Source organism: Populus nigra, chromosome 12, assembly GCF_951802175.1.
Source record: "Populus nigra chromosome 12, ddPopNigr1.1, whole genome shotgun sequence".
NCBI classification, from domain to species: domain Eukaryota; kingdom Viridiplantae; phylum Streptophyta; class Magnoliopsida; order Malpighiales; family Salicaceae; genus Populus; species Populus nigra.
Genome location: NC_084863.1, coordinates 15871296 through 15940929, shown reverse-complemented (window position 1 = coordinate 15940929; position 69634 = coordinate 15871296). Strand labels below are relative to the sequence as shown.

The following is a 69634-nucleotide window of genomic DNA, read 5'->3' as shown; positions in this document are numbered from 1 at the left end:
GAGAGGTCAAATATAAAATCTGACCAATTTTTGTTTAAGTTGAGTTTGAGTGGTATTGTTTATTTTTATTTTTTTAAAAAAGAATAGATTTTAAATTTTATAAATTTAAATTCTGAGATAAACACTAATACAATTTTATCACACTTATATATTAGAGAGAGAGAAAAAAAATTAATGTTGATGAAGAAGACATGGTGGAATTAAAAGGAGAAAATGAGAGTAAAAACTAGGGGTGGTGAGTGCTGCGGCGACATATAAAACAGGTCTGGTCTGAGCTGAGCTGAAATTGGATCTTCTTCTCCACATTAACATCGTTGTTGCAGGAGCCAGGTCAGGTCAGGTGTGTTTGGTCTGTCTGTTGTAATATAACTGCTTCTTCCTTTCTTTGTCCTGTCTTCTTCCTCCTACTACACTAATCGGTTGCAAATTTACCCTATCAATCTCTCTCGGGAACAGAGAAAGGAAGAGAGAATTAGGGGTTTCTGATTCTCTGGTTGGATCAGGTAAGTAGTTGGAGATTTTATCAGAAGAAGCCTTGATCATCTCAGAAATATCTATCGGAATATGGCATATAGAAGAAGGCAGCAGCAGCAGCTCGAGGAGGAAACATCAGGCACAAACAGCAGAAGCAGGCCATCTCCAATCACGACAACAACATCGTCCTCTTCTTATTCCTTGGACGAAGAGGATTGGAGTTACGAAGATGTTCAAATTCCAAATGATAGTAACATTAAGAATAAGAGCAATTCCACATCCTTGGCTACCAAAGCCATAAGAGCTTCTTCCGCTGCCCACAGAGACTCCTCTCTCTCCTCCGCTTACGCCTTCACTAATCACCCCTCCCCCTCCCCCTCCTCTGACTCTTCCAATTTCAATTCTTCTTCTACCAAGGTAATTTTTTACTTCCACTACTATTATTACCTTGCTGCAGATCCAACCCTCTTTTCTCTTATTTTTATATTGTTAATTGCTGTAAAGCATTTTGCTTTTTGCTTCATTTTCTTGATATTGAAATGTGTTTGGGTTTTTTGTGCTCGAATCCTACTACTGTAGGAGGAGGAATCGAACAAGGCCTATTATCACGAGTACACATCAATGAAAGCAATGAAGGAAACAAAGCAGCAGCAAGGGTTTTGGGGTACTCTTGCTAGAAAAGCTAAATCTATTCTTGATGATGATTTCAATACTAATAACAACAATGCTCCTTCTCCTCCTCAAAAGCAACACCAACACCAACACCAACAAATGGATTCAGCTACTGACAGGACCACTACTAGGCAGCATCATGTCCCTGACTCTGCTACTATGCCCAAGGTCAAATATTCTAGCCTGAACTTCCCTTTTGCGTTCTTTCATGTCTTTTATGCATAACCAATAAAATAGCTCTCAGCTTTAGAAAAATTCCGTTTTTTTTTTGTACTTTTTTGATATGCTAAAAATACCCTTAGATTGAACTTGAATGTCCCCTTTATATCCTTTTCCTGTCAAGTGAGTGTTTCCATACGAGCTAAAGTGAACCCATTAGATGTTATTGCAGTACCAGAACCAATACCCTTCTCACAAGACCTATCGGAAAACAGAGAGTCCTGCATTCCAGAAGGGACTGAATGCAATCTCATCTTCCCTGAATTATATCGGTAATGCTGTTGAGGTGAGCCTCCCCATTCATATTCCATGTTCAAATTATCCATAATTCCTTAGATTGCACTAATGCCGATCCCCCTTTTCAGGAAGGTCTAACAAAAGTGGAGAACCGGACTGCAGATATTATCCAAGAAACTCGTAAGCATATTCGGAAAAAACCTAATGGTGCTGCTGGACAGAATCAGGCAACCAATCGGAGTAGCATGTGGCAACAACCCCAAATGCAGACCAATAGACAACAACCCCAGAAAGAAACTGAGCAAGAACTTCAACTGAAGGCATCTCGCGATGTAAGGTGGCAGCTGTGTCAATTGTTCATATAATAGAAGTATATTTGCATGTGTGGGTTGTCCTACACTTGTGCAGCTTTAGTTAGAAACTGCTTTGCCAAATTGCCATTTGTACAAAGTACAAAATAACATCAATTTCTTTAAAGTTAGAGCCAATGTATCTACCCGTGTTATCAATCAGTTCTTTGACTGATTCTATAGTCCATGTAGTTATCCCACTACTTCCGTTCTTCAAAGTAGCCTTCTAAGTAAGTATCCTACTGTCTTAAGCATTGGTTCTTTGCTATACTACGACTTTTTTCACTGGGGCTTGTACCATGTCTCTGGACCAGCCTATTGACAGGAAAATACATCCGAATTGATTTGATGTAATGGCTTACTTTTCATGGCACTATACATAATTTGGCTTTGTTTTGTGTGACAGGTTGCGATGGCAATGGCTGCCAAGGCAAAGCTTCTTCTTCGAGAGCTGAAAACTGTTAAAACAGATTTGGCTTTTGCTAAGGAGCGATGTGCTCAGCTGGAGGAGGAAAATAAAATCCTCAGGGAGAATCATGAAAGGGGAGAAAATCTGGAAGATGATGATTTGGTACACATTGCTTTCACCATGATTCTTTTTTTTCTCAATTTGCTCTTATTTATCTTCTAATGCTGTGATAATCTGGAAGATGATAATCTGGTTGCTGACAAACTATCAAAATGAACTAGAAATGTGGTGCTTGGTTATGTTAGGAACGAGGGCAGAGAAGAGAATAAGGTAGCCTTAGCTAAGTTTATCTATTACTTTGAACATTCCAAAGGATATTAATGCTTTTGTAATTGACAGCATCATCAAGCTCCTTTCATCATATTATTAGAATAAGCATTTGATTTTCAAAGCTCATTACAATTTTCAGAATGCTGGAACTGTATGTAAGATATGCTTGCTTGTACTTTCTGCTTTTATGGACATCTGCAAAAGAGTCAGTCCATTAAAAGACCCTATTCGTACTAAAAGTTGGTCCTAGCTATGCCAAGAGGAGAGCTGGCATGTATTCTTTTTTATGTTATCATATTGCTATTGGCAAGCTTCAAATCCAATTCTAGACCAACTAAAACCCTGATCGCGTGATCAATCTATGTGGATATAATTACAATGTCATCGGAAGAGAGTCTATGTTATGATGGATTTGTTATCGCTGTGTTTTTCATAAGACTAATTGATATTGAACTTTGCAATCAGTTTGAATGGGCTTTTTATCAGACTTATCCTTCTCCCATTCCTTCCTTCTTAATAAACAGACCCTTAGAAATAATTTTGTGACCCATGTTTCTTTCTTAAAACTGAGAGTAGGAATGGCTTTTCATTTCTTATTATCTAGAATGACTGAAGAGTATTTCTCAAAAAAGAAAACAGAGAACAGGAAAGAATGGCCGTAGTGTAGAACCCAATTCAATGACCATAACAACATGATCCTTGTTGACATTTTAACAGGTGTAAGCATTGCCATGCAAAATTCACAGTTACTGTGCTATTATTTTTCATATGATTGTTAATTCTATCAATTGGGGAAAAAGCAATCCTCTTTCTTGGCAAATGGAAATGAAACATGATATTATGTTTGTATCATGCAATTTCAATTCTGATTACCTTCTTTCCAACTCCAGATTCGGCTTCAACTTGAAACACTGTTAGCAGAGAAGGCCAGATTGGCACATGAGAACTCAGTCTATGCTCGTGAGAACCGCTTTTTAAGGGAGGTGGTTGAATATCACCAGCTTACTATGCAGGATGTTGTATACTTAGATGAGAGCACTGAAGAAGTAACTGAAGTTTATCCCGTGAAAGTTGTCTCCATTACTCCCTCCATCCCCTCTACGTCAGCCCCTCCACTGTATACAGAGGCTTCCCATGGTACAAGTCTGCCTGTCACTCAAGACATCTTGCCTCATCCTGTCCCCCCACCGGGGTCTGTAGAGGTTTCTAAGAGTGCCACATCACCAAATTCATATGCTCGACATCAATTGCAGCAGATATAAGAAAACACTCGTATTCTACCGTTTGAATGGCAATGCTCTATACTCAATCTTTTCAGACAAAAGCTTGAAATTGTAACAGTATGGTTTGTCTTTGTTTCCTTGTAATTCATTGTCAGTCTCCCATGTTGGGCTGATCCTCGATGTATACATCCTGTTATGTACTTTAAACTTGTTACATGTTAAAACCACAGCTTTTCTTCAGAGTTTGTTCGAGAGTATTTTGCCTGTGAATTTAATTATAAAATTCATGGTGATGTCAAGGATTCATGCGACTTCAAGTTGGTCACTGTCTAAGCTGTCTTCAATAGTGATTCAAATAATTGTTCTTTAAACAAGTATATTTTCATCATTTGAGATGGATCAATGCATTTGCATGTTAGGCTGTAGCAAATGTGGAACAACTTGGGGTTCTGTTTAGAGATAGTGGATCGATGAGTTCAATGATGGCGAATGTGTCTTGCAGCATGCTTTGCCATGAGAGGAGAACATCTGGTATTGATTCAAGATTCTGTGTCTGATAACATGTATCGGATCAAACAGTAGGTTTATGTGGTGGGGTGTTCATAAGAAATCAGATTTAGACCTAAACGCTAGTTTAAATCTCATGCTCATGACTTGGGAACAGAATTTATTTGGCCAATCAACAACTATAAGAACTTTTGCAACATTGCAAAGTGCATTGCTAACCATAATTGTTGCAATAGGATATAATACATTGAATATATTTTTCAAAAACAAAAAGAAAAGAAGAAAAAAGAAGGAAAAAAGTTAACGCGATGGTTACTGACAGAAGATCTGGAAGTGCTCCATCTGTGGTTCAAAGATTATAAATACATTGAATTGGCCGGAATATCTACCTAACCTCTGGATTGCAACAAATAGGAGAACGTCAACATTTAGATCCAGTGAACTGTCAGCAGTGCTTCGAAAAAATATCTGCCGAGAACATACGAAGAGAACCTGTAGAATGGCATAGGCATTTGGCTTTGAAAGGTGAAAGTGGTCCTGGTTTAAGAACAAGCATCATATCTTAGAATAGCTGGAAGAACAAACTGGTTGATCCATCACTATATGACTTAATATCTGCTGATTTGACCAAAGCCCTGCATAATGGACACGTCCTTTCTCGATCAAACCTGAAAATGCAAAGAAGGATACATGAAGTAACAAGAAAACAGCGAAAAACATAAAATGCTTTGCAAATTCATGGACTTTTAGCAGTAGTTGCAAATTTATTGTTGGCGTTTTGCGAATTAAGAGACAGCAAAAGCAGCAACTCTGGTATCATCTTTATTGTTTAGCATCTCAATTTTCCTACTTGACAGGAAAATACCAAGGATTTCAGAAGTACAACTGGACAATGATACATTGTTATTTAATCAGTAATCAAGTAAATGGAGGAAAAGAAAAGAGGCACATGCAACAGGAATAAGATGGCTTTTATTCAGAAACAAAAGCCACAGCACAGAATGGATGCAATACTCTCAGCATTGTTCCAGCCATCAAACAGAGCTGGAAATTCAATCTTTCCTAAAGCTCAACGCAGGCATTGGCATGATCTGGTACTTACTCAGTTGTTATGTACTGGGCACATATAAGTTTAAGATTTCAGACACTATTTATTTTGTGACCTCTCGGCACAGATTGGCTGCTAATAGTCATTTTCTTTTTTAACACATGATTAGTGAAAGCTATAGAAACCAAACATAGAATCTCATTGCTGATCAACAGGCTTGACACTAATAGTTCCATACAATACCTAACGACATTCATAACTTAAGGTTTTATGAAAGTTAATACTCTAAAAATTTAATGCCTAGACTTACAAAACAGAAAATGATTTACACACAGGAGTGCATCCATCTTTGTAGATAGATATGATTCTCATAAAGAAATAGAGAGTAAGGGTTGAGAAAGTAACCATTCAGAAACACAATCTTCACAGAATATGTGTTTACAGCGTAGTAAAATGGGAGCATGCATCTTCTCCTGGCAAATGGCACAGAGATCCCCCACTGCATTGACCTGCAAATTAGTGACGAAAACTTAAAATGTGCCAATACTCGTGCACAAGAAAAAAATAATACAAACACAGAAGATTCATAAATACAATATAGCAAACCAATTAATGCTGAGAAAAGTAATGATGAACCAGAAATTAAGTTGGGTAGCATATATGCCATGGTGTCTTTAGAGAATTTCTAGCTGGAAGTTTGAATGTTCAAAGGCAAACAATGGGATATTGCAGTGCTGGATATTTATTAGGACTACCCTCAAAAGTCCTGCCAAGGAATAGCATGGCTACATGTTTGGCATGAGCATCCATACAAGTAATGACAAGCAAAAGAGGCATTAATAACAGGCTAAAATCCGCGTGGCTTTTCGCAGAAGCTCTTGTTCACCAAGTGGCTAGCAGTTGCATCTGAAGATGATGCTTAACTATGAAAGATTATGTTTCTCCACATTTATGTGAGGAAAGAAAGGAATTAAAAGACCGCTCACCTGTTCAGATGTGGCATAAGAACCATAGTACATTTCTTTATGTGACAAGGTCCGCAATGCAGTGAAGAATAGTTGGACCTAGATATGAAAGTGATGTTATGATCCAGATGATGTCAATAAACTATGGTTTTATTATGGTACTAGAAAGATTGCATTTTATATAAATGAGAGCATACCTTCCTCAGAACTGTGGTAAGCTTGAAGGTTAAATATAACCCTGTGACTAATGACGAAAAAAAGCTTCCATATTCCCTGTTTAAGAAGAAACGATACCAAACAGGTGTCGGCAACAAGGCACGGTACAGTAACAGAAAATACTCAACCAGAGTTAGCATTTGACCCTGTAAAAGCACAAGCTTTCAGAATATGTAAAATGATACATAAGACAAGAGTAAATTGTAAACACATAAACATATAAGAAATTAAAATTTGAATATGTAAGTGACCTGTTTGCGGTAATTGTGGCCTCTGCTATTCTTGTAAAACAACAAAAGCATGCATTTGAACACCATTGCTACCTGTCGCACCAACGCATCTGAAAAAGAAGACCATTCAGAGAATATGTTGAGATCACATCACAATTACAGCATGTGGAAGGCACATTAACCCATAAAAGAGAAATTTAATTTCTACTGAAATCTTCCATTTTTTCCCTTTTACATGGCAGTCAACAAAGGAAATAAAAACTGTTTGATGCTTCAATGAACCAAAACTCGTGGTAAAACTTCCTATCATAAGTAAAAGCTTAATTTATAATGTAAAAAGAGGAACATTTTGTCAATGACAGCTCCAATTATCCTATACACAAACCATTTTGTCATGGGGCGCTTTGGCTTGTGTCCACCACCACAAAGCCTAGGATTAAATGTATACTCTCGCTCCTTTTTAAAAAAAAAAAAAATTTCTCAAATGTGTACTCTTTCAATCAGTCCAACTGAAATTTTGCTAAGCAAAACAACATCATGGAAAACCTACATGTGCATTTTCTCATGGCTCAAAAGATACTGAACAGAAAGTACAGTTCGAGCCGAAGGAAAGACAACAAAAAGATCATAAATTTGCAGAAGCATAAGAAAAATCATTCTACACAGACAATTCCCATAACTTACAGGCCCAGCACAAATATTTCACAGGAACACAGTGGTATAGACTGATAAAAGGCACTCACCATTCACAATGATGATAAATAAAACATGCCAGAAAGGAGGTATTGTGGATGGAGGAAGTAAAACCAATGGATATAGAAGGTCAGCATTCCTATACCACCAATAAATTGACATCACATGAAGAATCAACACTACAGTCATGCCTAGGAGAACAGACTTCTTTCTCTCTCCCTGCAGAAGCCAGTACTTTATATAGTTAGAAACATGACAAGAAATCCAAGGTTATATATCAGTTACCGTCAAATATATTCGTTTTATTTAAACCTCAAAAACCATGAAAAGTGGAATCCAGAATACAAGTTACAGAACCTTTAGAGCTGTCTGCCTCCTTAGAATATCATTTGATTTAAATAAAACTGCAGCAATCCACAACGCAGCACAAAAGCCTGAAATAGATGCAAATCCAGAACAAATAATTTGATTGTGCATCTAATGATACAATATAATCTCTGCATCTGACAGTTTTTATCCCTGATCAAGATTAAGGCTTGATATAAATCAATAATTCATGATTTTACAGACATCAACAGGAAAAACAGTTCCAAAAAAAAGGGAAACAATAACTTTATATCACTCATAAATTGGAAAAGAGAAAATGAAAGACGGAAGCAGGAGAAATACCTTGCAAATGTTGACGAACAAAAACAAGAAGCAACAGCAAAGAAAATGGAAGAACGTGCTCAATCCACCTAGCCAAGTTCTGAATATCATATCTCTGATAAGAAGAAGATGAAGAAGAAGATGAAGATGATGAATCTGTGGCAATTCCAGAAGACCCATCAGAAATAGAGCTTTCAGTATTCGCATTCCCCTCCACAACCCCACCTCGTTGACCATATGGTAACTCCTCAACATTTGGGGAAGTATTGGGTCCATCATCATGATCATTCTCTGCGGAGCCAATTATCCTAATTGTAACCTCCTGATGACCACCACCACCAGTAGCGGTAGATGGAGAAGAAATCAGTTGCTCCCTTTCTTGAGAATAACTGGAGGTGCTTCCTCCTAGTATACCCGAGTATTCCAAAAGGGTTGTTAATGGAGCATTTATCAAATTTGATGCTGCTATATTAATTCCATACCTTCTTGGATTGTTGCTATAACCATCACCACCACCACCACCACCAACACTGCTGCTTCCTAAAGAAGAATTCCTATAGATTTCACCAGAATTGCCTTCACCACAAATCTCCATACCTTTTCCTAATCTCTACCCTCTACAGATGATATGCAAAGAACGGAAATTTCTGAGAAAGAATGAAACTTCAATGCAAAATTGAAGTGGAGGGATAGATATCTGAAAAAAAAGGAAGCTTGGTTTTCTCACAGGCTGGATACAGCAGCTGCTCCTGCTTTCATCTTCTTCTTAATGCTTCCATTGATGGAGTCTATCACTTTATGTCCTCGTCTAAAACAGCTTTTCGGCTACGCGCTTTGATTAATTCTTATTATTATAATAATAATAAAAAAGTGGGTCTTTGTCAAGACAATATCTACAAGGTGGTGCTGGAATCTGACCTTTTCTCTGATTTTATCTTGATTAGGATTGGGAGAAGGAGAGGAAGAGGATAGGGCTTTTCCTGCAGAGCTGAGCTGATCATCAGACAGGGAAACATAAGCTTAAACTATATGGGCATTTCAATTAACTTAGGCGTGTCTCCTCGGTCCTCTCTCACACGCACACGTTTTCAAGCTGCAGCCCTTTTTTTGGGGTCAAATTTACTTACCCCCTACACAGTAGAACAATAGTGTTTAACTGTGATGGGCACTAGAAAATCAACTCTTGTCTCCACTGACAATGTGCTAGGCGTAGCAGTATTTGACGCCCACATCGAAACAACAAGGATAATTTTTATTTCTTTCCGAGTCCAAATTTCTATCTTACGTCTTCCATGGAACAACTGATCCCGTCTTGTTGTGTCTCATGTCAAAGACATCCTCGTAGGTTACTAGAAGATGCTGATTTCTTATGAATCTTTTGATTGTACCAGAAGAAAGGAAGGAATCCCAGGAGCCTTGCGCAAGTCTTGCAGGAAAATGATCGAATTTCACACTTTTTTAAAGAAGCTGAGATCATATTTGGTCACATCAATGTGAACGAAGAATAAAGAAGAGGAAAGTTAAAATGCTCAACACAAGTACACTGCCCCTCGCCAAGAAAAAGACAAGAACGGCGAGCTTTCAATCTTGAAATCACACCACACCTTCGCCTATGTAACCTGATAGTGTATGGAAAATCTAGAAGCTACTGTCAACATACATGATGGACCACCTTACGTTGAGTTTACTCTGCAGGTGCTTAGGAGGTAGGTGTACAAGGATATATATGTATATGCATATATATATATATATATATATACATATATGGGTATTCGGGATAGTTTTCATCTACCTTGATTAATTTCATGGGTTGGGTTGCTGGCTGCACCGATTGTTACCACACTTATGTTCTGAACTGGATGCACAACTTTCAATGTCCCCTTGCCCTCAGGCTTCCTCAATCCAATCACACAATCCCTGACTTTCTTATTTATAATCCGTACTGTAAGTGCTGTTATGTATTGTCATGATTTAAAATTTTTTATTTTTTTATTTTACATGTTAATTTAAAAAAAAAAATTATTTTAATATATTTCTAATCAAATAATATTTTTAAAAAATAATTTTTATAACACTCTTAAAAATTACATAGACATGCAGCTAAATTCCAACTTGGACTAGACTAATTTTTTTCCAAAGAAATAATGCTCGAGTGTCGTATGCATGTTTTAAAATAACTGTAACTAAAGTTATAGATATAAATGAGTTAAATAAGTTGATTTTACTTTGATTATAAGATAATAATAATAATAATAATGTTATTGTACACTCAAAATTGCCCCCATATTGATTGGAAAAGTTAAAGAAATATTTTATGAGAATATAGGCTATAAAAAAAATATATGATTAAAATTAATTTTATAATTTTTGAGTTTATTAAAAAATAAAAAAGAAAGGATGGTCTTACCTAGATTACATCGGTTTCTTCACTCGGGTTTCACTGCACCCTTTCATTTTAATTAGTTTATTTTGTTATACTTGTTTATAATTTAGTTGGAGGTTGTCCTTAATTATTTTATCCTAAAACGTACTTTTCCCTGGTCAAAGTTACCTTGGATATTTCGAAATGATATTCAAAATTAAAAAGAGCAACTTGTATAATGGTCGTGGTTTGAAAAATAAAATAAAATAAAATAAAATAAAATAAAATAAAAGAGAAGTCATTTTGAAAGAACAAAAAGGCCTCCACCAAAGCTTTTTTATAACTAAACAGTATCTGGAGTTGCAATCAAAGTAGTAAAAGCAACCAGAGCCTCAATGGAGCTTGATACTGAGGCATATAATTGAGATGTAATTCCATCGCAAACATTTCCATGATGGCGTGGAGAGGGAGGACAATACGACGCAGTCCGTGACTTTAAACATTTCCATTTTTAACTGCACAGTTTTCTAAGGGAAAGGGAAAGGGGCTTGTACGAGTGAGAGTGCTAACTTATTGCCTAAGCAACAAAGCACATTATTTTTCATCACAGAGGCATCGATTACTAGCGGCTGCTACATGACGCTTCGAATAAAGGCTATCTCTCGAGAGCTGGCTGGTGCTCCCTCCTACCTTCGATCTTCATCCTATAATATCATCGATGAATCTGCAGTAGCAGTCTATATATTAGGTATGTTGTCTGGCAAGATACCATTGCTCTGGAGCGTCAAAATTAGGATTCTAAAGTGATGACGTGCCTACACTCAAAATATTTAAAGAGTAATTTTATAAAAAAAAAATAATAAATAACTTCAAATAGATTTAAAATATTGCAGCAAGTTATGTTTATTTTTGTATTTTAGAATGATTGATGCTAAAAAATATATACCAGATAAAATTTTTTGAAGTCTTGTCTAAATATTCATTCTGAAATCTTGTTGTTTTTAGAAAAAAAAAAGACTAAAAAATCTTTTGATTTTGATGACATTAATGAGAGATAAATATTCCTTAAATATTATTAATGCAATGATAAGTATCGTAAGCTTCTTAAGAGATATTTTGCACTTTTATAAGTATAGGAAGATCATCGCCTCTAATATGAATAATTCATGTAGTTATTTTAGAAATAGGATTCTGTAATCCTAGATAATGAGATAGAACCCAACCTAGGTGAAAGGGTATGATAAACCCATAACATTTTTAGTTGATACATTGCCTTGAGTTTAGCTGATTGGTGAACCCAAGTATGTTGGGTTTGGCATCTAGTGAGATCCATGTTTTTTTAGATTCAGTTGATGACTCAACTAAAATATATTGATTATCACTTCTCTTTAAGCCTATATTTATTTGAGTTTTGCTAAAAGTTGAATCCAAATTTATTAGATTTGATATCTTTATATTAGTTGAACCCAAGTATTTTGGATCCAACATAACATTAAATCCATGATCTCTTGAGTTCAATGAATTACTAAATTTAAATGTATTGAATCTCAAAGTTTATAAGACTTATATTATCTCAATGAATTACTGAATTTAAATGTATTGGATTGAAAGTTTATAAGACTTATATTATCTTTGTCATGATATATAATCAAATTCAATTTACAATGATTCGGGAAGATAACCAAACTCAATTATTTGCTGCAACCACCTTTTTATATATCTTTTCAAGTCTAAAAAGATATGCAAAAAATAATTTACGGAATGGCTTTCGCCACTATTTCTAGAATTTAAGCTTCAAAAACACCTTATTTATCATAAGAGGTACTGTCTAGCACAGCTTCTCAATTTTACGGCAATGCTCACTTCAATCCATGTAAGGATAAAAAGACTCTTCAATCACGTTAACTACTAATAATTCTAACCTCTGAGTGTCTAACCGTTGACTATGGGCTGCACAGTGATATCCATGACAAAAAAAAGTAGCCTCTGCTAGAAATGTTGGTATGAAGATTATGAGTATCCGTAATTTACTGGGATGATGAGTTGTGAGTGGTATTCTTTTTGTTAGACATGGAGTATTGATTGGGTGCCAAATTCTCCTGCCATTTACTCTTTCTTTTTAATGTTTGTAATCATTAACTTAGGCTTCTGTTGGCTTGCATTTGCAGATTACCTTTTGCTATTTATAAAGATGAACAATACTAACACTAATACTAACAATAAAAGAAAAAGATTTATGATATAGAGCCAGTAAAATTAGTTGAGATACATGTAAGTTTACCCGGACATCTATGTTAAACTAAAAAATAAAAAGAACAAGATTTATGATATCGCAGCGGTGAATTCACAATATCAGCATCAGTTAGAGAGTTGGGAAGTACTGGAATCAATCAATATATAGCTGAATGAATAAAAAGTAAAAGCAGTCACAAACTCTTTAGCATCACTGCTTCATAAGAACTCAGTCAATGTTGTATCTTCTTAGGGAAATTAATTAATACTTTGTTTTGAAATTAAGTTGTTGTATTTGCTTAGGAACCAAGACACTTTCTTGCAGTGAAAACCAGTGCCATCTACTGGGCATGCAGAACTTCATTTTTCTTGCAAGTTTCAAGGTCTGGTAGTGTGTTCGTTCGTTCCAAAGAAGTAAATTAAGCGAGTCACTGTTCTGTACAGGAAATGCTGATGCCGAGGTCTCATGCTATTCTCGTTGCTATCTCTTCTCTGATGGAATGGATCCTGATCAATGCTGAGTTGCCATGCATTCCAGTCCAGGACAATGTTTTCGGGGCTTTTTTTTAGCCAAGAGCAGAGATTCCTTCGACAATGTACGTACCCTCCAAGTTAATTAGGAGGAATACTTCAAATATCTGCCATGAGGTTGAGGAGCGGTGGCTTAGGAAAAAGAGGTGTTAATTTTCACTACTGTATACATTACACCTTACTTGCCTGGTTACTCTCATCTAACTCCTATTGCAGGCCTACCTGACGTAGATGTAAAGGAATATCTGATAAGCCAGCCCATTTTCACCAATTAAGAAGATGCAGAAATTGCAGTGCATGTCATGGATGTGGATCGAGCCTTGGAGTCGACAAGCCACTAGCAGAGGGAACATGGACCCAATCGGTATATATTGGAGTACTTATAATTCTGTCATTCACAGTAGATTCAACAATTCCGCCATTGATTGGCCTTTAGAATTTTTTTGTTGCTCATCTTTTGGAGCCCCTTGCTATGTATGTTGGCTTTTGGCTTTACTCCATGTTTTATGTTTACTGGCTAGTAGAGGACACAAGATTCTTAGCAGCAGCTACTAGTATTTATATAGTATTTGAGAGTAACAATGATTGCAAGCTAACCTTCCTTCCATGGCACTCAACTCATGAAACCATCAGTGATATATATATTGGGTGGTTGATTTCCTCGAGGCTTGAAAAACACACTAGTAGTCAACTAAAATGAAAAGATATTTTCGATTCAGATCATATTATTTGTATTCTCTTATTTACATATTATTTTTTATTCAAGTCAAGTCATATTACGATATTATGGTCGACTGAAAACCTTGAGTTACTGGGTTGTTTCTTGTAATTCGATTTTTGGAAGTGACCACCCTCCAAACTTGTGTCCATAATATATATATAAAAAAGAAAAAAACACATTAATTAAACAAAAAAGCAAGTTAATTTTGAAGGAGAGGCGGCTCGATCCGGAAACGCGGGTCAACCCGTATTTTTTTAAAAAATACTTTTTTTATTAAAAGTTAATTTTTTAAATATTTTTAGATTATTTTAATATGTCGATTTCAAAAATAATTTTTTTAAAAATAAAAAATATTATTTTTATATATTTTTAAATAAAAAAAATACTTTAAACCTTAATCGTAATTTCCATATATATATATATATATATATATATAGCCCGCCAGGGTGAGGTTACCCCCAGATTCTACTAGTACCAGTATGACTACTCATCGATACTGTATAGCTCATCAGCATCTGATTTGCTCAATTTAATAATTCGAAGCCTTGTCAATGGCTTCTTGGGATCCACACATTCTTGTCTCCAGGACAGCATGCACTGCCATGTACCTTTCAAGCAGGCTTCGTAGCTAGGAATCCTATGTTCATCTTCACATCTGCCTTGTGATATCAAAGCCTTACTCCATCCTCGAGCAAAAGAAAGTACACTTCTTTTGCTAGGAGATTAATTAATTTTAACCCTAGCCAGTTGAGATCAGAGGGCTTGAATCCTATCGGTTTTATTTAAAATTAATTGGGAAATTCTTGAGTCACTTTCCATGTAACAAAACCAAGGTAATATTTATCTCTCTGATTTCTTCATCCAAGTCAACATTATAGGAAAAACTTGCAATTTTTTCTTAAGAAGATCTGATAATTCAAAATTATAGTCAAAAGTATATGAGGAATCTGGATTAGTCTTGGACAGGTGGGAACTATTATTTGATCGATGCTGGTTGGAATTACTCCATTAATTACAGGCTGTGTTCATTGCTGGGAGATGCTCCTGATTGTTGTAAATGCTAGCTTTAGTAAATTCTCTCTCATGGCGATTGACATAGCTAGAGGGCAAAAATAGGATCCACCTCCGTGTACATGCTATCTTCTGTAATTTTTATCTATGTATTTTTTTATTTTTTTACTTGAGGACATTAAAATCATTAAAAAATACTAAAAATCATCAATTTAATATTTTTTCATGCCAAACACACGTTTAGAACCTATCAAAACACAAACATATTATGTACAATACGATACAAAGTTATTTTTAAAAGTATTTATCAATTAAAAATATATTAAAATGATATTTTTTTTAGATATGTTTTTATACTTGTGAAATTAACAAATTAAAATTATCAAAACACAAAAAAAAAAAATATTAATTTTATAATTTTTCGAACAAAATACAATTAATTAATAAAGCTTGATAATTTCAGGTGGTATTATTGGAAGAAGAGATAAATACTAAGGCGTGTTTGGGGGTGATAGAAAGATATTAGCAGCATGCCACAACACAAGCATCTCTTTCTAAATAAATAAATAAATAAATGTGTTAGCCAGCCAGTTGCCAAGTATGTGGTTCACAGGCCAAACTCCTCCCTCGGCTGGCAATTAATTATTTGATAAGCATCCCTTGGTTTGCTTGGTAGAAAATGACAGCCTTGGCTGCACATGCCCTTCTAAGGAATGCAACCAAAGGAAAGCGAGGTCAAATGCAAGCAGTGCCATGTAAATTAAGTTGGGTTATTATTTACAATAATTGCATAAGACACAAGGTTCGATTATCTTGTGTTGGCCGAGCAAATGAATTTGGATATATTCATGGATGTTGTCAAACTAGATCTGAATGATTAATTCTAAAAATTTATGACTCGGATTATAGTCCGAGTCAATCAAGCTTCAAATAAAATTGATCTATGTGGCTGAGTAAACACCAAAGAATTAAGATTGAAATGATATTACATGATGGCTCGTGAGCGAGTCGAGCCAATAACCCTAGCCCTTTTGTGGATGGGAGCTTGAAGAGGGTCCAACATCTATGATTTTGATTATTGACCAAACACGACCTTAGAATAGGCGGTGTGGTCGTGGATGTTGTCACAGGGATAATTTTTCGTCGCAATCTTAATCCCCGCGCGGTAGTCTAGTCCCGTTACTAGACTTAGCCTTCCTCCCAAGATACTCGTGTTTGCCTAAAGTCTAAGTGTTTCACACACCCAGAGGTTTTCCCCACAACTCTAAACAATTTCGGCAGTCAAGAACACAAGCCAAGGATCAATCACAACACAATAATCACACAAGCAATTTACAGGTAACAACCCAACCTTTATTAATCCATCAACAAAGGAAATACACAATAACAATGTAAGTGTGCTATGCACAATCCCCTCTGCATGCTACACTTGTTTTGGCCATATGTAATACACATACATACAATGGAAGTTACACATAAAATTGCCCTTTGACAGATTCATTCCCTCTAGACAGCCCACTACAAAGACAGTCAACTTCCTCGTAACTGCCCGCAAGTAACTTCCTTGGTCTGCCACCCAACAAACCAAACTGCCCAAACTGATTTCTCAAGCTGCCAGTCCTCACGTGCAACTCAAGGTGTCTTAGGCAGTCCATCACCTAAGTCTAGCATGGTGCGAAGCACGCAACCGTTATACTTGCTGCCGCAATCTGCATTGCCCACGCATACTGCCTAGCAGCGACTCATTGGCACGCCCTCGCGCCTAAGGCTGTGACAGGAGCTTGAAGAGGGTCCAACATCTATGATTTTGATTATTGACCAAACACGACCTTAGAATAGGCGGTGTGGTCATGTATGTAAATGAGCAACGTGGTTTTTCTTTAACCAAGGAAAGTAAAATAAAGGAAAACGGACAGGGCAGAGAATCCTATACAGACAGAGAGCTGCTGGTTGGGAGATGTCTAATCCAAAACTTTAAGACAAGATTGACCAGGAGAAACTTTTCTGTTCGAGGATCCATCCTAGTAGTACATGGGTGGCGGGAAGGGAGTGTAGCAGCAGTGATGGCGTGCGTGATGCATGGATCCCTTTACCATTCAAACAAAGGATGCGAGCGAATATTCAAGACCCAGCATGTGAAGCTGCTCCAATCCCATTACAGCGTCCACCTCTCTCTCTCTCTGACCATCCCTTCACTACATCATATTTAAGCCGCCGCCCTCCACGCCTTGAATGGTAAAAATCTCGTCATCTTTTATTATTAAATATTTGATCAGTAAATCTCAGAGAACCGGGGTGAGAACAGCATTAAACCCTAAAGATTATAGGGGGGAAAAGGGAGTGATCCACAGTCGCTAAGATGTTAGAGCCCCTCGCTCACCTTTTCTCAGCAAATCTTCCTTTTTCTCTCTTTTAACTGTCCATCTATCCATGTGTCTCTGTCACCCTCACTTTGGGCATTTTACACATGCTTTGTTCTTCTTAATGGTAATAATTTCAATCCTTTTCATTTCACACACCTGTAAAATGTTGTGTAAAAACCTTGTTGAGTACAAGAAAGGAAGCCCTGTTCCCATCCTTTTAAACCCCACCATTAATACTACTGCGCTACTAAAAGCCCACCACCATTTATTACTTCTATTTCTTTTTCTTCCCCTTCTTTTAGCCTTCCTTCCCCTTGACTGACTGACTCACCTTTCCACCCCCCCTCCTCCTCCTTTTCATATTTCCCTTGTTTTTGTGTGTGTGTTTGTGTTTTGTTATACGATTATCAATAAGAATCATCATCATCATGTCAGGCTTATACACACACAACTTCTCACCTGTAAGAGCATCTCCACATGTAAGAACAACCCCTGATGTTGACAGGTACTTGTTTTCTATCTCTGTTTCGATTTCCTTCTATCTTCTTTGTCTTTGTTTCAAAGTTTTGATTGATTTTTTTCCTGGTTTTTCTTTTCCTAGCGGTCAATATCTGGCAGAGCTGTTCGAGGAGCACCAAAAGTTTGAACCTTTCATGCAAGTCCTTCCTATCTGTAGCCGACTTTTGAATCAAGGTTCTTCTTTTATCTTCTTATATAATCTCGATCTCTTTGATTCTTTTTAGTTCTTCATGATCTTGGTGCTATATATGTTAAGTAATCCCTTTCCCTCTTGTTTATAATTGTTGTTATCTATGAGGAAAAACCAGAAAACATGATTTCCTCCCTTTTAAATTTTATTTTTCCCTGATGCTGCGCTTCTTTGAATGTTGTAGCCCTCTTTCTTAATTGTTTTTGAATGGATGAGAGATATATGTATATGGTTCTCTTTAAACTCAATCCTTTTTTATGCTTGGACAATGTTAGTCAAGCTACTTCTTGCGAAATCAATTGATTTAACATGATTGAATCTATCGAGTCCTATCTCTACGCTCCACTATGCATTGACTGTTTCACACTTTGTGGTTTCCATGGATGAGAATAAAGCACCAATCAAAGTAGCTTAAATGTGATGTTAAGGTTGCCAACCCCAGTGTATCTAGCGGAAAAGCAATTTACAACATGCCAAGCTGTTTCTTGGATAATTTAGAAGTAGTAGGAGGCATGTGAGTTGTTATATTCTCCACGCTTGCAAAATCAATCACTGTAATGAGTCATTGTCTAAAACATTCAAGCAGTCCAACTTTCAGGGATAGATGTCATGTCTAATTAATTTCTATTATTCTTGAAAAATATGAATGTTATATAAGAAGTGCACATAAATCACCAGCCTTTTGATTGCAAAAATCCTCGATTTCTATTTGCTTGTGACGGATCACATTTGTAGGGAATCTCTCTAAAATGTATTTCATAAATCAATATCGTGTCTCATCTCAAGCTAAGTAAGGTGTTTTTTTAACTCATCGTCTTGCTGATTTGCTAGTATTGATGGTGGTCCTGAGCAGCCATGTGGTTAATGTGTATACTCTATGCTGATTACACTCCAGTACTCTACGTACTTTGACCACTTAAATTATAAGCATGTAAACTTCAGCAGGAGAATGGTTATAGTATTTTTCATTTTGTTATTCCAGAAAAAAAAGAAATTAAAGTATTTCTTTATGTTAGCAGAGATATTGAGGGTCTCTGGAAGGACCCCCAACCAGGGGTTCAGTGACTTTGACAGACTACAATATGGAAGCCTGAGCCCTATGGCGTCTTCTGACATGATTCCAAATAATATAGGAACAGGCTTCAATGGGTGGAATGGACTCCAACACGAAGTAAGTATTTCAACTACTCAAATGCATCCCTCTTCGGCTTGGCATTCCTGTCAATGATTTTCTATTCTAACCCAAATACTTGGGTCTATTGTCAAATTCTAGACCAGTGTATTTACATGAACAAAATGCATGGAATTTGAAATATCTAGAATAAGATATGAAAACAGATATGAGAGTGCCGTACCGGTTTTCCTCAATATGATGTACCTACATCTTTTTTATAATTTAACTAGACAAGAACTGCTAGTTGCTGATTATATTTTGTTTTCAGAGGGCTACTTTTCATCAAGAACCTATATTTTGGTAGGTTGAAAATGGTCTGGTTTTTTGCCCCAGTCAGCAGATGAATCTTCTTTAGTTGGTTAAGTTTTCATTTTCTGGCATTCGCTCAGTTTTCCTGAGTTTCAGCATATGTGGTTTCTGCTCCATCAAGATTTGTGGCATTGTGCTTGCTGGTCAAGCCAAGCAAGCTCCTTTGTTCATCACTAGCTGCGAAGTGGATGCTTTGCATCTTACCTATGAAACTGATTTACCATGGTTTTGCATCACATGCTTTTTCTGTTTCTTTCGCGTGAAATATTGGTTACGCTAGCATGAACTCATAGCCTCATCCTCATTACATGACAGAGATTAGGACCACAGGGGATGAGTATAGACTGGCAAGCAGCTCCGGCGAGCCCAAGTTCCCATATTGTGAAGAAAATATTGCGCTTGGATATTCCAGTTGATAGCTATCCAAATGTAAGCAATGCATTCACTTTGGAATGTATTATGTTGATATCTACGTATTGTTCAGACAGTAAAAGGCTATAATGTACTAAATGCCTGATTTCTTTGTGGACTTCAGTTCAATTTTGTCGGGCGGCTTCTGGGACCTAGGGGAAATTCACTAAAGCGAGTGGAAGCTTCTACGGGCTGCCGTGTGTATATTAGAGGAAAAGGTTCCATAAAAGACCCAGAAAAGGTAATGTGTTTTCCCTTCAGAATAGCTGTTAGCTTGGGAGTGGCCTCTTTGATTCCTGTAAAGGCAGTCAAACTTATTAAGCCTTTTTTGTTATCATATCCATCATAACAATGTACATGCTAAGCTACCAGAGGTTCAGCTTGAATGTGCCTGTTTTAACAGAGTTTTCATTTCTTTTTTTACTCCAAAGGAAGAGTCTTTAAGAGGAAGGCCAGGTTACGAGCACCTAAGCGAGCAGCTGCACATTTTAATTGAGGCTGAATTACATGCCAACGTTATTGATGCGAGACTGAGACAAGCACAGGAAATCATAGAAGAACTGCTCAAGCCTGTGGTATGTCTTTGAATACAATCCTTTTCTGTTGTTCTATCCGGCTTTTCTAGCAGTTTAAGGAATGCGACTCATATTTGATTCATGTTATTTTTTTTTCTATCAACATGCTGGTCTCACAATTGTTATCAGTAGAAATTTTGTTGCCTATGTTGCTTGTTTATCATGGCCTGCATATGATCAAGGGCGACGATGGACTTCTATTTATATTTTTCTCAGTACGCTCATCCTCAATGGAACAATTATGCTATCAGAATTAGAAGACATCCTCTGGCAAACTTGCAGTGCTACCGATGCACCCTTTCATTGAATCCCGACTCCTTTTTCTCTGCTTATGGCATTCGTATTTTGATTTTATATTACTTAAGATCCATGTGTTAGTATCACATACGTTTTGTAGTCTCCTACCCTACTGTTCAAGACAGTGAGATTGCTGTGTGATTGAAATTGCAGGATGAGTGTCAGGATATGTACAAGAGGCAACAGCTGCGAGAGCTAGCAATGCTGAATTTGAGTTATAGGGAAGACAGCACAGGTGGGAGTGGCAGCGTCTCTCCCTTCACCTCAAGCGGAATGAAGCGGGTCAAAACCGGTCAATAACAACGTTTGATACGGCCGGTCCAATCTCCTCTTTGGTGGATCTCTGAAAGACTCCTTGGAAGGAATGTCATAAATATAGTTATGTATTGCTCTGCTCTACTGATGGTGGTGGTGGCATGTCAAATTCTGTACAGCTAGCTGCAAACAAGTATGGTTTGGCGAGTTGGTGATAGTTTGAAACAGGTCATTCTTTGTTAACCAAAAAAACAAACACTAGCAAAAAACAATTGGAAAGGAAATAGAAATTCATTTTTTTTTTTAAAATGCAATTGTTTGTTTGCAGTCGTACACATAGAAGAGTGATTATATTTTTTTAAAAAATATGTTTAAAAATCACCAAATCTACTTGGTCAGTCTGTAATATAAGGAATGCCAAAGCCAATAGTTGCTAGCTGCAAACATGTTGTTCTTGGAGGGGGGGATGAAGGAAGGACTGACTCGCTAGCTTAGCTGCAAACATGTTCTTCTTGGAGGGGGGGATGAAGGAAGGACTGACTCGCTAGCTTATTTGCTTTCTTACAATGAAGGAAGGACTGACTCGCTAGCTTATTTGCTTTCTTACATTGATTACCTTCTCGCTTAGCTTACCTCCTCCTGGATGTGCGACGAAACTAGATGAGATGAGATACATCTCCAATGATAGGATAATAACGATGGATGGACAACGACCAGCAGGGTATACCTTTTTTTCCCTCACTAAATAAAATTTAAAACGAAATAAAAATAAGCAGTGGGAGTTGAGTTTTAGGCTATGTTAAAAATATATATTTTTAAAATAAATAAATAAATTATTTTGATGTATTTCCAAATAAAAAATACTTTGAAAAATAATCATTACTGTATTCCTAAACGCTTAGCTAGTTTGGTCTGTTTATGTATGCAGAATTATAAAAAAAAAAATATTTTTTATTCCAACCATAATAAAGCTAAAAAAACTCTTAAGAGTGTCGAAAATTGTGATGTAGCATATTTTTTAAAATAGTTTTTAGCTTCAACATATATATATATATATATTAATTTTTGATATCAATATATTAAAACCATAAAAAGACACTAAAAAACAATATTAATTTAATATTTTTCAAATACAAAACAATTAAAAAAATAAATAAATTAAGAAGTTATGACAAACAGCCTAGGTACATAGTTAAGGTTAAGATGTCGGGTATAAACTGGGTGGATCTTGTATAAAGTGGCCCAATGGACCAGCTTTAGAAAATAAAACCCGGCCCCGATTATTCAATCAATAAATGAAGGAAGCGAAGAAAGAGTAGGGGTGCGACTGTCTTGGAACCGGGGGGTTTAGAAGCAGCAGCAGCAAGCGAGACGGGAGTCACAAGAAAAGGAAAAGGATGGGAAAGCAACCGGTGAGAATGAAGGCGGTGGTGTACGCTCTGTCACCGTTCCAGCAGAAGGTAATGCCTGGTCTATGGAAGGATCTTCCTGGCAAGATACACCACAAAGTCTCCGAGAACTGGATCAGCGCCACCCTTCTCCTGGGTCCACTCGTCGGCGTCTACACGTAACCTCCTCTCCTCTCCTCTCTTTATATATTACTCAATTTTCGATTTTTATGTAATGAATTAATTCTTTATTTTAAAATTATTTTATAAAAGCAATTAATTTCTGCTATGCTGGCAGAAGAAATATTGGATGATGAGATGAGGGCTAAGAGTGTGTTTCTTTGCATATTCTAACAAAAACAATACCCCCCTCCCTTTTCTTGCTGCATGCATGCAACTACAAAAATAAAATTAAGTTTTCTGCTTTCTTCCTTTTTACTTCATTAATTCCCACTGTCATTTTCTGCCAAATTTTGTGTTTTTATTGACCTGCTGCTGCTGCTGCTTCCACCCTTTTGTTTCTTAGGGCTCCTTTGGTATCCTTTGAGGTTTCCCTTTTCGAATTTTCCCAACAATCAATGTCACTTTGTTTGGTTTTGAAAACATTTGATAATCAGATTTTTTTTTTTATTTTTTTACATTTTTTCTTACAAGAAACAAAAACAAACGAGGTTACGTGTCTTGCTTATGTTTCATGCCAGGCAAGAAACATTTGATAATCAAAATTTTGTGTTTTTATTGACCTGCTGCTGCTTCCACCCTTTTGTTTCTTAGGGCGCCTTTGGTATCCTTTGAGGCTTCCGTTTTCGAATTTTCCCAACAATCACTCACTTTGTTTGGTTTTGAAAACATTTGATAATCAATTGTTTTTTGTTTACATTTTTTTTGTACAAAAACAAACGAGGTTTTTTAAAAACAGAAATGATACCAGACGACCCCTTAACTTTGCACAAATTCAAAACTCCAAACATCATTTATATCAATTCTAACACTAATTGTTGATGTTTGATTGTGTTCTGCGATATAGTACCGGAATGCTTGGTCATATCCTTCACCAGTGCTCTTTTCCTCTCCTTTTCTTTTCTAATTTAAGTCTCATTTATAACGGAAAATAAGAAAACCCAGCATATTTTACTATCAGGTTAATCTTTTTTGCTTGTATGTTTCATCTGCTCCTCCTAGAAAAGATCTCACCTTTCAACATAAATCAAGGGAACACTCAAACTGCTTAGGTAAAATAGTTCCATGTGCTATTTTTGTTATGTTGCTGCTCATATATAAAGTAAGAGATAGGCACTTCGGTATATCTATAGTTGTCCCTTTATCATCAAGGAATACTTGATAACTTCGTATTCCAGAATTGAGCAATACGCTAACCATGGTTAAGCCTTTCTATCCTCTGGTTTCTAATGCATCAGATTTGTTAATCTGGTTTCTGATGTGCCTTTATGTTTTCCTTCTTCTTTATGCTATTTGATGTGAATACCTTTTAGACAAAGTAATAGTTCCCTTCATCCATATTTTCATATATCCATTTGTGAATGGACGGCAAGAGAACTCGAAAAGAAATTCCATGGTTCAAAGGGTACTGAATTTGCTTAACTGCACCATAACTTAGCCAAAAAGGTTGCACGATACTCAGATCAGTGAAATGTTCTGCTTTTTGGACTACATGTTAATGCCATAACCACATTCTGAGCTGAATATTTTGTCATGTGTCAAGTGTTCAGACCTTGTGCCGTCTCATTGCTGTCTTTCTATGCTATTAGCTGCTGTTAGCTTGAGTTGACTGTCTTTCCTTGCTTCATTGTCTTGTAATCCACACAGGTATGTGCAAAACTATCAGGAAAAGGAGAAGTTGTCACACAGGTACTGAGGTCAGGCAGGTGGTCAAATGGATGTCTGCTTTTTCTCGAAGACTTGATATTTTTTCTTGTTCTGCTGGCAAATAAGCTGAATGTTACTAGCTGCATTTGCAGTTTTCAGAACTTGCAAATTTCTTCTGTACTGAGTCATTCTGATGATTTATAGCTTATGTTCCAACTTGCTTTTTAGCTTTTTTGTGATGTTGCATGTTCATCACCGGTTGTGACCCAATTATAAGATTCGGGTGTGGCATATTTCTCTCTATTTGATAGCATCATCTTCGCCGCTGATTTTTGTGGCATATAAATGGTTTTGTACCATGTACGTTGTGCACACTGTGGACAAATTCATACATATCCTCATTCTGTAGTGTTCCTTGAGGACTGCATGTAAGGAGTTGGAGAAAAATAAAAAGAAAACGAAAAAGGGATTGCTCGCCAAGTCTTTGTTTTTGAGATAGAAGTAAATCATTTGCGCTGCAATTGAGGATACGCATGTTTTAGATGCAATCTGAAAACTATGTTCTGAAAACTTGCAATTACCAAATGATAAATGGTGAACGGATTTTTAAAGTCTCAGCCAAATTACGTAAAGTATCTAAAATCTAGTGCCGTGTAATCTTGCTCAGCTTAATTTGCATTTTTTTATTATTATTATTGAAGGAACTGTATTTTTGGATCCAGGCTATAGTTTACTGGTTCTGGTGGCCGGCTGGCGGCTGGGTCTCGTAGATGGTATCCACCTTTTCTTATAAATCATCCCAAAGATTACAGGTTTGAATAAAAACATTTCCGAGGCAAAGGAAGAATTGGGAAATAGGGTTGATGATGTTTGAATAAAATGACCGTTAGCTATGCCAAGAAAACACAGCGTTTGGGTTAGTAATGGGAGTAGGAAATGCACCGTTTTATTTCGTTACAAGAAACAATGTTATCATGCCATGTGGTTACTGTTAGAAATTGTTAGCTGAGAGTTTGTTAGTCTATTTGTTAGTCTACATTTCTGAATGAAAGGCATGGATGGATAATTTTGCAATTGCATGAATCTCTCCTCCCTTCTCTCTCTCTCTCCCCTTCTTCTTCTTCTTCTTCTTCTTCTTTCTTTCTTTCTTTCTCTTTCTTTCACAGTGGTGAATGCTTCTTCACTATCTTTTTGCTCGCATTACCTTCTAACTATCAAATCCTCCTAGTTGCTTGGAATCATTCCAAGTAGGAATAATCTTAGTTAAGTTCGCTCCAAGTGGTATCAGAGCTCCCACTCTTCAGACTCGAGCAATGGTGCATGACACTCGATCCCAAGAAATTAATTAAGATACCGGAGGATTCCCTTGAATCTGTTAACAAATAACAGGCACACTAATGATGCAGCTGCTAGAATCTTATAATAAAAAATTGGAAGGCACCAGATCATCACACATGAAGTTGGATTCATAGAGCTAAGGAACCTTATTAATGGGTTAGCTTACCAGTAAGCCTCTCTTTTACAGACCTTACAACATCCCACGTGTCCATCCAACACTGTCAAAGACAAACAAGGTCTTCATGATAACAACTTTGGTGTCCAAGCTTGTTGGACATGCTAGGGCGGGTACAATCACCATAAGTTACACAAAGCCAGACATGATCTTACAGGGTTTGAAGAAAGTTTTATAACTGCAATCAATACTTTGAGGTGGAAGAGAGAAATGTCCGAGAAGCTGAAGTTGACATCATATTACCTGGATGATATGGCCTTGTACTGGCACCAAAATTTTATAATGAGTAATGGTAACCAAGGAGTAACTCAAGAGTTATTATCTGGAGGCATTGTGTGCTAGATTTGTTGGTTAGAAAGAACCGTTAAAAGAGCTAATGAATATGAGGCAAGTGGGAAGTCTGGAGTCTTATTTACAAGACTTTGATATACTATGGAATATTGTTGAAATTTATGAGAAACAGACACTAGTATTCTTTACATGAGGGATGGAAATGGAGATAAAAAACCTAGTCAGAATATTTGAATCAAAAACCCTAAAACAAGCTTACAATTTATCCAGATTACAAGAAATACCTTTTTCTATAGATACAAATTACAAGAAAATACCCTTTCCTATAAATATGACCGCCATAACTCTTTAAGAACATGTACTCATTCTTAAAATCCACTTAGTCACACAAAAGTAAACTCTCTTCAATACGGTTATAGAAACCTTACAATATTGACCTTCAACACTCTAAAACACCAATAAAAATGGCATATTACCCATTACCACCAAACCATCTATGAAACCTACTAGGCCACTAAAATCTAAAAAATTGAAAGATAGAAGGGTAAAAGAATTATTTTATTTCAAATTAATATTTTTTAGTGTATTTAGATCATTTTAATATGCTGATATCAAAAATAATTTTTAAAAATTTTTAAAAATATTATTTTAATATATTTCCGAGTAAAAAACAGTTTAAAAAACAACTGACCTGATTAATGGTATTAAAACTGTTTTGCAAGTGATGACCACTACCTTAACACCTCAAATAGGAGGAGACAACCTACTGAAATGCTACGAGGATGTGTTGAGGGGACAACAAGCGTCTGCTGGTCTGAAAAATAGACCAGAAAGGGTGAAGAAGCTTCGTTCGATTTCAGTCGGTGCCCAGAAGGAGAAGAAGGGCATTCAGATACAAAAAGAGACGAGGGCTAATGTCTACGAGGTTTGGAGGAATGATCAACACTCAAAAACCAAAGGGAGGGAACAGAACAATCGTTGGAGGAACGTTGGATGAGGGACATGATAAGAAAGACAAGCCGGCTGGTTGTGAAAAGGTGAACTTTGAGGTTAAGGACCGATGTGTTGTGAAGCCTAGAAAGAAATGTGCCGAAAGGTTGTTAAGGAAGGGGGAGAAGCTCCAATATTCAAGCCATTAGGTTTCAATTTTACAATTTTAATTACTAGAACGTTCTTAGCTTGGTTTAGACTTCTTGATCGGTAATTCTCTTTAATAATACTTCCTTCCATTACAGTGAAGCGAATGCTGCCTTAGGGTATCTTAAATGACCATCGGAAAAGGTCAAATTATTAACATAGCATTTTGAATAGTGTTAATTTAGTTTTATTTCTCGTGTGGTAAAATGACATTTTGTATTTTAAATAAAATGAGGAAAGGAAATAATACTTGTGGCAAGAGGCATTGTTTTGTCCCAGTTTCTCGCTTGTAAAATGTGCCTAGTCTCTGAGAAATGATCAGGGCAGGTACAGCACAACACAATCCATAACATAGACCGATGAATAAAAGGTGGCTCGTACAAAATCATGCGAACTCAATGCATATGAAAGACGAGGTGGGATTGCGTGACTTTTTTATCTGATATTTTTCGTAATCTCAAGAGAGTTGAAGGATTATATTCATTGGTTGGCTTTCAACCCCTCACTGGAATTGGGAACATTTTAAGAAAAGTCTTGTTCTGAGCGTTTGAAAGAGATCGAGTCATTCGCCAAAAAGATAAATGAACAACGCTTCGGGACACGAATAGCACGGTAGTGATCCCACGCTGGCACAAAAAGAATCCATCCCTATTTCAGGCAATGCTCTTTACCCTTCGTGGAAAGCCAACCGCTACCACCAATCATACAAGACTTCCGCAACTTGATTTAGCAGTGCAGGGGCCGAATGAAAAAAGATGTACCAAAATTGATTCAACTATTGCAAAAACACCATCATACCACGAAATTTCATACGATATCCTCAGTACAGTTTGGAATAAACTTAAACAGTTCAACAACATGCAATACTAGTAAAAGAGAGTAATGGATAAATTCCTCAGATGCTAAGAGATGAACAAAGTTCCTTCCAGGAATGATATGATCTAAGCAGTAGCAGGTAAGAATGCTCTTCCAGGCTGACGGTTGGCCAAGGGTCCATGGCATCCAAGAAGCTGCATGAAACACATAATCATCAGTTTGATTACCCTTAACCCAGTGTTCCAAACAGGATAAATGGATGCAAGTACAGATTTTTAACAAAGGCTCACCTTGGCATTCACACCATCTGACATAATCTTGTTCTCGGCCTTCAACTTCAAATAATCATTGCGATTAAACTTGGTGAAGCCCCTGAGAATCACAGTTATCAGACAAGGTTAGGTTTACTAATTGTAAATGCATCCTCACTAACTAAACAAAAAATAAACAACTTCCAAAACAAGGAGAAAAAACTGCCTTGTCACAAGGGGCAGGCTTTCATTTTTCAAGTACGGTAAAGCTGCACTAAAAATAAAAAATCAGGGCACCAGGTGTGCCTCTGAGAACAAAGAAAATGTACACTACTCCATGCATAACAATGATTGTAACAGAAAAAATAATAGAAAACAGATACATACTGACAGTTAGTAAAACAAATGGACGAAATTGCATACCACTTCCTGCTGACAATAATCTTTTGGCGACCAGGGAACTTGAATTTTGCACGGCGAAGAGCCTCCTGAGCATGGTGACTGTTGTTGTCCTTGCAGCGAACAGACAGAAGAACCTGTCCAATTGCAACTCTAGCACAAGTTCCCTGTGGTTTACCGAAAGCACCCCTCATGCCAGTTTGGAGCCTATCAGCTCCAGCACATGAAAGCATCTTGTTGATTCGCAACACATGGAATGGATGAACCCTGACTCTCAAATGGAAAGCATCCTTTCCAGCAAACTTGGCCATGTATTTGTTGCAAGCAATACGTGCTGCCTCAAGAGCCTCACTGGAGACATTCTCCTTCTCCCAGGACACCAAGTGCACACAGAATGGGAACTCATCAACTCCCTTCCTCTTCATGCCAACATCATAAATCCTGATCTTAGAGTCAGGCACACCACGGCAGTAACGTGATTTTGGGTATGGCTTATTTTTGATCTGACGGTAACATCTTGCAGGTCCTACAAATAGAAAGTAAAGAAGAGTAAGAAACAGCTTAATGGAAGAAAACACTTGTTTTAGAAATTCAATCACTCAAAATTCAGATGCAAATCACATTTTCTAAGTACTAAAGATAGCTTTTGTGGGTACATTAGAAGGTCATACCAGCTAACATATTTAACAAGGACTAACAAAAAACTAAAGGAAGTCTTCAACACACGAACCCAACTTCAATTAAAAAACATATGGCATTTAATAAACCGACCTTTTCAAACACAATAGCAATTGTACTAATAGCAGAAATGACCTTTTTAAGATAAGAATATGGTAAACAAAAAAATCCCAATGGGAAGTATCAAAATTAAGATCTAGGTTAACATCGAAAAACCAAAATGGACTCGTCCATCCATCAATACATCCCTTAGACATCAGCAATATAAACCTTTTTCCAATTGTTCCACAATCTTAAACATAGCCATCTTCAAATATAAGGATTTGAAGATAAAAAGAAAAATCATTTACAATGAATATAGATTGAAAAAGCTGAAAGCTTTGGATAATCCAATAAAAAAGCTAACAATTATTCTAAACCCACAAAAAAATAAAAATAAAATAAAATTATAGACAACCTATAACAAAAACCCGATGAATAAAATTTGAAAAAGCATGAAAACTCGAATAAAGGTAAGAAATCATTCATATCATATTTCTCATACAACAAATATTAAGATTTACATGTATGGATGGATTAGAGAGCAAACTCATTTCTAATTAAATGAAAGAAAAGAAACAATCATCGTCACGCGAGTTGAGAACTCAAATTCATTGGGGTTTGGACATTGAAGAGAGAAAGAAGCTTACTTCTACCCATGGCGACTTTGTGTGCAGTAGATCGGCGCAGAAACCCTAGAGAAAGAAAATAAGAGGTAGAAAAGTAGAGGCTTTGTATTTATAGAGAGGAGAGAGAAGGGAACAAGAAAAGTAAAACCCTAACACGGTTTGGTTTTGGGACGTACGTGTGTGCTTGCGTCAATATGGGCTGCAACCTCAGCCCACCATTCATACCTTGTCGGTTTCTTTAGTTTATAGCTTGCGTGTTGGACCTGACCTGCCGGCCCCTTCCTCTCCTTCTTTCGGCCGGTCTCCTTATCTATTTGTTTTTCAAAGAGAAACATGAGTTAACACCCCCTTCTATATTGCAATTTTTTATTTATTTCTAGGATATTCTCCTTTTTTATTCAGGAATTAAGATTTTATATATATATATAAATATATATATATTAGTGCATTTGTTAAAAAAATAATTTATAAACAATTGTTTTATATAGCCATTAAAAAGTCTATATTTTTGAATTCAAGTCTTAAAACTAGTCTGATTACTATTTCAAGAGAAAAAAAATAAAAAATATTAGAGAATGAGAGAATATATTCCTTTTACACATCAAAAGTATAGAAATCAAATAGATTCTGAAAACATATTTAATTTTATTTCCATCCATCTCATCAAATATATTTTTATTCTCATTATAATTTATTCTTCTTAAATCATTTATCTATCTATCTATCTATTTATTTATTTTATATGGGACATGCTCCTTCATCAAATCAATTGTAATGGTTGCGTCTCAACTCCCAGCTGCATGTATATCAAGGAAAGCTATGCTGAAAACTAACCTAAAAGTTGATAGATAATCCCTCCAATCCAATCTTGAAGCACTATAGCAATGGCGATCCAAATTTGGTTCTCCATTTTATTTTTATTCTTCGTATTTCATTTTATCTGGGAGTGATGGTAGGAGCAACACTACCAACAAGGTTACTGCTAGAGACTTCTGACGACACACAAGGGTTCTTCAATAGAGAGTATGAAGAGGGTGAGGTCATTTCCATTCCGATATCAATGCTCATTGTATCCGTTGTTTTAGTATCCGATTCTGGCATCATATGCCATATACTTTCAAGTTCCCGGACCACATCAATCATTGATGGTCTGTCATCCGTCTCATAGTTGCAACATTTCATGGCCAGAGTTAAGAACTTGTCGACGCAGTCGGAAGGATAAGAACCCATTCGTCCATCAACGATGGAGAAGAAGATCATACCAGTTTGATATGCGATGTTAACCTATCGAATCATAAATTCAGAGATTATGAGATTCAGAGAATTGAACTGATGACAATGTTTCGTCATCATGAAATGGACTTGGGGACTGAATGCCAAGTTCGTTTGCATGACATGGTGCTCCAACAGGATCTCTAAATCAATATTTTTTATAAATATAAGAGTAAGAAATTTTAAACTCGAGTTCAAGTAAGAAGAAAAGAAGATGGTAAAAAACATTACCTCTCTAACAATGTTTTTGCCGTGCGAGATTGGTTGCATCCCAGTCAACAGCTCTAGAAATACGACACCAAGGCTATAAACATCACTCTTGTCTGTCAATTTACCAGTCAGAAAGTACTCTGGATCAAGGTAACCCTGCAAAGTTAATACAAAGTTTAAAAGAGAAGAGAAACAGGGAATCAGTTAACTCCCGGTTTCTATTTCAACTTCGAATTTCATCATGCTACTGGAAGATATACATGTAAAAGGCTCAGGCTCTATTCGTTTCAATAAACATAGTGCGTGCGATAGACTTACTGGAGTGCCCTTCACGACCGTGGATATATGACCCGGCACATCCCCTTCAATGTCTGGTACTGGGGCAAGTTTTGAGAGTCCAAAATCAGCAACTTTGGCATTATACCTGGAGTCCAATAATATGTTGCTTGCCTTGACATCTCGATGGAATATTGGAGGATCAGCTTCTGTATGTAAGTAGAAGATACCCTTAGCTGAATCCAGGGCAATTCCCAATCTTGTCGCAAAACTCAAAGGTTCTTTTGCCTTCGCTGCGATACCAGATGCATGATCCATCAAATAAAACCCATGGGATAAGCACAGAGAATCTTGAAGTGAATCAATCTTGTTTTAGGATAAAAAAAAATGGAATTCTATAACAAAAATTGTGAGATGTACCAGAGAGATGATCTCTGAGAGTGCCATTCGACATGAACTCGTAAACCAACATCTGCACACACAAAAGGAACAGATAATACAACTTTTTCCCAAATGATGCCGCAAATGAGAATTTTCCTTGAGTTGGCTTCACGATGATGAGAAACATGCAGTTTAATGTGGGTCAAGCTAAAAACAGGAATGGTGGACTTCAACTAAATATCTCAAATTTAAAAGACATGAGAGTGCACCTGTTCGCCACCTTCATCACAAAATCCAATCAAAGATACCAGGTTCCGATGATGTACCCTTGACAGCAACTCTATTTCTGTTAAGAACTCTCTCTCACCCTGAAAAGATGCCTCTTCAGCCCGTTTTATAGCCACAGTTCTGCCATCAGCAAGAAATCCTTTATAAACTTTTCCATAACCCCCTTGACCAACTTGGCTGGAGCTATTAAAATTGTTGGTAGCCAAGGCCATTTCAGCATAAGAAAAGTACTTCACACCTTCAATTTTCAGGGAGGCTTTTGATACTGTGCCCAAATACAGGAGCATGTTAAAAATGAAACTGTGTCTCGCAATAAACTTTTGTTATGAAGAATTCACAATACATACATATATATATATATATATATATATATATATATATATATATATATATAAATAAAATTAAAGTTAGGATTTACTGGTTTGGCACAAATATGAGACAGAACACCACTCAAAAAGATAAAATATTTGCATAATTCTAATCTTCGAAAGGTGAGGCACTCACCACGACGTCTTTTTGATATTGCTCGGTAGTCCCTCGAACGTTTTCTCACGATAAGAAGAGAAACAACTGCTGATAATGTAACTGCCCCTGCGATGGCTCCCAATACTATGCCAACCAGAGCACCCGTGCTTATTTTAGATTTTCGAGGGGTGACAAAAAGCACTGGGATATAGCACATACACCGGTGAAAGTACACCAGACATAAGAATTACAGACTGCATTTTGGTTAGAATACTTCACAACTCATTTCATCAGCAAACACTAATAAAATAGCATTATTGTAAGATTCATGGAAGTGAGACAAACGATTCGAGACTCACTCCACATTTTAAACCACAATCACTTAGAAAGTGCAGAAAAACTTTCCACAACCATTAATTATTATTTTTTATATAGTTTGTCTATGAAGTAAGAACATATTCATAAATAATTAGGATATAAGCATTAATTTATCTTTGATATAACACTGATAGGTTTAGGAGACAGACCATTTGTATAAGGATCCAACAGATTGATGTAGAGAAGTTCATAAGGCCCGAATAATCGACTGCTAGGAATGTTCCACCCCGTGAACAAGGTAATGATGCGTCGAACCTCACTGTCATTGAAGGTATGAGAACTGTTTTCGTTAACATAGACAGGAAAAAGCTTCAACTGCATTTTTAATCGAGGTCCTTCTTCCCAAATAGCTGAAGAAAGGTCTAGCTGATAAAGATGCAATTCGAGACCAGAGGTCAAATGGTCTTCGAATGCAACTCTGTAGGGGATAAAATTTGTGAAACCAGGACTTTTCAGTCGATATCCGATGATCAAAGGGGCAGCGCAGAAACAAGATATAGGAGATGTTCGGAAATATTCGTTAGGGGGTGGGCATGATTGAGCGGGACAGGTAACATTAGATTCTGTTGAGCTCTGATTGTTCACATCACCATTCTTCGATCCACAAAATCGGACTATGTTGGAATTTGAGCATGCTGGATTTCCTTGAAGCCTGAAAATCATATAGAAAAGGTATCAATAAGTGATTGCCTGAAAGTTCTATATTTTTCCACAAAAGTAGGACCAAATTAAATATCACATCTTTTACTACTATCAAATGCAAAGTGACAGTATTTTTGGCAGATGAAGATTCTCATAGAAGGGTAGATAAGCATCATGCACGTGTAGACATAGTGTAGCAATGCTAGTGCAGAAGCAAACCTTAGCGTGACATTCTGAGGGAGACTGGTGCTGCCAGAAATATTTGAAAGCCTATTGTTTTCAAAATGCCTGCAACGTCGAAGAGCAAAACTGCTGATTAGCGAAACAAGCATCAGATGCTAAAGAACTAGACCATCCTAGAGCATCCACCTTCGGTATTAATAGAGTATCTGAAATCAGCACGTCTTCGTTCTTTTTGCTTAGAAATCAAGAATAGAAGTGTGCTTCAGAGTATTTACAACATAAAGGAAAGCATTTTCATTAGACTCTTCTGCAATAAGAAATGTTCATTTTTATTTCAGCTCTTACAAGTCAAGTCCTTCATTCCCGTTGGTCCTAGTTTGCCAGATGGTGGAGGGAACAGAGCCACTCAATGAATTGTTTGCAATTGACCTGCCGCAGAATATGACCAAGTTGAACCAATTAATTTAATTTAATACATACTACATATGTTTGGGCACCATCTAAGCTTCACCAGTAAAATCAAAATGTTACGGCTTCTATAATAACAGGAGCTATAATATCAGCTTTAAGAAACCGGAAACCAATGAGAAAGAATGAAAAAGCAAGTGGAAAAATGCTCACAGTAGCTGAAGTCGAGTAAGGTCTGAAAAGTAGGCAGGAATAGTTCCGTTAAGAGTGTTGTTGGATAAATCGCTGCAAAATAAGTAATGAACATCAACGTCCAAAAAAGCTTGGCTGTCGTGAGTGAAAGAAAAGTAATGGTTTCAAAATTTCAAATAACTTGAGCGATTTGTCTTATGCAAAGAATCTATATATTTGACTCAGGAAAACTGCTATAAAAATGTAGATCATGTAACATTTGCAACAGGGAGAAACCTTACATGGTTGTAATATTTTCAGAAAGCTTGTTTGGAGGTATGGGTCCAGCTAGCTGGTTGAAACTGAGGTCTCTGAGAAATCACATTGACAATGGTAAGTGGAAAAAAAGAAGCCAGCAGAGTTATCCAGGAAAGGAACATAAGATAATTATCTAGTCAGGAGGAAGCCACAGATAGAAAAAATATGGACTTACAGAAAGCCAAGATTTGGTATCCTGCTCAGGTCAGGCATCGGACCTCGCAAGCTACAGTTCCTGAGACTCCTGATAAAGGCCAGTCAAGGAACAGACGGCAACATTAAAAAACACGTACGACTTTTGAAGCAAAGTAGACATGTCTAGACTTTTGAAAGGTTTACGGAATCTAGACTAGCTGACATTACATGTCTTCACTTCAGCAAAGTAGATTATTGAAGGTGAAATGAAACAGTAGGTGGCAAGGAAATGATAGTAGAAAGATACTCAAAAAATTCATATTTTACAAATTTTATTGTATGATTAATCTATCACAAATCAAAAAGTTTGGTGTGTATTGAAACTGATTGAAGGAAAATGATTGACAAGTTAGGTAGCAAGACTAGTTCAGTTGAGGATTCAGCAGACATACAGATATTGCAAGAAGGGAAAAAAAGGCATACGTAGACTTTTGTCAAAGCAACTTCTTGTCAAATTATAGGACTTATCATCAAGGCATTAAGTTCTGCTCACATGCATTTACACACACACACACACACACACACACACACACAAACAGTACCCACACCCTCATGAGAAGAAAAGACAAGTGCAAATCTAGGGTTGCAATTTGCACTTACAACTTCAACAATTGAGTCATGTTTCCATAAGAAGGTGGGATTGTGCTCCCATCAAACTGGTTATTGTCAAGCTGGCTGCAAAATGAAAATAGGCAAAGATTACTAGACACAAAAATCTATGAAGCTAAAATCTACTATATTGATATAAGAAACCATAAACTCAAGATCCATAATTTCCCAGGAAGTAAGAGGGCCATACAGTATAAGTAATTTCGGCAATTTGTATAAATCTGGCGGAAGAGTTCCTGATAGATTGTTGTTATCCAGAAGGCTGCAAATATTTTTTATGTCAGCAATAAATTGACACATAAGAGACCAGCAGAACAATAAAGGGAAGAAATGAAATTAAGTAAACAAGTTCAGTGACGGATAAACGACACACTTCTGAAACAGGAATCTGGATATTGCAAACTTACAAGTGAACAAGATTCGGTAATCTGGAAAGCTCAGCCGGGATTTGCCCACTAATTGAATTGTTGTTCATGTGACTGTCCACAAGGGAAAATGATATATGTACCATGAAGTATGAACTAGTTAAGTAAAAGAATCAAGATTATTAGCACTAGTAATAGAGAGTATAGCATCAGAGTAATCCTCACAAGTGCTTTGTGCTGTTCAAGTACGCAAATGATTTAGGTATTGGTCCTGATATATGATTCTGGTCTATCTGTATTCTGTCCAATTTTGGAAGATGGCCAAGCTCTTCCGGTAAGGGACCGGTTAATTGATTTCCATTCAGGAGCCTGGAAAAATAAATCCTCCATCAAACATAGAATGAGAAAACAACTGTAGAGTGTAGTTCAGCAATAGTAACAAAATAAACTGTATTCACATTGACTTTGGTGTCAACATTCAGCACTAAATAAATCAGTTCATGAGAAATAACCTAAACAATTAGAACTCAGAGACTTTAAAATGCTTGATCTGTTGTTTTCACACTGTAACAGTGTTGAAACTGTTACAGTCTAAGATATTAAGGTAAAAAGAAGTTCCAACTTACAAGAGCACCAAAGACTTAATATTGCCTATCTCCGGCGGTATGCTTCCAGTAATGCTGTTCCACATAAAATCCCTTCGATAAGATCAATAGAGAACATATGTCAGTCAAGCAGATAAACTGTCAAGAGATAGCCATTCTAACAGAGAGATTTGTTTCGGAGGAGAGGACATGAGCCTTACAAAATCTCCATGTAAGACAAGAGGCCAAGCGATGGTGATAAAGTTCCTGATAAATTCATATTTAACAGTTGTCTGCATAGAAAACAAAAATATTGTTACACAGTGTCTGGAAAAAAAGGGGAAGTCTGGAAATATCCATTATTCAATCTGTATGCAAAGTTCCATTAAAATTTTCAAATTTATGGGCTTGGATTCTAACACGTAGTTTTTGCATCAGGCTCGTATTGTATTATTTTAATATAAAAGAGAAAGAATTGATACGAAAATACTACAATGCTCCTGTGAGGGATAAATTATACATAAAGCGATTTCACGTGGGAAAAGTTTTCGTTATCAAGACTTATTGCATTATGGATTGAAGCAGTGTTAGCAAAAGTCTTATTTATCAAGATTCATGATACTTTGAATTGGAGCAGTATAGTAACAGAGCTGTCCTTATTATAGAGAGTTGCAAAAACTATAAGGGGAGGGTGAAGTTGTCTTTTCATTAGGATGCATTTAACATTGAAGGGATGGTCTGAGAGAAAACGATCAGTGCAAATTTTGGTGGGGCATAGTGGGGTTGCCATGCCCTGCCACAAAGAGTTCTAAAGGCTGCATGGGGGTTGGGTTTTGCCCTAGGCTGCGAACACCTAGCGCTGGGGCTGTATGCCCTGGATGCTAGGGCTAGACCCACGCGCCTGACTGCAAACTTAGGCGAGCAAGTCTACATAACCTCGTGCCTGGGTCTGCAAACCCGTTTGTTGGGGTATGCAGAATCGTGTGCCTAGGTTTAGAGACCACCGCATATGGTGCAGACCAGCATGCCTAGGGTTTGCAGACTCGCTCTACTGGGTTCGGACCCATTGGTAATGGACCCAAGGCTTATGGATCCCGTGTCAAGACTCAATTATCTTGGTTCTGGTGTCAGGACCTAAGGCTGATGTGTCCTGCGTCAGGACCCAAGGCTAATGAGTCCTGCGGAGGAACTAATTCTCTTGGGTCCTGCATCAGCTTAAGGGTAATGGATCCTACGTCAGGACCTAAGGCTAATAGGTCATGTAGAGGACCCAATTCTCATGGGTCCAGAGTCAGGATCCAAAGTTCTAGAGTCTTGAGTTTCTAAATATTATTATTTGTGTTATAAATATTATTATTTTCATTATAATTAAAAGTATTAATATTAAAAATAATATTATTAGGTTACAAATATTATTATTATTTTTATTATAATTAATAGTATTAATATTTAAAATATTATTATTATGGATAATGGGTCTTGTGTCAGGATCCAAGGTTCTAGAGTCTTGAGTTTCTATATATTATTATTTGTGTTATAAATATTATTATTTTCATTATAATTAAAAGTATTAATATTAAAAATAGTATTATTTATGTTACAAATATTATTATTTTTATTATAATTAATAGTATTAATATTAAAAATATTATTATTATGGGTAATGAGTCTTGCGCCAGGACTTAAGGCTAATGGGTCCTGCGGGGGACACAATTCTCATGGGTGCATCAGGATCCAATTCTTTTGGATCCAGCGAAGGACCCAAGGGTAATGGGTCCATCATTCGGACCCAATTCGCTTGGGTTCTGCGTTAGGCCTAAGGGTAATGGGTCTTGCGTCCGGACCTAATTCGCTTGGGTTCCACGTTAGGCCTAAGGGTAATGGGTTTTGCATCCGGACCCAATTCTCTTGGGTCTTATCAATCGTATGGAAAGTTCTCGAAGAGCGAGTTTTGGCTGGAGAGTGTAACATTTCTTAGGCATGTAGTGTCAAAGAATGAGATTGAGGTCGATCCTTAAAAGATTGAAGCAATTAAGTAGTGGATTATGCCTATTTTGACGACATAGCGAGTTTATGGCAAGTTCTGTATTGGAAGTTTGTAGAAAAGTTTTCTTGGATTTTTGCATTATTGACTAAGTTAACACAGAAGAATGTTAAGTTTCAGTGGTCTAAAACTTGTGAGAAAGTTTCTTAAAGTTGAAGTAGAGATTGACTACAACATCTATTTTAACAGTACCATCAGGTTTTGGTTGTTACATAGTGTATTGTGATGCCTCGAGAGTGGGATAAGGATGAATACAACATGAAAATGTTATTGCATATGCTTCATGATAGCTGAAGAAGCATGAACAAAACTATCATATGCATGATTTAGAGATGACGACTGTAATTTTTTACTTTGAAGGTTTGGAGGCACTATTTGAATGGTGAAACTTGTGAGATCTTCATAGATCATAAAAGTTTGAAGTACATCTTTCAGTATATGGATCTAAATATGAGGCAAATGAGATGGATGGAACTGTTGAAGGATTAAAATTGTATCGTACAGTACCACCCAAGCAAAGCAAATATAGTTGTCGATGCTTTGAGTAGCAAATCATCAGGGAGCTTAACTCATGCTCAAGAGGTATGAAGACCTCTAATTAGGGAGTTGTATGGATTAGTGGATGAAGGAGTTAGATTTGAACTTAGTGAAGATGAAGCAATGATTGCTCACTTTCAAATTAAGTCAAACTTATTTGATAAGATAAAAATAGTTTAAAAGAAAGATGATTCGTTACTTACTCAGGATCAAATATGAGGTTGAGTTGGGTAAAGCTGCAAGTTTTGTGATTGGTGATGATGATGTGTTGATATATGGGAATAAATTTTGTATACCTAATGTAAATGATCTGAGGAGAGAATTGATAGCCGAGGCATACTAGACAATTTATACCTAATGTATAAAGATCTTAATATGTGTTATTGGAATTTAATAAAGGCTGATATAGCAAACTTTGTTTCCAGGTGTATGACATTTCAGAGTATAAAGGGTAAACACCAGAAACCTCCTAGATTGGTACAACCATTGTTGATTCCAAAATGAAAGTCCAAGGATCATAATGGACTTCGTGATAGGATTACTTAGGAGTCAATAGGGTTATGATTCGATATGAATGATTGTTGACATGTTGATAAATCATCCTATTTTCTACTAGTTAAGATTACTTATGAGTATATAAAGTTGATGAAATTGTTCATTAGCGAGATTATGAGTTTTCATAGAGTGCCAATCTCAATAGTTTTGAATAGACATCCGCAGTTTACATTGTAGTTTTAGGTGAAGTTCTAAGAAGTTATAAGTACTAAAGTGCAATTGAGTACAACTTTTCACTCTCAGACAGATGGTTAATTTAAGAGGACTATTCATATCTTATAGAATATATTGAGAGCTTGTGTTATAGGTTTTAGAGTTGGTTAAAATCCCTACCATTAATGGAATTTGCTTACAACAACAGTTATCAAGTTAGCATAGAGATGACACCTTATAAGGCTTTGTATAGTCAAAAGTGTAGATCACTGATATATTGGTTTGAGGTTGGTGATAAAAGGTTAATGGGACCAAAGTTGATTCAGATTACTTGAAAGAAGATAAAAGTGATCAGGAAGAAACTTCAAACAACTCAAAGTAGACAAAAGAGTTACACGGATTAAAAAAAAAGGCATGACTTAGAGTTTTCTGTGGGTGATTGTGTATTTTTGAAGGTATCACCAACCAAGAGAGTGTTCATGTTTGGGAAGAAAGATAAGTTAAGTCCTTGATTTATTGGACCGTATGAGATCCTAGAAAGGGTTGGAGCAGTTGCTTATAAGTCAGCATTACCATCGAACTTGTCTTCTATACATATAATATTTCATGTTTCTATGCCACAGAAGTACATGTCGGATCCATCTTATATGTTAGAGGTTCAGCCAATTGAGTTGAAAGATGATATAACTTATGAGGTGCAACCGAAAGCTATAGTGAACCGACAAGCAAGGAAGCTTAGATCGAAGGAAATAACTTTAGTGAATGTGAAGGGAAGGGTCATTCATGCGAGGGAGCAACATGGGAGCTCGAGGACAAAATATGTGAGGAATATCTTTATCTTTTTGAGAAATTCAGTAAGTGTTCAAGTATTTATGTTAAGTTTTGAGGACAATTTTTATAAGGTGGGGAGGTTGTAATATTTTAATATAAAAAAGAAAGAATTGATAGGAAAAGATAATAATGCCCTTAGAGGGATAAATATTAAGTATAAAGGAATAAAGGTCATTGAGGTAATTGCATATGAGTTGACAAATATAAATAGAAAGAGAAAAAAAGAAAGAGATCCTGAAGGAGAGAAAGAAATGAGAAGAAGAGGAAAGAAGAGGAAAGGGAAAAGAACCTGGGAAACTAAGTTATTGAGGTAAGATTTAAGCATGAATGTATATAATTGATGTTATTGGTTAAGGTTTTGGGTTTTGTTAAGGTTTAGGGTTTGAATTGTATTCTTAAGGATTAATTGATGAATTAATTATATGTGATGGATTAATTGATTATATTGTGATAAGTTGAATGGTTATAGGTTGATTATGTTGGTTTTTTTTAAAGGTTTTTGGCTTGAAATTGAGATATGCCATGGTTGAGACTAGTGATTGGGAATCTCGAATCCTGATGAACTGGTTAAGGGAGTCACTAATCTATGTGGATTGATTATCTTACAGTACGAAGCTTTATGCTCATTCCATTTTGATTTTCTAATGAGCTTTACCTTATGATATTCTTCTTATAGCTTATTTGAAAAACTTTCCTATAAGAACCTAAAGCTATATTTGTGTGTGTTTGTGTGTGCGTGCGTATTTCTCATTATTGTATTACCTCGTGTATGTATATCGAATGTTATCTACTTACTGAGTTGTTAAACTCATCTTCTTGTTATTTTTTTCAGGCTTATAGCTTGTTAGTAGGTCATTTTTGTTGGACCGTCATAACCTGCGCTTTTATTGTAATTAACATTATTAAGTTATATCTAGTCAGTGCTCAACAATTACATAAGTTTGTATTAACTCTTGTATCAAAGAAATCAAATTATATTATGATGTTAATTTTGTTATGAGTGTTGTGTTGAACTCTGATTGAGTTATTTAAAGAATAAGTTCGTATGTAAGTTTATGTTCGTATATGTATGGAACGTTGGGTGAGGGAACATTGCGTATGTGCTGGTCATGGATATGAAAATCTATTTGTGACACATATAAGGGTAATTATCGATTTATTAGGGAATTATAGAGTTTTCATGTGATTTGAAGAAGAGAACAACACAATAATGAGTTCTCAAACTGGTAATCTGCAAGTTTTAAGGTGATGTGTTTTGAAAAATTAGGCAATTTGCACTAGATTACTCCTAACCTTGAAATAACTTTGGCCAACAAATATTCAACTTCAAAACAAAAACTTAAGGTAAACTGAAAAAAAAAAGTTCCTCAACATGCAGCTTATTAGAAATAACTGAAAAGGAAATAAAAATTTAAGGTTTGGAATCTTACAATTCTTTTACATGTAGATAGCCATCCTCTTTTGTTGTATTGAAGCACCAAACCCCTGTCCAGTTTGATGTGCATGGATCCCCTCGTCTCCAATTACTCAAATTCTTATTAATGTCAATTAAACTATTCTTGATGTCTTGCAATGCCTTCACTACAAAATTTAAGCATTTGGTCATCGTCGTTTCATTTTTCATTACACCTTAAACAACTAATTAACAACATCGCAAACACAATAAAATGGTCTATAATAAGATGTCTCAGTAGGTTCCATATTGAATCATAATATGATGTTTTCAGCATTATTTAAGATATTTACAAACATCATTAACATTTATTTCCTGGAAAATTTACAAACTAAGAATAAATAGTTCAAAACAACTGGAAGTCTCAAAATTTGCTCCATTTACTAAGTACAATTAGTACTTGGTGGGCATACTAGCAAAAATAAAAATAAAAATTAAAGACGCAATAAGATTAATTAAATCAATAAAGCTCATTAATTAGGAACTTATAAGGTCTCAAAATATCCAAACTGTTTAGGAGTAGGATTTATGTGTTAGATACTCGGATAATCACTTGGTTCTTGCAATCTAATTCATTTTCACTAGCCAAGATGGCTAATAGCTGGTGTTTGGTGCTCGGTTTCTAATGAGCTAAGATGGTCGGTGACCAGTACTTGCAAAATGTTCTTTTTTATAGATTTAGAGACTCTTAAATGCTTAAGTAAGTATCTTTTCAGAGAGAAAAAATACAATAATGTTTTAGAGAGACATATTTTGAAAATATATATGCTAAAAAATATTTTGAATTATGAGATTGTAAACCTCCTTCCTTTTAAGGATTCAAACGGTCTTTATAACCCCTAATTCTTACCTTTTAGTGGAAAGGATGGCTAAAAAATCATATTTTCCTGATAATATTAAACATCTCTTATGTGTCAAAGAAGAAAGACATCTATAACTCATCAGAGTCTTATAGTCCAACTTGGAGTCTAATAAAATTACCAGTTCCATATATACTTGGGCTCAACCAAGTGCTGGGTCCAAGGATGCTGAGTCTAACACCTCACAAGACCGTATATGCTTGGGCTCAGCGTTTGGCTAAGTCCAAGGTTGTTTGGTTATCACCTTACCTCTGGTTCCTTTAAATGAGGATCCATGTGAAAATAAAACATGTTGATCCATTAGTAGCCACCTAATCTTTGCGTATTCAATACACAATGATTTTAAAAGTTTATCAGCAATAGAAAATAGTCTTTTTACCTTCTCCATAAGATTTGTCTGTCCTACGTATAACTATTGGGAATCTCATGGCGAGGTGGCTCGTCCTTATTGAATGATGTGTCCTTGGAAAACAAAATTACGGCTTGCTTTTAATGTAGTAATTGAGTGGAATTCTGGAGATCTAAGATGACATGGAAAGCCATTCATCTAACGATGTGAATGAAAAGTTATTTCTTTTATAACCCTCACCGTTCTTGCTCCCAACTTTTCTTTTACTTTCACTCTTTGTAACTTCTAAGAAATATTTTTTTGAAAAATTCTTGAGCCAATCTTGCTCTAATTTGAGAAGAAAACTGTCACCTTAAATATTTCCCACAAGAAGCTTTTTTTTCTTTACTTTGAATAGAGAAATGGACCAAAAAAGAGTCAAATTTATCCCTAGAAGTAAGGAAGTTATTGCCTTTAATGAAGAGTTCAGGTTCCAACTTGAGATTGAAAGGAGTAGTAGGGGTCCATCAAACTGGGCCCCAAAACTAGAGGGGATGACAACCCGATGTCCACCTCTTGTATTAGGAAAGCAGCTCTCCATGCAAGAGTTCTTCTCCTATCATTACCAAGAAATCTCAAGGGAGAGAGCGATTGCCTTAGACCTCTAAGGATGATGCTCCTAACATATTAGGTGTAAAGGACATGAAGTTTATTGCTCACTTACAACCAGAAGAGTACATAGCTCAAATGCCATATCTGGCTGAGTTTATTAGCCGGTAGACCTTGAACTCTGCTTATAGTTAATTTGAAATTATAGCCCCTTTTTGCATGTATGCATTGAGGTACTCCTTCCCTCTCTAAGGATTTGTGAAGGAAGTGTTTCGATATTACTAGTTAGGTTCAAGACAATTGCACCCTAATAGGTGGATAACCTTACTTGCTTTTGATAAGTTTTTTAGGTTTGTTAGAATCGAGCCTACAATTAATGTCTTTAGAAATTGTTGCCATCTGGTTGTGGCATCGATAGTGGCAATGACATGCGTTGGTTTTTTTACCTTCTTCAATATACCAATTGGAGCAATGAAAGGAACTTTAAGTGGAAAGCCTACGTACATAAGAAATATAAAGGGAGGTGGCTAATAATAAGGTATAACAGGATAGTCAGTCTCAGATGTGGAATGCAATAAAATGTGATGTATTGGCCTCGATCTCGATTGAGTATGAAGTCAATAAAATGACCAAAGGATATTATCAGGCCACATTGTGAAGTATGCAGCTTCCTTATTCTTTGTTTTCTGTGTATCTAAGTTATTTTTTTTGTGTAGGACTAACATCTGATGGAGAAGGAGAAACTTCAGCAAGGTCTGTAGATAAGAGTTTATGAACGGGGCTTCATCTCTTGATGTGAGTGGAGGCAGGACCAGAGACGTGATGGAGGATGACCCCATCATCATTGATAATCTCTTTAAGGGCTTTGTTCTTGAGGAAACAATGGTAGGAATCAGGACCCCTGCAGAAAAAAAAAGGTTAGAGGCAACTTTACTCTTCTAATCGAGGGTTAATCAAATTTGACTCTCCCTGAAGTAATTACGGGCGTTGCTGTTCGCTTCAAGAAAAAAAGGGTCTCTATTCCTATAGAGACTAGTGTTCCAGCCTCGATTATAAAAGCTCCTATGATGACATTCTTTCTACCTCAACTTCTAACCTTGACTGCAAAGGCTACAACAATTAAGCCCTCCACTTGGGTTGTTTATGAGGAAGTTAAATTTAAGGATGCCTTTTCCAACCTCACTCTTAATCGAGTTCCCTTCAATTTTCCCACCTTGACTGAGAAGGAGAGGCAGCTTATGGAGACCATTATTGGTGGAAGGTCAAGCCTTGGAGAGACTGGTCTTGAGGTGGTAAGACTGTTGGAGAGGATCCTCACCATTCCATCAGACATCTCATGATGTCTGATGAGAGCTATAACTGTTATTTGGCCTTAACCGGACAAATGACCTTTACTGTAAGAGATATTCTTGTTTCACCTTTTAGTTTGGTTTTACAACCATTGTTCCTAACACTTGTTTTCGACAGATTTTCATAATGTGCATCCATTCCAAAAGGTGTTGGATGACCGAAAAGAGCCACATAAAGAAGGTCATTGCCAAACACAGGGCAAGCTAAGCTGTCTTCGAATGACTAAAAGAGAAAAAAGCTATTGTGAAGACCGAATTAAGGAGCCTTAAGGTGGCTTATGCCTCTTTGAAAGATAACATATAAAGTTTTGTCTTTAAGCTATACTGCACCGAGAGGTAGCTTTATATTGCTTACAATGAAGTGGATGTCTTGAAATAAGAGATCCTTAAGGCGAAGGTCACTCAAGATGGTCTGAGGGTTGAGATCTAAGTTGCAGGGTAAGAGGCCCAAAGCTCTCGAGTGCAATTGGAGGCTCTGAGGAACTCTTATGAGGAGTTTTAGGAGGTTTTTTAGAGGATTTGTAGCTCTGTTTGAGATGATTGAGGACAAGATCTTTCCTGTCATATCTAACTTGTATTTTTTTCAATCAATCAAGAGTAATACAAGTGGATTTTAGTGGTGCCTGATTTTGCAAATGTATTCCCTATTAGCGTTGTTGTTGCCTAATATGGGGAATATCTAGCTGAAAAGCTTAGGCTAGATATCCAAGCCTTTTATCCCTAATCTCTCTTTATGTACACAACCTTGGTCTTGTGGGTTTTTATCCATGTAATATTTTTTTTATTGTAGAAATTAAATTTTTACTTTCATTTTTACGTTGACTTTTGTACTATATATGAATCTAACACCTATAATAAAAAAATCCATGCAAGGTTTGAGGCCCTTAGGAGAAGTTTTGAAATTTTATTTCGGTTCAACACCCATACATAGAAAAACATTGAGGGAATTTCCTAGGCAATTTGTATAGGTCCAACCAATGCCTATATTAAAAATTTCATGCAGGGTCCAATAGCTCTTCAGAGTTTCTTTTAGCTGGTATACTAATGCTAAAACAAATTTAACACAGAGGTTATTGAAACCTATGATATAGGATGGTTCAAGGTTTTTATACCAGGCTTGTTGGGTCTGACTTCCCCTTTTAACAACTATCATTATCCTAGTGAGAAGATGGTCTTGATTGAAGAGTTGCTAATGTTATGATGGAATAACCATGCCACAACTATAGTTAGGGATGCTCATCAGACGTTCCATCTCAGGCGTATCGTGATCGTCTTTCTTTGATAGTGATTAGGGATGTCAAAAACTAGTCTAGAAGAACAAATAATGACTTTTAATCAGTTCCTCACGGAAGACGCTAGTTGATAAGGTCTTAAAATACCCAAACTATTTAGGAGCAAGATTTATGTGTTAGTTACTTGGTTAATCACTTAATTCTTGAAATCTAATCCATTCTCACTAGTCAAGATGACTAGTAGCCGTAGCTATAAAACTTGGCCCAACCCAATAGGTTCACCCAAGGCCTTGGTTAGGTTTTAAATGGTCTAAACCCAAGTTTACAATTAGCCCGATAAAACCCAATGACCCGCCAGGTTAACTCGAAACCCAGATGACCTGACATAACCCATGTGAAACCCGACCCTTTTTTTTATATATATTTTTGTTTAATAAACCCAAAAAATATAAAGTTTATTTATGAATAATTGGTCTCACATATGTTTTTATAACCTATATCCCATGAAATGTTTCTTAACTTTTTTCATATGGGATAACTATATTGATAGCCTACATTCCCATGAAATATTTCTTAAGTTTTCCATATGAGATAGCTATATTTATAACCTTCATCTATATGGAATATTTCTCAACGTTTTCATTTGGGATAATTATATATATAGCTTTCATCCCCATGGAATGTTTAGCTATATTTATAGCATACATTCTCATGCTATATTTCTTAACTTTTTCATATGGGATAACTACATATATAGCTTTTATTCTCATAGAATGTTTAGCTATATTTATAGCCTACATCCCTATGCAATGTTTCTTAACTTTTTTATGTGGAATAACTATATATATAGCCTTCATCCACATGCAATGTTTCTTAACTTTTTCATGTGGGATATTAAAACCTTAAATATATATTTTTTTAATTTTTTTCGGGTTGACTCGTGTTGACCCGGGACCTGGCCCTTTGGCCGGGTTAACCCTCAGGTCAGGTTTAATAACTATGCTAATAACTGGCACTTGGTGCCCTATGCATGATGAGCTAAGGTGGTCGGTGACTGGCACCTATAAAACGTCTCCTTTTATACATTTGGAGACTCTCATATGCTTAAGTATCTTTTCAGATAGAGAAAATTCGATAATATTTTGAATCATGGGATTGTGAACCTTCTTTCTTTTAAGGATTCAAAGGGTCTTTATAAACCCATGATTCTTATCCTTTGGTGGAGAGGAGAGCTAAAAAGTCATATTTCTTTGATAACATTAAGCATCTCTTATATGTCAAAGAGGGGAAATATTTTTGACTCATCAAATTCTCGTGGTCCAACATAGAGCCTAACAAGATTATCAGATTTACATGTACTTGGGCTCAATGCCTGGTTAAGCTTAAGGATGTTAGGTTTGGCAGCTCACCAGGCTCGTATATGCTTGACTCGGTGCTTAACTGAGCCTAAGGATGCTAGATCTGATAGCTCGCCAAACTCGTATATGCTTGGGATTAGTCTGACAACTCGTCATACTTATATATACTTGGGTTCAGTGCTTGACTAAGCCCAAATGATGCAGGGTCTGGCAGCTCGCCAGGCCCATATATGCTTGGGCTCCGCGCTTGGCTAAGCCTAATGATGTAGGTTATAGCAACGTGTCAGACTCATATTCTTAGTGATATGATCCAAGCAATGCTAGATTCGAATTGTGTCGTAAAGTTTTTAATTGTCTAGTTTTATGCTATTGAACACAACTCTAAATTAAACTGTTGGATCAAGCTAAAACTTTACCAGAAGATTTTAGATGTATTTTTCTATGTTGGGGTAAACTTTTAGGTGAATCGGAGTTCGGGAAGAACTTGCGATATAGGTCAGAACAGGCTGTATAAATTTTATTATTTACCTTTAACTTGTGGACTTTCTATTTGGCAAGAATCATTTTCCTACAAGGGTGTGACAGCTTGTTTTGAAAATTTCCTAGTTTTACAAGGATCTTTAATGGCCGCAACATAATTTTCAAGTATGGTAATGATTCATTAATGTTCTAAAATCCTATTCTTACAAGGATTTCTTATTCATCATAATTACACAAGAAAAGAAGAGCTGATGATATTTAATGACATTGGCTTTTAGGATCATTAGGTAGATAAAGACTTAGGACTTGTGGGCTTTATCTTTATTTTTGTTAGCTACAACCCAAAGCTTGTTTAGACTTAATTAATATTTTGTTTTCAGTTAGGATTCAATGCTTGTTTGGATTGGGGTTTGGGCTTATTAGTAAAGGTTTTGGGTCAATTTTTGTAAGCGAGTCAATTCAGTCTACAAGGATAGATCCATTAGGGGTAATTTTTCAGAACTATTTAAACACATGTAAGCCTAAATTTTAGCAGTCATTGATGAATAACATTTCTGAATTTTTTAGTTTTGACGTGCGAGAGAGATTCTTGTATTCTTTGGTTTTTGAACGAACTGAATCTGACTTATCAAAGATTATCTAGTTTCATGGCGTCATTCGATTTCATTATAATAGTGTTGATGTCTTGAGACAAGTTTCAATTGTGTTACACTCCTATTAGATCTATTTTGGTTTTCTAGAATCAAATCTCAATTCTGATTGTAAGTTATATGAACACATGATCATAAGATTTGCATCACTTGAACTCTGTGATTGGTTGAGTAAAAAAATGTTGGGTTCTCACATTATCTCTGGTTTTTTTAAATAAAAATTTAGGTGAAAATAAAAAATGTTGATACATCATGAACTCTGTTCACAGGGGCCTATTCATGCCAGACAGTACTAATTCTAGAAGGAGAAATCAAGCCTGCGGTGCTGTTATGGAAAGTATCTTTAAAGGAAAAGAAAAGAGCAGCTAACAATTCAAGCAAAATCACCTTCTACAGGGTCAGTAATTCCATATCGTGCTGCTACAAGTAATGAAGAGCAACTGAGCCAGATAAGCAGAACAGCTCCAAATGTGCAAGCTCTTGATTTAGACATGCCAAGAAGGGAAAAAGCACCAGAATTCCGAATCATCTCCTAAAACCCAGAAGTGGAAGTTTTTGTACAATCCAGATTTCCCACTGATATAAAGAAACAGATGCTTCAAGGGCTTGAATCTGCACAGAAAAGTCCATGTTTTGTAATGAAAACAGAAACCACGTGTTCTAATAAAAATACAAAATACTTTCTATTTACTTCTCAAACAAGGTAGAAAGCTAGTCAAAACAGTAGTTTCCAGAAGGCCAGAGATGCAATAAACAAAGAAACAAATCGCTACCAAAAACAATAGATAATTAAGAAAGAAAAAGATAAGATATTTTTATACATATGGAAGTATATATAGAAGCAAGCATACATAAGCTGTAGGTAGAGTTGAAAATCAGTAGTGTTGATCAAGCTTGAGCAAGAAAACCTGTAACTAGAGAGCTTTGATGATTTGACAGAAACGTTGAAATTAACAATGTATAAGATCTTCTGGAGAGGTGCCATGTAGATGATATTCTTGTACGCTGAAGGTTATTAATATTAGACATGTAAGGCAGCGGAAAGATCTTTTACGGCAAAGGTTTTGACCACCACATGCTTCGACTTTCTTTATTGCAACCTTGACAAAATCAAAATATGAGCATTTTACTTTGACTAAATCAAGTAAAGCAAGCTATCTCAAAACTAAACCCTTTTCTTAATTTGATCTCATCATCAAAGATAAAGCCATCATCTGTGTTTAACTTAACGTGAATTTTACCTCTCTTTTTTTTTTTTTTTTAATATAGAGATTAAGACCATGATATATAGCAAAACTAATTTCATTGAAACACTTGAAAATTAATTAACGAGGGAAATAAATGTCCAATAGCAACATTTACTTGTATTAGGGATTAGTACTTCTCTCAATGTGAATTCCGAGCCCATTGATAATAATTGTTGAAAGATTCATTTTACCTGCTGCTTTTATTTTTAGCGATATTGCTGATGAAGTTGGATGTGCATGTCGTTGTTTTTCCCAGATATCTCAGCCTCCCCAATAAATGATGAGAATATCCTTTCTGATCATCAGCCACATGCATGTCCTGTATTTATGACCCGCATGCGACCACTATGAAAAACAAACTCTAGCTACATATATATATATATATATATATATATATACAACACAATTTTGATGATCTTATTACTTCATCACATCATTATGTGATGAAGTTACATGATCATCAAAAGATGAAATAGAATAACTAATTGATATTATTTAAGTCATAGACAACTATTTGATATTATTATTAAGTTTAGTCCAGCTAGTTAATCTTGAAACATTTTTATTCGACTTTTTGCCTAGCTCATTGTGGATTGTGGCAAGAGGCATTGTTTTTTGTCCCAGTTTCTCGCTTGTCAAATGTGCAGTCCTCGAGAAATTATCAAGTAGGTCTAGTCTAACACATAATCCATAAAGAAACCGATGAATATAGGGTGATATGGACAAAATCATGTGACATCCACGCATTCGGAGACCACTGTATTTTGTGCATATCTTCTATATATTCTTTGGTTTCTAAAGACGAGGTGCGGTTGCGAGAATCTGATAGTAATTCGTAATATTAAAGAGTCCGAAAGATTTACAACACGAGATTATATTCACTGGTTGGCTTTCCATCCCCCCATTAGTTGGTACTGGAAGGAAGGGTAGTCATTGGGAGGCCTCGTAAGTAAGAAACATTAAGGTTTAACATCACTCTTGTTCCAGGCGTTGAGCTTTAGGCTCCTTTAAGCACAGTGATGCTTAAACTGACCTCAACTTCAAAAGTTAATTGCTTTTCATGGTAAAAATTTTGTGTTTGAGAAAACCTACAGTTTATAGCTTTTCTTACACCTCCCTTGCAAGAGCTACCACAACGCCAAACACACACCACACACTAATAAATTAACGAAGGCAGTGGCATTGGCACAAAAGGAATCCAACCTTAATTTTCACGCAGTGCAACCAAAAATTCACAGAAATGATACTTGAGGCTCTTTACCCTTCATGGAACCAACAATTTCCAGGAATGAAAAGGAGTAATGGATAAATCCCTCAGAGGCTAAGAGATGAACGAAGTTATTTCCAGGAATGAAAAGATCTAAGCAGTAGCTGGTAAGGATGCTCTTCCAGGTTGACGGTTGGCCAAGGGTCCATGGCATCCAAGAAGCTGCATGGAACACATAATCATCGGTTTGATTAACCAAAACCCAGTGTTCCAAATAAGATAAGGAAAAAAGGTACCAATTGTTATTGAGTGGATGCAAGAATAAATTTTTAACGAGGGCTCACCTTGGCATTCACATCATCTGGCATAATCTTGTTCTCTGCCTTCAACTTCAAATAATCAGTGAGATTAAACATGGTAAAACCCCTGAAAATGATGGTTATCAAACAAGATTAGGTTAGTAATTGTAAGTGCATCCTCACCAACTAAACAGAAAGTAAACAACTTCCAAAAGAAGGGGGGGAAAATGGCTTGCCATAAGGTGCAGGCTTTCATTTTTCCAGCATGGTAAAACAGCACAGAAATAAGAAATCAAGGCATCAGGTGTGCCTCTGAGAACAAAGAAAACGCACACTACCTCATGCATAACAATGATGCTAACATAAAAAATAAAAGAAAACCGATAGATATCACGGTTAATAAAACAAATGAAAGAAATTGCATGTTACTTCCTGCTGACAATGATCTTTTGGCGACCAGGGAGCTTGAATTTTGCACGGCGAAGAGCCTCCTGAGCATGGTGACTGTTGTTGTCCTTGCAACGAACTGACAGAAGAACCTGTCCAATTGCAACTCCAGCACAAGTTCCCTGTGGTTTACCGAAAGCACCCCGCATGCCAGTTTGGAGCCAATCAGCTCCACCACATGAAAGCATCTTGTTGATACGCAGGACATGGAATGGATGAACCCTGATTCTCAAATGGAAAGCATCCTTTCCAGCAAACTTGGCCATGTATTCGTTGCAAGCAATACTTGCTGCCTCAAGAGCCTCACTGGAGACATTCTCCTTCTCCCAGGACACCAAGTGCGCACAGAATGAAACTCATCAACTCCCTTCCTCTTCATGCCAAAATCATAAACCCTGATAGGGTCAGGCACACCGCGGCAGTAACGTGATTTTGGGCATGGCTTATTTTTTATCTGACGGTAACAGTTTGCAGGTCCTACAAATAAGAAAGAAAAGAAGAGGGTGAACAGCTTACTAGCAGAAAACACTTTTTTTTTTTTTTTTACAGTTATCCAGATATCTTTATACTCGCCAAGTCGATTAAATTATTTTTGAACAAATAGAAAATGAGTTGGGTTAAAATTTTCACACGATTTAATTTTAAATTCGGAAAGTTGGATTGAAAAATTTCAAAGTTAAACTAATAAATCAGGTTTATAAAAATTCCAAATAATTCTCTAAGACTTACATTCAAAAATCCTTTTACCCATCATGAGAAAACAGGGAGAGGAGGGAACAGATTCAATGGTTCAAAACATGGGGTGGGACAAGGCAAGAGCCTCTTGCAAAACCCATTTAATCCATAGATCCTTAAACACACACAAACTTGAAACTAAATAGGAGAACAGGTAGATTTTGATCTCATAGCAATATCATTAATTAATTCTTCATTACATTACATTGTCAGTAAAAGATATGTTGGCATTGTAAAAGGTATCTCTATTGCCCTGCCTACTATTTTCACAAAAAGACGAATTCTACAAAGACTATAGAAAACTAACCAAAAAGTTGATAGATAATCCCTCCAATCCAATCTTGAAGTACTATAGCAATGGCAATCCAAAATTTGGTTCTCCATTTTATTTTTATTCTTTATATTTCATTTTATCTAGGAGTGATGGTAGGAACAACTCCACTAACAAGGTCACTGCTAGAGACTTCTGACGACACATAAGGGTTCTTCAATAGAGAGCATGAAGAGGGTGAGGTCATTTCCATTCCGGTATCAGTGCTCATTGTATCCGTTGTTTTAGTATCCGATTCTGGCATCATATGCCACATATTTTCAAGTTCCCGGACCACATCAATCATTGATGGTCTTTCATCCGTCTCATCGTTGCAACATTTCATGGCCAAAGTTAAGAACTTGTCGACGCAGTCGGAAGGATAAGAACCCATTCGTCCATCAACGATAGAGAAGATCATACCAGTTTGATATGCGATATTAACCTGTCGAATCATAAATCCAGAGATTATGAGATTCAGAGATTGAACTGATGAAAATATTTCGTCATCATGAAATGGATTTGGGGACTAAATGCTTCGTTTGCATGACATGGTGCTCCTACAGGATCTCTAAATCAATATTTTCTATCAGTATAAAAGTAAGAAATTATAGTCTTGAGTCAAATAAGAAGAGGTGGTAAAAAACATTACCTCTCTAACAATGTTTTTGCCGTGCGAGATTGGTTGCATCCCAGTCAACAACTCTAGAAATACGACACCAAGGCTATAAACATCACTCTTGTCTGTCAATTTATGAGTCAGAAAGTACTCTGGATCAAGGTAACCCTGCAGAGTTAATACAACGTTTAAAAGAGAAGAAATACAGGGAATCAGTTAACTCCCGGTTTCTATTTCAACTTCGAATTTCATCATGCTACTGGAAGATATACATGTAAAAGGCTCGGGCTCTATTCTTTTCATTAAACATAGTGCGTGCGATAGACTTACTGGAGTACCCTTCACGACCGTGGATATATGACCCGGCACATCCCCTTCAATGTCTGGTACTGGGGCAAGTTTCGAGAGTCCAAAATCAGCAACTTTGGCATTATACCTGGAGTCCAATAATATGTTGCTTGCCTTGACATCTCGATGGAATATTGGAGGATCAGCTTCTGTATGTAAGTAGAGGATGCCCTTAGCTGAAGCCAGGGCAATTCCCAATCTTGTCGCAAAACTCAATGGTTCTTTTGCCTTCGCTGCGATACCAGATGCATGATCCATCAAATAAAACCCATGGGATAAGCACAGAGAATATTGAAGTGAATCAATCTTGTTTTAGGATTAAAAAAAATGGAATTCTATAACAAAAATTGTGAGATGTACCAGAGAGATGATCTCTGAGAGTGCCATTCGACATGAACTCGTAAACCAACATCTGCACACACAAAAGGAACAGATAATACAACCTTTTCCCAAATGATGTCGCAAATGGGAATTTTCCTTGAGTTGGCTTCACGATGATCAGAAGCATGCAGTTTAATGTTGGTCAAGCTAAAAACAGGAATGGTGGACTCAACTAAATATCTCAAATTTAAAAGACATGAGAGTGCACCTGTTCGCCACCTTCATCACAAAATCCAATCAAAGATACCAGGTTCCGATGATGTACCCTTGACAGCAACTCTATTTCTGTTAAGAACTCTCTCTCACCCTGAAAAGATGCCTCTTCAGCCCGTTTTATAGCCACAGTTCTGCCATCAGCGAGAAATCCTTTATAAACTTTTCCATAACCCCCTTGACCAACTTGGCTGGAGCTATTAAAATTGTTGGTAGCCAAGGCCATTTCAGCATAAGAAAAATACTTCACACCTTCAATTTTCAGGGAGGCTTTTGATACTGTGCCCAAATACAGGAGCATGTTAAAAATGAAACTGTTTCCAGCACTAAACTTTTGTTATGAAGAATTCACAATACATTTATATATATATATATATATATATATATATATATATAATTAAAGTTAGGATTTACTGGTTTGACACAAATATGAGACAAAACCACACAAAAAGATAAAATATTTGCATAATTCTAATCTTGGAAAGGTAAGGCACTCACCACGACGTCTTTTTGATATTGCTCGGTTGTCCCTCGAATGTTTTCTCAAGATAAGAAGAGAAACAACTGCTGATAATGTAACTGCTCCTGCGATGGCTCCCAATACTATGCCAACCAGAGCACCCTTGCTTATTTTAGATTTTTGAGGGGTGACAAAAAGCACTGGGATATAGCAACAACAGTGAAGCTAAGGATATCAAACCTTTGTAACACTTTCATTACACACACACACCGATGAAAGTACACCAGACATAAGAATTGCAGAATGCATTTTGGTTAGAATACTTCACAACTCATTTCATCAGCAAACACTAATAAAATAGCATTGTTATAAGAATCATGGCAGTGAGACCAACGATTCAAGACTCCATATTTTAAACCATAATCACTTAGAAAGTGCAGAAAAACTTTCCACAACTATTATTATTATTATTTTTTATAGTGTGTCTATGAAGTAAGAACATATTCATATATAATTAGGATAAGCATTAATTTATTTTTGATATAACACTGATAGGTTTAGGAGACAGACCATTTGTATAAGGATCCAACAGATTGATGCCGAGAAGTTCATAAGGTCCGAATAATGGACTGTCAGGAATGTTCCACCCGGTGAACATGCTAATGATGCGTCGAACCTCACTGTCATTGAAGGTATGAGAACTGTTTTCGTTAACAGAGACAGGAAAAAGCTTCAACTGCATTTTTAATCGAGGTCCCTCTTCCCATATAGCTGAAGAAAGGTCTAGCTGATAAAGATGCAATTCAAGACCAGAGGTCAAATAGTCCTGGAATGCAACTCTGTAAGGGATAAAATTTGCAAAACCAGGACTTTTCAGTCGATATCTGAAGATCAAAGGGGCAGCACAGAAACAAGATATAGGAGATGTTTGGAAATATTCGTAAGGGGGTGGGCATGATTGAGTGGGACAGGTAACATTAGATTCTGTTGTACTCTGATCATTCATATCAACATTCTGCGATCCACAAAATTTTACTATGTTGGAATTTGAGCATGCCGGATTTCCTTGAAGCCTGAAAATCATATATCAATAAGTGATTGCCTGAAAGTTCTATATTTGTCCACGAAAGTAGGACCAAATTAAAGATCACATCTTTTACTACTATCAAATGCAAAGTGAGTATTTTTGGCAGATGAAGATTCTCATAGAAGGGTAGATAAACATCATGCACAAGTAGACATAGTGTAGCAATGCTAGTACAGAAGCAAACCATAGCGTGACATTCTGAGGGAGACTGGTGCTGCCAGAAATATTTGAAAGCCTATTGTTTTCAAAATGCCTGCAACGTCGAAGAGCAAAAACTGCTGATTAGCGAAACAAGCATCATTTGCTAAAGAACTAGACCATCCTAGAGCATCCACCTTCCGTATTAATAGAGTATGCTGAAATCAGCACATCTTCTTTCTTTTTTCTTAGAAATCAAGAATAGAAGTGTGCTTCAGAGTATTTACAACATAAAGGAAAGCATTTTCATTAGACTCTTCCGCAAGAAGAAATGTTCATTTTTATTTCAGCTCTTACAAGTCAAGTCCTTCATTCCCGTTGGTCCTAGTTTGCCAGATGGTGGAAGGAACAGAGCCACTCAATGAATTGTTTGCAATTGACCTGCACAGAATATGACCAAGTTGAACCATTTAATTTAATTTAATACATACTACATATGTTTGGGCACCATCTAAGCTTCACCAGTAAAATCAAAATGTTACAGCTTCTATAATAACATGAGCTATAAGAAACCGGAAACCAACGAGAAAGAATGAAATAGCAAGTGGAAAAATGCTCACAGTAGCTGAAGTCGAGGAAGGTCTGAAAAGTAGGCAGGAATAGTTCCATTAAGAGTGTTGTTGGATAAATCGCTGCAAAATAAGCAAGGAACATCAACATCCAAAAAAGCTTGGCTGTCGTGAGCCCAATGATTTCAAAATTTCAAATAATACTCCAGACAGTTGAGCGATTTGTCTTATGCAAAGAATCTATGTATTTGACTCGTGAAAACTGCTATAAAAATGTAGATCATGTAACATTTGCAATAGGGAGAAACCTTACATGGTTGTGATATTTTCAGAAAGCTTGTTTGGAGGTATGGGTCCAGCTAGCTGGTTGAAACTGAGGTCTCTGAGAAATCACATTGACAATGGTAAGTGGAAAAACAGAAGCCAGCAGAGTTATCCAGGAAAGGAACATAATATAATTATCCAGTCAGGTGGAAGTCACAGATAGAAAATATATGGACTTACAGATAGCCAAGATTTGGTATCCTGCTCAGGTCAGGCATCGGACCTCGCAAGCTACAGTTCCTGAGACTCCTGATAAAGGCCAGTCAAGGAACAGACGGCAATCACATTAAGAAACACATACAACTTTTGAAGCTTGTACACTAAATAATAAAATGAGAAATCACACAAAGGTTCTAAGACATGAAAGGTTTACGGAATCTAGACTAGCTGACATGACATGTCTTCACTGCAGCAAAGTAGATTATTGAAGGTGAAATGAAACAGTAGGTGACAAGGAAATGATAGTACAAAGATACTCAAAAACTCCATATTTTACAAATTTTATTGTATGATTAATCTATCACAAATCAAAAAGTTTGGTGTGTATCAAAACTGATTGAATAGTCGAGGATTCAGCAGACATACAGATATTGCAAGAAGGGAAAAAAAGGCATACGTAGACTTTTGTCAAAGCAACTTCTTGTCAAATTATAGGACTTACAATCAAGGCATTAAGTTCTGCTCGCATGCATTTATACACACACGCACACACAAACAGTACCCACATCCTCATGAGAAGAAAGGACAAGCTTTACTTCTCAAATACTTGCAAATCTAGGGTTGCAATTTGCACTTACAACTTCAACAATTGAGTCATGTTTCCATAAGAAGGTGGGATTGTGCTCCCATCAAAGTGGTTATTGTCAAGCTGGCTGCAAAATGAAAATAGGCAAAGATTACTAGACACAAAAATCTGTGAAGCTAAAATCTACTATATTGATATAAGAAACCATAAACTCATGATTCATAATTTCCCAGGAAGTAAGAGGGCCATACAGTATAAGTAATTTCGGCAATTTGTATAAATCTGGCGGAAGAATTCCTGATAGATTGTTGTTATCCAGAAGGCTGCAAATATTTTTCATGTTAGCAATAAATTGACACAAAAAAGACCAGCAGAACAATAAAGGGAAGAAATGAAATTAAGTAAACAAGTTCAGTAATGGATAACTGACACACTTCTGAAACAGGAATCTGGATATTGCAAACTTACAAGTGAACAAGATTCGGTAATCTGGAAAGCTCAGCCGGGATTTGCCCACTAATTGAATTGTTGTTCATGTGACTGTCCACAAGGGAAAATGATATATGTACCATGAAGTATGAACTAGTTAAGTATAAGAATCAAGATTATTAGCACTAGTAATAGAGAGTATAGCATCAGAGTAATCCTCACAAGTGCTTTGTGCTGTTCAAGTACGCAAATGATTTAGGTATTGGTCCTGATATATGATTCTGGTCTATCTGTATTCTGTCCAATTTTGGAAGATGGCCAAGCTCTTCCGGTAAGGGACCGGTTAATTGATTTCCATTCAGGAGCCTGGAAAAATAAATCCTCCATCAAACATAGAATGAGAAAACAACTGTAGAGTGTAGTTCAGCAATAGTAACAAAATAAACTGTATTCACATTGACTTTGGTGTCAACATTCAGCACTAAATAAATCAGTTCATGAGAAATAACCTAAACAATTAGAACTCAGAGACTTTAAAATGCTTGATCTGTTGTTTTCACACTGTAACAGTGTTGAAACTGTTACAGTCTAAGATATTAAGCTAAAAAGAAGTTCCAACTTACAAGAGCACCAAAGACTTAATATTGCCTATCTCCGGCGGTATGCTTCCAGTAATGCTGTTCCACATAAAATCCCTTCGATAAGATCAATAGAGAACATATGTCAGTCAAGCAGATAAACTGTCAAGAGATAGCCATTCTAACAGAGAGATTTGTTTCGGAGGAGAGGACATGAGCCTTACAAAATCTCCATGTAAGACAAGAGGCCAAGCGATGGTGATAAAGTTCCTGATAAATTCATATTTAACAGTTGTCTGCATAGAAAACAAAAATATTGTTACACAGTATCTGGGAAGAAAAGAGAGAGGGAAGTCTGGAAATATCCATTATTCAATCAGTATACAAAATTCCATTAAAATTGTCAAATTTATGAGCTTGGATTCTAACATGTAGCTTTTGCATGAGGCTCAGATAGGGGTAATTATCGATTTAGTAGGGAATTATGGAGAGTTTTCATGTGATTTGGAGAAGAGCACAACAAAATATTGAATTCTCGAACTGGCAATCTGCAAGCTTTAAGGTGACGTGTTTTGAAAAATTGGGCAATCTACACCAGATTACTCCTAACCTTGAAGTAACTCTGGCCAACATATATTCAACATCAAAACAAAAACTTAAGGTAATCTGAAAATAAAAATGTTCAGGCAGCTTATTGGAACTAACTGAAAAGGAAATAAAAATCTGAGGTTTGGAATCATACAATTCTCTAACATGTAGATAGGCATCCTCTTTTGTTGTATTGAAGCACAAAACCCCTGTCCAGTTTGATGTGCATGGATCCCCTCGTCTCCAATTACTCAAATTCTTATTGATGTCAATTAAACTGTTCCTGATGTCTTGCAACGCCTTCACTGCAAAATTTAAGCATATGGTCATCATCGTTTCATTTTTCATTGCGCCTTGAACAACTACTTAACAACATCACAGACACAATAAGATGGTCTTCAATCAGATTTCTCAGTAGGTTCCACAATGAATCATAATATGATGTTTTGAGCATTATTCAAGATACTTACAAACATCATCAACATTTCTTGCCTGGACAATTAGCAAACCAAGGATAAACAGTTCAAAACTACTGGAAGTCTCAAAATTTGCTCCATGTACTAATTACAATCAGTATTTGATGCGCATACCAGCAAAAAAATTGAAGCTACAATAAGATTAATTAAATCAATCAAGCTCACTAATTAGGAACTCTATTCACAAGGGCATATTCAAGCCAGACAGTACTAATTCTAGAAGGAGAAATCAAGCCTGCAGTGCTGTTGTGGAAAGTATCTTTAAAGGAAAAGAAAAGAGCAGCTAACAATTCAAGCAAAATCACCTTCTACAGGGTCAGTAATTCCTTCTTGTGCTGCTACAAGTAATGAAGAGCAACAGAGCCAGATAAGCAGAACAGCTCCAAATGTGCAAGCTCTTGATTTAGACATGCCAAGAAGGGAAAAAGCACCAGAATTCCGAATCATCTCCTAAAACCCAGAAGTGAAAGTTGTTGGACAATCTAAATTTCCCACTGATATAAAGAAACAGGCAAAGAAACAGATGCTTCAAGGGCTTGAATCTGCACAGAAAAGTCCATATTTTCTAATGAAAATAGAAACCACGTGTTCTAATAAAAATACAAAATACTTTCGAATTACTTCTCAAACAAGGTAGAAAGCTAGTCAAAACAGTAGTTTCCAGAAGGCTAGAGATGCAATAAACAAAGAAACAAATCGCTACCAAAAACAATAGATAAATTAAGAAAGAAAAAGATAAGATATATTTATATATATTGAAGTATAGAAGCAAGCATACATAAGCTGTAGGTAGAGTTGAAAATCAGTATGTTGATCAAGCTTGAGCAAGAAACCTATAACTAGAGAGCTTTGATGATTCGGTAAGTTTTTGACCAGCAGTACCATATGAAATGCAGCAGCAGAGTTATTGATCATGCAAATGGTGATGATGATAGCCATCTTTTTCATAATTCACTAAGCTTTACATTGGTGTTGAATAAATAAACCAAACTGGGGCTGGCTCTTTTGACTTTGTTGTTGGGATGTTGAGGAGTTTTGAATGCTTTAAATAAGAAACTGGTGTTTGACCAACATGGACAAGAAGGCAGCTCTAGCTGATGTGTTTCTTGAACGATATGGCCAACCTACCTCTACCTGCAGCCAAAAGTTAATACTAGAATAATATGGCCTAGCAATTGCCACTTCCAGTGGTAGTCATAACTGGAATTTAGAATTTCAAGTTTAATGCTAGAATTTTTTAATCTTGTTATTAAACTTTATTACAGGGGTTAATTTTAAAATCTTCTAACTTAACTCTTTATCTAACTTAAGTTTTCAATTAAACTATATAGAAGCTAACTCAATTTAAATCGATTAATTTTATAGGTTCAAATACAACTTTAATGATTAATAAAAAATATGACTTAATTTTTAAAAAAACTTTAAGAAGATAATTTTTAAAAAAATATTAAGACAATGACAGATTGGATTGATCTCGGTCCCCCCATGACCCGGGTCATTGATTTTATTGAGTTCAATAACTTTTTTAAAAATCTTTTTTATTTAATTATATGATAAAATACATGCTCACAAAATTAAGCATCGATCTAAAAATAGACACTTATTTGAGACAATTATCCCTATAGAAAGCAAACAAAAGTTCATAATGTAGTCTATTTTCCAACCAATTCAATATTAAAAGATGAAATAAAAAAAATTAAAAATAATTAAGACCAAAAACAAAAACAAAATATAAGTGGGAAACCTATGAATTAGGTTAGGGACTCCACTAGGATTATAATTTGTTTTTTTTTTCAAAAATATTTTTTATTTAACTATATGATAACAAAAATAGACGATTGTGAAATCAAACACTAACCCAATACCGAGATGTTTTTTTTAGATCGCGATAATCTCATAAAAGGCTAAACGAAACCAATTATGAAACTGAATTTCCAATTAACCCAGTATTTTAAGGATGAAATTTAAAAAAATAATTAAAAAAGTTAAACTTGTCAAACCTGCGAACCAAGTCAACCAGCCAAACCTGTGAATAGGTTCATGGATTTTATAAAGTTTAATAACATAAATTTTTCTTAAACCTTTTTTTAACTATATGAAAAACAATAGATGATAAAAAAAAGGTTAAGATCAATTAAAAAAAAAGTCATCACACCAAACTCGTAAACCAAGGCAACCCGGGTTACCATAACAAACCCGCAAACCAAACTAACCTTATAGAAAGGTAATATAAAAGGAAAAAAATTATGAAGCTAAATTCTCAAACATCCCAATATTAAAAGAAGAAATCGACAAAAACAAATTTGAAAAAAAAATCACAACAAAAATAAAAAAAGCAAAACACTGTGGATTACTATTGTGATTCACAGTGTAATGTGTGTGGGTAAACTGTAGTTTCCTCACATCCTTTAATTTTTGTTACTTTAGAAAGTTTAATAACATGATTTTTCTTTAAAACTATTTTTTTAACTATATGAGAAAAAAATAGACTATCAAAAACTTAAGTTCAATTAAAAAAAACAAAAAGACAATCCACTAAACTCATAAACCGGGGCAACTTGGGTTACCCTGGTAAATCCGTAAATCATGTTAACCTCGTATAAAGGCAAAAAAAAAAACGAAGTTGAAGTCTCAACAATCTTAATTTTAAAAGTTGAAATCAACAAAAACATATTTGAAAAAAAATTATAATAAAAATTCAAAAACAAGAAAAAAAGAAAAAAGAAAAAAGAAAAAAAAGGAAAATATTGTGAAATACTATTGTAATCCACATTGCAATGGGTGTTGGGTGAACAGTGGTTTCCCCCACATCCTTTAAATTTTATTACTTTATAAAGTTTAATAATATGATTTTTCTCGAAAACTATTTTTTAACTATATGAGAAATAAATAGACTATAAAAGACTCAAGCTCAATTAAAAAAAAACCACTAAACCCATAAACTTGAGCAACCTGAATTACTTGACAAACCCTTAAACCACGTTAATCTAAAAAAAAGACAAAATAAAAAGAAAAAAAAATATAAAGCTAAATTCTTAACTATTTTAATATTAAAAAGATGAAATTGACAAAAATTTTTTTGAAAAGAATCATAACAAAAAAAAAAGAAACGGAAAAGGAAAAAAATCATGTGTTCAAGCTGCAAAAAAAAAAGCAATTGGAGGAGATACTGTAGCAATCCATAGTGTTTTGTGATGAAAGCTATAGTGATTTCCCCACATGCTTTAGTTTATGTTAACTAGTATATTGGTTCGTGCTTCGCCACGGGTCAGACTAATTTTTTTAAAAATATAAAAAAATATTAAAAGCACAAAGAATTTTTTAACCGTGTTATTAAATCTAATCAAGTGGGTTAATTTTGAAACCTTCCGACTCAGCTCTTTACCTAACTCAAGTTTTTAATTAAATCATATGGGAGCTAGCTCAACTTAAATCAATCAATTTCATAGATCCAAATGCAACCTTGATGATCAATAAAAATATAATTTAGCTTTAAAAAACTTCAAGATGATGATTTTTTTAAATATTAAAACAATGACAGATTGGATTGATCTCGGTGTCCCCTCATGATCCAGGTCATGGACTCTATTAGATTTAATAATTTTTTTATAAAATTTTTTATTTAATTATATGATAAAAATAGATGATCACAAAATTGAGCACCAACCTCAAAATAGATACTTACTTGAGATAATTATCCCTATAGAAAGCAAACAAAAATCCATAATCCAATCTATTTCCCAACAAATCTAATATTAAATAATAAAATTAAAAAAATAAATTAAAAACAATTAAAAGACTTAAAAAAAAGCATATCTTATCAGTGGGTAAACTAAAAAAAAATTTAAAAATAGGTGTTTTTTTTTCAAAACTAATTTTTATTTAACTATATGATAACAAAAATAGACAATTATGAAATCAAACACCAACCCAATACCAATATTGTTTTTTTGATCGCGACAACCAAATAAAAGGTTAAACGAAACCAATTATGAAACTAAATACTCAATTAACCTAATATCTAAGGATGAAATAAAAAAAACTTAACTAAAATAAAGTTAAACCTGTTAGACTTGCGAACAAAATCAACCAGTCAAACTTGTAAATAGGTTCATGGACTTTATAAAGTTTAATAACATAACATTTATCTGAAACTATTTTTTTTTAACTATATGAGAAAAAATAGACGATAAAAAAATCAAGTTTAATTAAAAAAAGACACCCTACCAAACTTGTAAACCAAGACAACTTGAGCTACCCTAACAAACCATGTTAACCTTATAAAAAGGTAAAATAAAAGAAAGCAAATTATAAAGTCAAATTCTCAACAATCCTGATATAAAGATGAAATCAACAAAAAAATTAAAAAAAAAATCATAACAAAAATTCAAAAGCAAAAACAAAAAGAAAAAATAAAGAAAGCAAAACATTGTGGATTACTATTATCATTCACAGTGCAGTGTGTGTGGGTGAACAATGGTTTCTTCACACCTTTTAATTTTTTTTACTTTATAAAGTTTAATAATATGACTTTTCTTTAAAACTATTTTTTAAAACTATATGAGGGAAAAAATAGATTATAAAAAAAGTCAAGTTCAATTAAAAAAAAAAAAAAGATAACCCCACCAAACTTGTAAACCAGGGCAACCTAGATTATCTTGGCAAACTCGTAAATCACTCTAACCTTATATATAAAGGCAAAATAAAAAGAAGAAAATTGTGAAGTTAAATTCTTAACAATCTCAATTTTAAAAAGATGAAATCGACAAAAACATATTTGAAAAAGATCATAACAAAAATTCAAAAAGAAAAAAAAAAGCAAAACATTGTGAATTGCTATTGTAATGCATAGTGTGATGGGTGTTGGGTGAATAATGGTTTCCCTACATCCTTTAATTTTTGTTATTTTATAAATTTTAATAACATAATTTTTTTTTTAAACTATTTTTCTAACTATATGAGAAAAAAATAAACTATAAAAAATGTTAAATTCAATTAAGAGAGAGAGAGAGAGAACTCACCAAATTCATAAACTATGACAACCTGAATTACTTTAACAAATTTATAAATCATGCTAACCTCATATAAAGACAAAATAAATAAAAAATTGACAAAAATTTTTTTAAAAAAAAGTATAATAAAAAAACAAAATAAATAAATAAAACTTGTGTTCAAGCATGAAAAATAAAATTAAAAAAAAAAGGACACTGTAGCAATCCGAGTCTTTTGTGAAATGCTTTCTTAAAATGCTTTAGTTTACGTTAATAATGATTCTAAGCTGAGGGTTATTAATATTAGACATGTAAGGCAGCGGAAAGGTCGATTACTTAAACGGCAAAGGTTGTGACCACCACTTGCTTCGATTTTCTTTATTGCAACCTTGACAGGATCAAAATTAAATATGAGCATTTTACTTTGACAAAATCAAGTAAAGCAAACTATCTCAAAATTAAAACCTTTTCTTAATTTGATCTCATCATCAAAGATAAGCAAATTAACTAATTTCATTGAAACACTTGAAAATTAATTAATGAGGGAAATAAATGTCCAACAGCAACATTTACTTGTATTAGGAATTAGTACTTGTCTCAATGTGACTTCCGAGCCCATTGATAATTAATAATTGTTGAAAGATTCATTTTACCTGCTGCTGCTTTTATTTTTCGCGATGCTGATAGAGTTGGATATGTGCATGTCGTTGTTTTTCCCAGATATCTCAGCCTCCCCAGTAAATGATGAGATCCTGTATATATGATCATCAGCCACATGCATGCATGTCCTGTTTTTATGATCTGCATGCGACCACCATGAAAAACAAACTCTAGCTATGTATACGTACAGCACAATTTTGATGATCATATTACTTCACCTCATCATTAATTATGTGATGAAGTTACATGATCATCAAAAGATGAAATATAATAATCTTGAACAATCCCTTTCCTACTAAAATGTTTAAGCGTTTCCCTAATGGCTAATGCCCTTTTCTCTCTCTCGTAATTTTCTCTTATAATATTCTAGTTGAAAGTTCTTTGTTGCGTGCGTTGTGCGTCTAGTCAATTTATTTTTAAATATAATAAAAAATTATTTAAGTTATAGATAATTATTTAATATTGTTATTAAACTCAACCTAAAAGATAAGAAGGAAGTGAGAGATGAGGTGGGTTGAAAATATACGAAGATTTGAAAAATAGAAGGTGCAAGCAAGCGATTAATTAATTGATCAATAGCTGAACGAAAAACGGATGATATGATTCTATAGGTGGAGCTGACGGAATGTCAACACTTCTATGCTTAATTTCTCATTGTGTTTCCAAGGAGTAGTCTCACCAAATGATCCAACCATTCCCATCACTTTCTCGACGTGTAATTATCAATCTGATCAGGAAGTCAGCATAGCAACTTGGTGCATGTCAACAGATACTTTAATTTATTTATTTTTAGTTTGAAAATGCAGATCTTGAGGGAGGCTAATTAGGTGATTTGATCAGCTAATCATATATGGTTGTGAAATCGATCAGGTTGCAATAGTCCCCCAGATATTTCCCCATCATATTCTGGAGCCTGTTCTGCGTTGGACAATTCTATCAGCATCGTTTGGTGGCTGCAAGTGTTGCCAGTAGGACTCGAAAATCTTTCGTTACTTATGTTTCTTGCTCAATAATATCGAATGTAAGGATAACTCGGCAAATTGGCTAGTATATATTTATCTCTACAGTAAGCCAATTAATTAAAAGAATAACAAAAACCAGCCAAGATTAACTCATTAATTATTACTTTGGAAACTAAAACAGAAATCAAATCCCAATTCCTGAAAGCCAATATTGGTCTTAAAACGAGGAGAATGCAGTCCTTGAAGATATACATAAGTAATAACCAATTGTAATGATCTTGGAGAGTGTTAGCCGTATCGAGATTGGTCACATAAATACATCTTCTACCTTAGAGAACATCATAGTTTGTAGTCCTGTTGGTTCCTGAACTAACAACATGTCACATTCACCTAAAGAAATCTCTAAATAGATGTCTATACTTTAATCCATAAATAATTCTAATATCCAATGATTCTTATGCAATGAAGATATTTGCTCTAAATTAGCTGGATGAATCTTCTCTGAAGTGTCCTAAGAAAGGACAATGTTTGAAGAACAGACAATGCGTCTTATCTTAATTTCCACTTTACAGGGATGACGGTGCTGTCTTTGCTGCCTTACGAAAAAACCAAAGCATATTGGTTCAAGGCTCTCCAAGTCGTAACTAGATACATCATTACAAATTAATTAATTAACCACTATGATCTAGCCATAACTGAGAAGCTATGATTGGATGTTCTTAGCTGTCGGTGCTTGTTTTATATGGTTATATATATTTTTTATCACGGGTCGTCATGATAAAACAAAAGTAATAGCTTCATATCTTATTATTAAGGTTAATTAAGAAATACCGTGGGAAAATTACTGTTTCCTACGCTATTGTTCAACCCGAGATAAATTATTGTAGATTGTCATAATAATTTGTGTTTTTTTTATTACACCCTTATAAGCTCAAATTAATAGTGAATTATAACATATTTATTAAGAAAGTGTAAAATTAAAAAATAGAAGACTAAACTGTAAAATATAGAAAAAATATATGGTTTTTCCAAGCTTGGGGCTAAATATACACTTTGATCTTCTAACTTTTTAAAGTATAAAGTTCCAACCCTTAATAATTTATGAAATTCAAACTTCATTTTCTTTATTTTATGGTCCCTGATTTGAGAGAAGAGGGAGAAAGTAACTGGATTCTAATGATAGAAAGAAAAAGTCTCAGTTGAAACCGATTCCAACCAGGAAAACAAATGATTTTGGTGTCACTAAGATCCTTTTGATGGGGAGAGTTTATTTGCCCCCCCCCACCCCCCCGCGCGCGCGCACGTAAACTTTCATAAAATGGTATATCTAAACCCGAAAATAATTTTGATTTTGGGTTGATTGTGAGTTTCAGAGCTAATTTTTAAATTGTGAGAAGCTATAATTAGATATATTTTACAAGGTGTTTATGGGTTTTTTTTTGTTGAAATATGGTTGAAAATAAGTTTTTCTTAGTCTAAAATAAACAATCCTGATTTTTCTGAGACCACAGGTCTCTGAAATCTGATCATGGCTAGTATCCCTTGTTGTTATTGTTTTTTTCAAATAATTAAGGAGCATATGACAAGGAAAAAAAAAAAGCTGAAGCGCGTGGGTCTTTTTATAAATGCCCAGGAGCTCTAGGTCATCCAAACATGAGAGATTGAGTTTTTTTTGTTTCTTTTTGTTTCATTTTTATTTATTACAATTGGATTTTAAAAACAAATCTTGTTTTTTTTTTAATTTCATCACTTAATATGTGGTTGATTATAGGTGTTTATTTTAGATATAAAAAAATTAAATTCAATTGAATTCATGACCTTAATCATAAATTCAACTAGTTAGCTTCAGCTAAGTAGGGAATGAGCTTTATAATTTTTTTATTATATAAATAATTCTTAATTTATTTAATTAGAAATATGTATAAACTTCTCAATTTCTATGTGGAAATATTTTATACTAAAACAAATTGTAAAAGTCAGCATATCAAGTTTTTTTAAAAAACAAATAATATTTGAGCTGCAGCTAAAGAGGGATCAAATAGCTGGTTAATGCTATTGTTAATGTGGCTGGCACAACAGGAATTATAGCTGCAGCAAATCATCCAAAGTTGCTGATTCGCATGCGTGCTATTAATTATAAATTAGTGGATGCAATATATATATATGGTTTGGAATTTGATGAAAATACAAAAACAATAAATTAGGATGAGTATAATTCTAGGTGAAATTAGAGAGAGGCCAAATAGTGACAGGAAATTAAAGAATGTTCTATATATATCCCGAAGGCATCATGGTCCCCTAGCCTAGCCGAGCTCATATTTTCGGCTTCAACAAGCCAATAAGTAAACTAGAGCTACTTGGATTGGAAGTGCAATAATGAGAATATATATGGGCTTGCAAATCCAGTTTTAATATTGTTTTTGTATTAGAAAGTAGAAACTCAGTTTTATGGATGGATGAAAAGTTTTTGCTGATAATTATTAAAATTATCAAGAAAG

The 69634-nt window shown here is 35.5% G+C and overlaps 7 protein-coding genes and 1 pseudogene across 22 annotated transcripts in view; 3 read left to right on the top strand and 5 right to left on the bottom strand.

Moving 5' to 3' along the window:
- Window positions 1-4154, top strand: part of LOC133669827 (uncharacterized) — a 4288-nt gene extending 134 nt beyond the window's left edge. Inside the window, exons 1-7 of one of the 5 annotated variants that reach the window (XM_062090150.1) lie at window positions 1-335; window positions 457-891; window positions 1054-1314; window positions 1526-1651; window positions 1731-1934; window positions 2359-2523; window positions 3582-4154. The exon at window positions 1-335 is cut by the window's left edge and continues 134 nt beyond it. In XM_062090150.1, coding sequence (XP_061946134.1) covers window positions 565-891; window positions 1054-1314; window positions 1526-1651; window positions 1731-1934; window positions 2359-2523; window positions 3582-3953 — 1455 coding nt within the window. In that variant the 5' untranslated portion in view covers window positions 1-335; window positions 457-564 and the 3' untranslated portion in view covers window positions 3954-4154. The other 4 variants (XM_062090151.1, XM_062090152.1, XM_062090148.1 and 1 more) reach the window with 4 other exon arrangements.
- Window positions 4155-4601: 447 nt separating this feature from the next.
- LOC133669828 (uncharacterized) lies at window positions 4602-9489 on the bottom strand. Its single transcript, XM_062090153.1, has 8 exons — window positions 8243-9489; window positions 7931-8007; window positions 7624-7792; window positions 6902-6990; window positions 6632-6796; window positions 6456-6533; window positions 5875-5978; window positions 4602-5089 (listed from the first exon to the last, which is right to left on the bottom strand). The coding sequence occupies exons 1-8, from the start codon at window positions 8814-8816 to the stop codon at window positions 4984-4986; spliced, it is 1362 nt and encodes a 453-aa protein (XP_061946137.1). The 5' UTR covers window positions 8817-9489; the 3' UTR covers window positions 4602-4983.
- A 7589-nt stretch (window positions 9490-17078) lies between these two features.
- On the top strand, window positions 17079-21480 carry LOC133669300 (KH domain-containing protein At3g08620-like). 2 transcript variants are annotated; one of them, XM_062089386.1, is made up of 8 exons: window positions 17079-17313; window positions 17877-17946; window positions 18043-18134; window positions 19170-19321; window positions 19949-20062; window positions 20169-20285; window positions 20476-20619; window positions 21070-21480. In XM_062089386.1, exons 3-8 carry the CDS (start codon window positions 18095-18097, stop codon window positions 21214-21216), a joined length of 714 nt encoding a protein of 237 aa, XP_061945370.1. In that variant the 5' UTR covers window positions 17079-17313; window positions 17877-17946; window positions 18043-18094; the 3' UTR covers window positions 21217-21480. The 2 variants fall into 2 exon arrangements, with proteins under 2 accessions (XP_061945370.1, XP_061945369.1); XM_062089385.1 differs by lacking the exon at window positions 17079-17313 and having other exon boundaries at window positions 17644-17946.
- A 997-nt stretch (window positions 21481-22477) lies between these two features.
- On the top strand, window positions 22478-24732 carry LOC133669462 (cytochrome b-c1 complex subunit 8-like). Its single transcript, XM_062089606.1, has 2 exons — window positions 22478-22738; window positions 24387-24732. Exons 1-2 carry the CDS (start codon window positions 22569-22571, stop codon window positions 24433-24435), a joined length of 219 nt encoding a protein of 72 aa, XP_061945590.1. The 5' UTR covers window positions 22478-22568; the 3' UTR covers window positions 24436-24732.
- Window positions 24733-28085: 3353 nt separating this feature from the next.
- On the bottom strand, window positions 28086-30314 carry LOC133669829 (large ribosomal subunit protein uL16-like). Its single transcript, XM_062090154.1, has 4 exons — window positions 30161-30314; window positions 28818-29319; window positions 28434-28515; window positions 28086-28337 (listed from the first exon to the last, which is right to left on the bottom strand). The coding sequence occupies exons 1-4, from the start codon at window positions 30168-30170 to the stop codon at window positions 28269-28271; spliced, it is 663 nt and encodes a 220-aa protein (XP_061946138.1). The 5' UTR covers window positions 30171-30314; the 3' UTR covers window positions 28086-28268.
- On the bottom strand, window positions 30311-61525 carry LOC133669826 (probable LRR receptor-like serine/threonine-protein kinase At1g06840). Of its 7 annotated transcripts, none has more exons than XM_062090145.1 (21): window positions 50175-50546; window positions 49711-49935; window positions 42435-42585; window positions 37106-37177; window positions 36927-36998; window positions 36526-36669; window positions 36343-36414; window positions 36126-36197; window positions 35927-36001; window positions 35307-35375; window positions 35116-35184; window positions 34856-34927; window positions 34580-34663; window positions 34271-34339; window positions 33559-34061; window positions 33071-33232; window positions 32548-32831; window positions 32318-32369; window positions 31940-32190; window positions 31643-31777; window positions 30311-30449 (listed from the first exon to the last, which is right to left on the bottom strand). In XM_062090145.1, the coding sequence occupies exons 2-21, from the start codon at window positions 49850-49852 to the stop codon at window positions 30378-30380; spliced, it is 2622 nt and encodes an 873-aa protein (XP_061946129.1). In that variant the 5' UTR covers window positions 49853-49935; window positions 50175-50546; the 3' UTR covers window positions 30311-30377. The 7 variants fall into 7 exon arrangements, with proteins under 7 accessions (XP_061946129.1, XP_061946125.1, XP_061946127.1 ...); XM_062090141.1 differs by lacking the exon at window positions 30311-30449 and adding an exon at window positions 30764-31423; XM_062090143.1 differs by lacking the exons at window positions 30311-30449; window positions 50175-50546 and adding exons at window positions 31017-31423; window positions 61406-61525.
- LOC133669830 (large ribosomal subunit protein uL16-like) lies at window positions 51731-53000 on the bottom strand (annotated as a pseudogene).
- Window positions 53418-61543, bottom strand: LOC133669824 (probable LRR receptor-like serine/threonine-protein kinase At1g06840). 5 transcript variants are annotated; one of them, XM_062090138.1, is made up of 21 exons: window positions 61406-61543; window positions 60829-61065; window positions 60202-60352; window positions 59684-59755; window positions 59505-59576; window positions 59104-59247; window positions 58921-58992; window positions 58704-58775; window positions 58505-58579; window positions 57888-57956; window positions 57697-57765; window positions 57435-57506; window positions 57172-57255; window positions 56861-56929; window positions 56160-56662; window positions 55628-55789; window positions 55125-55408; window positions 54896-54947; window positions 54518-54768; window positions 54221-54355; window positions 53418-54013 (listed from the first exon to the last, which is right to left on the bottom strand). In XM_062090138.1, exons 2-21 carry the CDS (start codon window positions 60968-60970, stop codon window positions 53669-53671), a joined length of 2895 nt encoding a protein of 964 aa, XP_061946122.1. In that variant the 5' UTR covers window positions 60971-61065; window positions 61406-61543; the 3' UTR covers window positions 53418-53668. The 5 variants fall into 5 exon arrangements, with proteins under 5 accessions (XP_061946122.1, XP_061946120.1, XP_061946124.1 ...); XM_062090136.1 differs by having other exon boundaries at window positions 60829-60973; window positions 61406-61539; XM_062090140.1 differs by having other exon boundaries at window positions 61357-61498.
- Window positions 61544-69634: the final 8091 nt, after the last annotated feature.

Coding starts and splice junctions, on each gene's coding strand:
- LOC133669828 (XM_062090153.1), bottom strand. CDS start 8,816: ATGGAGATTTGTGGTGAAGGCAATTCTGGTGAAATCTATAGGAATTCT. Junction 6,797..6,901: donor GCCACAATTACCGCAAACAG/GTCACTTACATA, acceptor GTGCTTTTACAG/GGTCAAATGCTAACTCTGGT. Junction 5,979..6,455: donor CTTATGCCACATCTGAACAG/GTGAGCGGTCTT, acceptor ACTAATTTGCAG/GTCAATGCAGTGGGGGATCT.
- LOC133669300 (XM_062089385.1), top strand. CDS start 17,870: ATGTCAGGCTTATACACACACAACTTCTCACCTGTAAGAGCATCTCCA. Junction 18,135..19,169: donor TAGCCGACTTTTGAATCAAG/GTTCTTCTTTTA, acceptor TTATGTTAGCAG/AGATATTGAGGGTCTCTGGA. Junction 20,620..21,069: donor AAGAACTGCTCAAGCCTGTG/GTATGTCTTTGA, acceptor TTGAAATTGCAG/GATGAGTGTCAGGATATGTA.
- LOC133669462 (XM_062089606.1), top strand. CDS start 22,569: ATGGGAAAGCAACCGGTGAGAATGAAGGCGGTGGTGTACGCTCTGTCA. Junction 22,739..24,386: donor CCACTCGTCGGCGTCTACAC/GTAACCTCCTCT, acceptor TAATCCACACAG/GTATGTGCAAAACTATCAGG.
- LOC133669829 (XM_062090154.1), bottom strand. Junction 28,516..28,817: donor ATTATTGTCAGCAGGAAGTG/GTATGCAATTTC, acceptor TGTGATTCTCAG/GGGCTTCACCAAGTTTAATC. Junction 28,338..28,433: donor CAGATGGTGTGAATGCCAAG/GTGAGCCTTTGT, acceptor TGTTTCATGCAG/CTTCTTGGATGCCATGGACC.
- LOC133669826 (XM_062090143.1), bottom strand. CDS start 49,852: ATGATTCGGAATTCTGGTGCTTTTTCCCTTCTTGGCATGTCTAAATCA. Junction 36,999..37,105: donor TTGTCTTACATGGAGATTTT/GTAAGGCTCATG, acceptor ATCTTATCGAAG/GGATTTTATGTGGAACAGCA. Junction 33,233..33,558: donor GTTGGATCCTTATACAAATG/GTCTGTCTCCTA, acceptor GCTATATCCCAG/TGCTTTTTGTCACCCCTCGA.
- LOC133669824 (XM_062090136.1), bottom strand. CDS start 61,471: ATGAAAAAGATGGCTATCATCATCACCATTTGCATGATCAATAACTCT. Junction 55,409..55,627: donor AATATCAAAAAGACGTCGTG/GTGAGTGCCTTA, acceptor ATTTGGGCACAG/TATCAAAAGCCTCCCTGAAA. Junction 54,769..54,895: donor TCTCAGAGATCATCTCTCTG/GTACATCTCACA, acceptor CTGGTATCGCAG/CGAAGGCAAAAGAACCATTG.